The sequence below is a fragment of the Prinia subflava genome, chromosome 2 (genome assembly GCF_021018805.1).
Source record: "Prinia subflava isolate CZ2003 ecotype Zambia chromosome 2, Cam_Psub_1.2, whole genome shotgun sequence".
Lineage (NCBI taxonomy): Eukaryota > Metazoa > Chordata > Aves > Passeriformes > Cisticolidae > Prinia > Prinia subflava.
The window spans coordinates 16,352,559-16,422,722 of NC_086248.1; the positions used below are offsets into that span (position 1 = coordinate 16,352,559).

At 38.4% G+C, this 70,164-nt stretch overlaps 1 long non-coding RNA gene across 2 annotated transcripts; it reads left to right on the forward strand.

The window, feature by feature from the left end:
• The first annotated feature begins 7,462 nt into the window (after nt 1–7,462).
• On the forward strand, nt 7,463–21,344 carry LOC134565616 (uncharacterized). 2 transcript variants are annotated; one of them, XR_010083956.1, is made up of 4 exons: nt 7,463–9,270; nt 13,003–13,049; nt 15,759–15,966; nt 17,056–21,344. It is a non-coding gene; the product is annotated as an uncharacterized LOC134565616 (long non-coding RNA). The 2 variants fall into 2 exon arrangements; XR_010083957.1 differs by lacking the exon at nt 13,003–13,049 and having other exon boundaries at nt 7,464–9,270.
• Nucleotides 21,345–70,164: the final 48,820 nt, after the last annotated feature.

Here is a 70,164-nt window from a genome sequence, read left to right on the forward strand (position 1 = left end):
TAACAACTTCAGTGACAAAACCTCAGGAGTAAGCAACCATTGTGACCAAAATCCAAAGAAAAAAACAAGTTTCTTTCAGGTCCTTTATGTGGTACTTACAGGAACCAGTAATGGGAAATATTCTTTTGACCATCAGTGTCCAAAGGAAAACATTCAGTGTTTCCTTGCTACACAACACTTAAGACAGGACAGCACAGATTAGTACAGATTATCTCCCAGATTTCTTGCTTCAAAATGCCATTGGAAGAGAAATCCGAAGGATTAAGTGTCAGGGCACATGAACTGATTTCCAGGTACTGAAAGAACTAATGTTGTCACTTAAGAGATATTCATATATATTTCCTGTGGAATCTAATATAACCATTGCAATTCACTATATCTTAATAAAATAATCACATGTATTTGGCCACAAACAATATAGTTATCAGTCATGGTCAAAGATCCACAAAACCAAATAATTCCAGAAAGCCATGGCTTTTACAAACAAACATTACACAAATTAGGTGGGGAAGGATAAAGAGGAGTATGAGAGACAAAATGCTGAGAGGAATACAATTAAAGGCCTTAGAATGGAAAATTCTTCTAAATATAAGATGCAACCATAACTGTTGGATTTTAAGTGTGATTTTAACAAACTGAGTTTCACTGAAACTATCAGTCCCTTCACTTTATTTTCCAACAGCTTTTGAACTTTAAGGAAAATATGTCTCTGAGCCCTTCTTTTTTTATTGTATCCAAACATGACAAAATCATTCAGAAAATAATTCACTTGCCAGGGAAGCACAGGCCATCTTTTTCTTTACAGGATAGAGTGCTCTATAAATTGCTAATAACTACCGTACATCCTCCTTCAAATGTCTTGGTGTTAACTGGGGAACACTGATCAGCAGACACTTCTGCAACCAGGACTGGCAGCAGTGCAGACTTTTACCCAAAACTGTGCCTTGGGTTTGGTGATGAGCACAGGGATGTTTCAACAACATATATAGTATGCTAGATATGAGAGTTCAACAACAACATAGCACAGTTTGCTAGATATGGGAGTTCTCTACTTCATTAATTTGGGGATGCCTCAGTTGTCACAAATGAGATCAGTTGATAGCCTAAAGGAGAAGGACCTTGAAGGGTTGAATATCTGAGACTACACAGTCAACTGTTTGCTTGGAAAGCTATCAAGCAGCTCTTAGTTCTAACAGTCCTTCTCACTCACAGACCTGAGGTACTTTACTAGATGACTTAGTCTATTCTCTTTCACAAATGATGGGAGTCCAGGTAAGAAAACTGTGTGTGGAAGCAGAGAAATAAATTCAAACTAGAATTTCCTCTAGGCTTCATCCTTCTCTTGCCCTGAACTACCAGTAAAGTTGTGAAGTTTAAGCCTAAAATACATAATATGAGTATTATCTCCTTATATGTATGTGTTAAGGAATTGGGAGAAAAACTCTAATAATTTTGGCACAAAAGTCATGTAGGTGGTCTGGTCTGTTTTGTTGAGATACCATCAAGATTTTCTTGTAATTTTGCAAGAGATTAGTGAAAATCTGTCTCAAGTAATTGTACACTGAACCATTGTAATCTTCTTGTTTGCATTATATCCTTTAGACTTGGAGCCAAGTTTCTCCTGAGTACCCAGAACCACAGAGTACCTGGAAGTGTTTCAGCCAGTCTTTGACAGCTCCTGAACTTTGTGGGCTTTCATGATCCCCTTGCTGTGTTGGGAAAGGAGTTTGAAGAGCTGCATACACTGGATAAGAATTTTCCTCCCAAAACATAAATTGTTCCTTTAAGTACAAACAGAAATCAGGGGACTGTATTCTAAACTGACAGTTAGATGAGAATCTGTAATTCTTGTCTTTTCAGCAGGAATTCATGTGTAAAGAGTTACCTGCTTTATCCTGTATTGTAGAATATTCAGTCACACCTGCTGCACATCCCGTACACAAAGAAACACAATGACATGTTATGCACCAAGGTGGTTATATCCCAAACTAATTAAAAAATACTCAAAACAAATATATTTCATTCTGTGGATCGCATTTAAGCCTCATGTATCTCCATTCTAGACTGACATTTATGCAGCGTGATGTTCTCTTTCTCTTTAAAATAATACCCATAAAAAAACATAGATCATGCATATTTATGTAGAGACATATCTATCAACCATTACCAAATGTAATTAGACATTTTTGGTTTGTATTATTCTGTTTGAAGGCATAGAGAAAGCTGTATACAAATATGCTGAGAATAATCATGCACTCGCTGGGAAGTCCTACAAATTATCGCTGTTGTTTTGTCTGCTTTAAACTTTAGCTATGCTGAATATGAAGTCACAAATATGGGTTATACGAATGTCTTTTCCTTTTGCAATGATTACTTGGAGAGTAACTACTTAGTGTAGTGGTACTCCTTATGTAGCTTTATTTCAGTTCCATAAGTCTGGTTTACAGCTCAAGGAGGATGGATCACATTGAAAACACAGGATCTGATTTCTATTAATGAAAAGAGGGGATAATCCTAATTAGAACTCAAGTTGCTTTAAGCCCCAACTTTTATAACAACATTTCTACAAGGCAAACAAGTCTAGATTCTTCAAATATTTTTCGTGTATCTTTTTGGTTCATCAGAATCATTCAATATTATAAACTAATATATTGCCAAGACTGCTTTTTTGTTCTTTTTCTTTGGATCTTAAAAAACTGCAGTGAATTAAAAACAAACAAGAAAAGCACAAACAAAAACCACAAATAAACAAAGAAAACCACAAGAGATTTGGCTGTTTCTTTATTTAAGTACTGATACCTTCCTAATTAGCGCTACTTACCTTGCAGAGCAGAATGTGGTTGTTTTCTCACAGAGCACATCTTTAAATCTTTAACAGATAGTATAATTAGTATCCAGTTTTGAATGTGTTCAAATTTGACCCCTCCACAGCTTGCCACAGTGTTTAAGGAAATACATTCCTTTTTTTAATCTCTTAATGTCTGAAGTTTCTGCCTAATGTTTATTAAAGTAAAGTCTTGTTATGAAACACACTGTAGCAATGATGAGTTACCTAACCACTTACTTAAGGTAACCCAATAATAATTATTTTAATGATGTTTTCCTCCTTTTAACTTCTGAATGATGCATTGGAAAAGTCTGGAAGATTGTTTCTTTACTTTTAAGCTTTTTTTTTTTTCCCTTTTCAATATGAAAGAGCTCTTTTTTTTTTTTCTTTTTCTTTCAGGTATCAGTGAAATATGAGAATGCCTTCTTTTAGGGTCCTGAACCTTACCCAAAATTATGGGAATGCCAAATCTTCAGTAGAGACATCCTTTATCTTAAATATTGGGATTTATATAGTAGCATAATTGTCATGGTCTAAGTACCCTGACCCCACATGAAATGCTGCTGAGGTCACTGGGCTTCTTCTGTAGTACAAGAGTTAATACAGGCTCATTGAGCAGTGAACCATCCCATCATCAAAGTACTTTGAGGCTAAATTGACCAGAAATTTTACAGTTTGAACTGAAAAAAATCTGATCTTTTGCACATTATTCAATTTAACCCAGCTAGTCCATAGCCTCTGCATTTCAAATTGTCTACAGATGGAATCAGACTGAAAGGGGAGCACAAAGTTGTGGACACCCAGCTAGTCCATAGCCTCTGCATTTCAAATTGTCTACAGATGGAATCAGACTGAAAGGGGAGCACAAAGTTGTGGACACCCAGCTAGTCCATAGCCTCTGCATTTCAAATTGTCTACAGATGGAATCAGACTGAAAGGGGAGCACAAAGTTGTGGACACAATTCCCCATTCATTTGGTTTTAGATATTGAATGTACTGGTCTTTTGCAAATGTCCTTTGGGTTACTACAGTGACAGCAGCCTTGGTTGCTGGCTGAACTGGTGTGTTCTACATCTCCTTTAGACAGTGCTATTCCACTAATGCATAGGACAAAAGAATTGCCACAGAACGGGGGGGTCATAACAAATGGCTTTTGAAACATGTCCAGCAAAATACAAAAACAAAGAGGTATTTAAAACAGCTCTAAATAAAATGGAAACTTTTAAATATAATCCTCCAAAATACTAATTGCAACCATTTGTTTCATAGGATTAAATCCTTGTAGAACATTTTATCCGACTGCTTGGACTAGGATGTGAACTTTACAAATTACTACTTTTTTTTTTTTGTTTTATTTGGCACCAGCTGTGTGCATGCTTCTGAAACATCACCAGTCATGCTGAGCATTTAGTAGGAATGTTGCAATGGCAATTTAGATGTTAAAGGGCATTGTGATTTTTAAGGGCTTGTTATCATGGCCAGCTGTAGCTAACAGCTTGTAAGAGATCAGGAAGAGGTATGTGATTTTCCAAGTAACAAAAGCAGCCTGTGTTTACCACGATTTCTTTTCTGCCACAGAATGTGAGGTGTTGTATATGAAAATAGATGTTTTCCCAGGAACTGAATTAATAAATGACGTTATAATTCTGTTTCTAATCTCTCAAATAGTTTCAAAATGTTTAAAACATATCAATTATCCTCTGCAACATCAAATGTCATTTCAATGAAGTTGTTACATTGAAGTTCTGGAAAAATAAGGGGGTTTTTTGTGTCTATTTTGGGCATTCAAACCAGTGAATATTTGTTACACCATCCTTTCAAAATTTCCTTATTTAATTTTCACCAATCAGGACCAGAATTATCGTTAATGATAGAAGATTACCATTAGTTACTAGATAAGAGGAGGAGGCAGTCCATGGAAGATGGTGGTCTCACAAGCTCTTGCCAGAGAATATTCTGTAGCTACTTCTGATGCTGTGGCTGGTTCATAGAGACCAGCCTGTTGAATCATTCAGGGTAAATGATTCAGGGTAAACGATTCAGGGTAAATTAGTATTTGAAGCAAACATCACTCAAACAGTGGCTTTAAGTAGTGTAGGTTTAGTATTATTTTACACAAAGACAACATTTTCTTGATTACTTGGAAGACTTGAAAAGGTATATGTGTATTGTTCTTTTGAATGTGAATGTATTGTATCTTTTTAATTAAGATACAGACTATTTTCTCAAAGTTTTCTTTTAAAGATATTTATTTACTACTCAGTAAACATCTAGTCTGGTCTGGTTTTTTAACATTTTTCCACGTATTTCAAAAGATCGGTAAAGTAGATTCTCTATGATATAAATATCTGCACAATTGCAGATTAAAGTAAAAGTAAACAAACAAATTATACATCAGACACAGACTTACCAGGACCTCATTAAAAAGTTGAAACTATCAGCAACACACAATTAGCTTTTGTGTATAATTATGACTTACAGCTTAAGGTAAGTTGATAAATTTGATCAAAGAAAATCATGTAACATGTTGGAAGTACCCAGTTATACTCCCCTTTTCACATTCCAGGAAAGATAAAAAACCTTGCTGGATACACTGAATGTTAATTGCACCAATTGGACAATATTATTAAATAAGTAACTTAACTATAAAGGAAGATGAATGCTGTCCTTTACTACTTCTTTAAGACATTATTCCGTGCATTACAGTAAGATATCTGTCTGTATTACATTTGTAAAAGGCAGAAAACAAGAAAAAATGTAAGCAGGAGTGCAGAGTAACAAGAAGAAAACCTTAAATATGCATATGAAACCTTGATTATAATGAAAATCAAATACACTCTGAAGGACACATAGGTTTCAGTTAAGGAAGAGCTCTTCACTGACCTCTGGAGTAGTTAAGTCTTGGTAAAAAACTGACCCAAAATTAATCTTTTAATCTCTGGTGATCAAACAATCTCCCACAAGGTAGCTGCCATGTTATTCTCCCTTGATTTACCAACAGTTTTGAAGTAAAAAACTTCATTATGAGAAAATTGAAGATAATCTGCTGAAGAGATATTCTGATCTCAGCCTTAGATTTTGTGCCTTGTTTCATCTGATTCCAGTGCTCCTTGTGTTAATGTGAACCAATACTTAAGGAGAGCAGACCATATGCTAAATGTTATCCCTAAGAAAAAAGGACCAGTTTCCCTTGGAAGGATGTGGCATTTTGGATGTTTCAGCATGCTCTTGCCATGACTTCTGCACTCTTTTAATGGCACTCCCTCTGCACATTTTTCCCCTTGGTTTTGATCTTGTCTCCCCTCATATTCTGAAAGTAAAAACTTGGGAAATAACTAGTAGAAAGAAGACTTTCCTAGTCCACTCCACTCTATCTAGTCATCCTCTTAATGGTGGAAGTTACATTTTTCTGATTTTTCTGTCTCCCAGATGGTACAGCCATCATAGGGCAGACAAGAAATACTTCCCTAAAGAAGAAATCTGTGTCTTGTTTTCCTCATCCTTCCACAAGAAACCAAAGTAAAAACACTACTTTTTAAATAGGCTTAGGATAGCAATTATGTCAATTCTGTGGTCTAAGTCAGCCTGTGAATAAAATCCATGTTAAAAGAGTATGAATTAATTTCTGCATTTTAACACAGACAACACTGTACAAGGAGTATGGTTTCAATGTCATTTTGATATTCAAAATTCAAAGGGGGTTGTCAGGGCTCTCAGGGAGCCACCAAGATCTTTAGTTTGGGACACACCCTTGACTCTTCTGTGAATTTCTCATTTATAAAATGGGATGAATGCTACACTTTCTCTCTTTTTGCTTGTACCACAGAGAAGCAATCTCGTCCTAGTCTGCAGGACTAGGGCATGCTGTGCCATTATTTCTTGTGGCATAAATGACTCTGCAGCACTTCTGTTGATCTGTTAACAAGAAAGGCAAAGAATTTGGTGCAGCCATGAGAGGTATGGAAGAGAACAAGGTTGCTCTCTGAGACATGAATCTCTGTCTCTTGCTCTGAGTCTCCACATCAAGCAGTTGAGCCAGAAGGAGAAATCCTTTTCTGCTACCTTTCTTCATAGCCAGGGGAGAATAGAGAACATAGCAACAAACAAACCTATGCTCTTCATGATGAGGATGGGAAAACACAAATTGTGTCCTGGTAGGAGGCCACAAGACAGGTTTCATCAGTAAATAATGATGCTAAAATGTAGTGAAGCTGCTGCACACTATTAGATCAAACATCAAAGCATTCTCACAACTAGGTTTTTCTCACCATCCTGAAAACCATTTTTGATGAATAAGCTACTTGCTGTAGTTGGTAAGACCTGCAAAAATCCTTTTTCTTCAGCTATAGGCACCTTGATTTGCAGCTGCAGTAAATGAAAGCAGGAACAGCAGGGAGTCTGGCATGTTTCGGCATCACATGTAACTTGTGATGCTATATCTTAAATTAGGATGCTGCAGATGCCCTACTTTCTGAACTAAGGTTTTATTTTAAACAACTAATTCTGAAAATATCTAGTAACAATCCCAAACAAATAAAATCCATTTCGTGTTAGTAAGTAATAAAATAGAGACTACTTGCTCTGAATTAGAGAAAATGCCCATTTATTATCAAAGTGGCTTTGACTTTTATGCATTTTCAAAGCTTTATTCTGTCCAACTAGAGAGGAAAACAAGCTTAAAATCAAGTTGCATAAATATCTGCAAAAATACTACTCATTCTGCATATAGTCTGGCTTAAAAAAGCTTCTATGAACTTCTCTGAAGTCTCTTCCGTTTCAAGATTCACAATAATTCTACAGACCAATTGGCTATGTTTGTGATAATACGGCTGGCCCTCTTTGTGCCTTTTTTCAGATAAATGTGTTTTAACCAACATGTTGGTGCAATCTTTTCCAGCTGTCTTTTTTTACTACAGACTGGGGGTTTTATTGAGGGCCCAAAGTATACCTCCCTTTGGCTGCACCAAATGAACAAAACACAAGATTCTGCATGTCTGCTTGATAATGAACAGTGATGAAGACACAGATGTTCATGTTATGGGGATTTAATTTTCAGTCCTTATTCCTCAGGGCCTCAGGTCTTCCCCAGCAAAGGTAGAAAGGCTTTCATTCTTGTCTTCACGGGAGGTTGGTTTATGACTCTTATTTCTTTAAAGTGTTTTGAAAATCCTCTTCTGATATTGGCAGAATATAACATTTGCTTTCTTCTGTTCAGAAGTCATACAGCTACTGTGTCTGCAAGCAGACTTATGAACAAGGAAGGGTTCCTGCCAGTGTCCTTTGGGCTGGGATAGGGTTTCAGTGACAGTGCTCCACACAAAGAATTTTACTCTCAACTTTTAAAGTCATTGTCAGCTGACTGCTGACTGATGCTGAAATAATTTCTTTTTTTTTTTTTTTAAACCTCAGAAACTTCTCAGTCCTGACAAATGTTAATGCAAACCCTATGGCATCAGCATGACCTGGCATCTTCCCAACCTCTGCACCTGCACAATTACAGCCAAGCTTTCCTAAACACTTTTTCCCTAACAGCTTGTTTTGGTTTGGGTTTGCTGTTGTTTTGTGCTGTTTTTCCCCACCTTTCTCTTTTTAATCACCGAACACTTATGGCAGGCATAATTTTTCAGATGTTGTTTTGGAGAGTTTCTTGGAGCTAATCACATATTCCCCTTGAGAAGGTTTGCAAGAGTGGCCCACACCTGAAGCCAGAGTCAGTGAATTCCAGCGAAGATCCCAGCAAAGATCCAGAGGCACCTGGCTCGCCTGAAGGGCAGCAGGCGAGGCTGCTCAAGGAGTGCAGAGGCAGCAGCTGCGCTCTGCTCAGGCCACTCCACAGCTCCCACGGCACTGATAAAAGCAGAGCTATCAATCACTGCATAGGATCAGCCAGCATTTCTGCAGCCCCTCCCCTTTCTCGCTCTCCTTTGCAATTGGCCCTGAGTGTTCTGCACCGATGCACAGTCAGGTGTGTTTACGCACAAGGCATTTGCATCAGGGCTTTGTGACCTGTCAAGACACAGAAAATTAATGTCAGCTCATTATCAGAAAGGGGGGGAAAAAAAAAATCACAACCTGGAGACCAGAAACCAAATGCTTATTTATGTTAACTGCCCAAGCCTCTGTGATTTCAGTTGAGTGGTATCGATCAATTCAGCTGGGCATCTGGTATGAGATATAAAGAAATAAGGATGTTCACATGTTAGAATATAGATCTATTGTGCCAAGTTTGTAATGTTTGAAAGGATGGAATAAAGTAGTAGTCAATAGACTGAGAATTTTTTTTATTTATGTAGATATAAATCTGAAATAAGTGTTCAGAAATGTGTTGCAATGTCTACAGACACAGTTATGTTCAGAATGTGCAGCCTTATACATGTCTGATTAATTTCCAAGCAGAGTCTCTCCTCCGACAGCAATGGAAGACCTGTACCAAGAAACAGATGGTATGTAATGGGCCGTGGTGTGACCTTTCATCTGCAGTCTGAGGAGGTGGTAGTGGGTCTGCATTACTGAGCAGTAATTGTGAAATTCAGGAGATCTTTTTCAAATCACAAGGAAACCTGTAGCTTGTTATATAAAAGCTAAATCATGAAATTTGCTCCTAAATTCATTTTTTCTATTCAGAGCAATGAAAGAAAATGCTGCTTGCTTTAGGATCTTGACCAGACTGAGTATCAGGTGTAGGCTGTCATTTCAGCACTTTCTACAGAGGATTGTCGGTATCTTGGTTACTGATCTACCCTTTTAAAGAGAAAACATAAAATGTTAAGCTTATCTTTTACCTGCCTTAAACTCAAAATATTGGTCTGTAAATAATATGCAGAACTAATCTATCAGTTGATAAAAATATATGTGTATAACTTGTGGTATCATATTTTTTAAAAATAGAAGGTACAACAACTGAGTGACTACAAAAGAATAATTTCAAATGGGAGATGATCTTTGAGCAGCTGTTGAAAAAAATTAGTATGGGTGAAATTCTGAACTTCTGTTGTGTAGAAGGGATCCAGTGTTTTACTATGGTCTCATGTACTTTACAAATTTGTCTTTTAAAACCATGATTAAAAATTTTTATTTGAAGCTTAACAGACATGTAGATTCACATAATGTAAAGGAATGTGTGTTTATGTGGAAGCCTTATAGTATGATATAAATTTTGAGAAAGGACATTTGTACTTTGTGGTTTTTTCCTTAAATTTGAGCTTTTTAATTGTCTTTACTGTGTTATACTCTGAGAAAAAAAATTAAGCAGAGACATCTGTGTTTCAAAACATGCAGACATAATTATCACTTGTTTCAGATCCTGGTGTTTGCCTAGGTAGTCATTCATTATCTCTTTTAAAAGGTTAGTTATAGGGGTAATGTGCTTGCCTTCTTAAATTGTATGAAAAATTTAATTGCTTAAATCTCCCCTTGCTGGTTGATTGAAGTATCTTTATTTATATCTTGGAAAGATTATTTCCAGACTTTCCTTTCAGGCATATTATGGACAATAAGCAGTTTTAGCAAATTCAGTGTCCCTTGGAAAATCAAGTATATATACTAGTTCAGACTATTGTCTTCTGAGATTATGACCTCTACTCCTTCCAGAAGAGATTATAAATACAATGGGATGTGTGTGTGTGTGTCCAACTAGTGATTCCAATTTCATTGCATTTTTTCCAGCTGATGGGAATTGAACACCCTCATCATTTTTGTGTTACGTTTGCACTAAGCTGAATGTAAACCCAGACTACCTGCTGAAGAAAGGCTCCTAAAATATAAAAAATGTCTTTCCCTACACTAATCGTATTTTCCAATGTAGTTGAATTTACTCCCTCTTAGTGCTACTTAAAGTATCCAAAAGTCTGATTTTCATTAGAGAGAACTCTAAGTCTTCCCATTCATTTTGCCTGGGAATTCTGAAAAAAAATACCATCTTTAAAAAGCTTTGAGATTCTAAATCCTTGTGCTCTGACTTTATATTGTGATTTATTCCTTCCCATAGTCTTGCCTTACCTTACATCCACGATCAAGGACTTTGCAATACAATTGTTGGAACTTTCATTTTATGACTTGATAACTTGTAATAATTAGGTTTCCTTTTTTTTCCCTACTTGAGGATTATGACTGCTTATTCTAGCAGAGGAGGACACTCATGTGTGTGTGACTTTAGCAGGCCTGCTTCCAGTGGACCCTTCTGGACGAAACTCTGCTTGCCAATAGCAACGTTTAGACCTTCTTACTCACCCAGAGTGATCAGTAAAGATTGTTATGGCCACAACAAAACATATAAACTCTGCAAAAGGTCTGGTGAATGTAAACTGACCTGTCCTATATCAGCACAACACTTACATCACATTGTGCTTGTCCTACAGTTATTTAACTATAAATCAGCAGATATGACAGGACAGATATGACAAAAAGAGGCCCCAAATTAGAAAAGTGTTCAGTGTCTAAATTCAAGCTAATAAGCAAAGGCATAATGGCTTTAAGACTCTGCTGAATCAAAGTTTGCATGTCTAAATTGCAACCTGAAAGCCTGCATGTTTGGATGTGACAGATGCCATGAAACAAATAATTGTAGATACTCAAGTGAGAATTGCACATCTGCTTATGGAGCTGGATGGAGAAACTGGAAGGGGAAAGAAAACAAGACTGAACAAGTCATGTAATGTTTTGTTAGTTAAGACTGGTATTTTGGTATGCAAGACATTTTTCCTTTTTTTTTTAATTAGGATTTGATGCAAATCCATTAGCTTCAGTGGATTTTGGATTGTATCATGGAAAATAAAGGAATTTACCTTGAATATAAAAATTCAGATAGAACAAATGGGGAAACCTACCCTCGAATAATTGTTAGATTCATGCTGAATAATGTTTTATGCCAAATCTTTTGCTCTTTTAGCAAATGAAAGGAATGTGTTTTTGCACAGTTTACCCCAAACAATACTAGTTTTGATCAAGTTAGGGCCCTTTGAATTAATTCCATGTTTATCCACAGTACTTACGAGCTTTGAAAATAACATGTCTCAGTTTTGGATTTTAAACAAATCAGAGAAATGCAAGCAGAATTTTTTTTTTTTTCAAATAGACTTGTAATAGAGATCTTCTGGGGTTTTTTTCAATTTAAACATTGACTCTGTTTCTTCAGACTGGAAAAACATACTGGCCTCAGAGAAATCCAGAACTGCAAGACATGGTTTCTCAACTCTTTTTGTCTGTTTACAAAATAGGCTACATAAATATCAGTCATCTCTGATATTTATTTTACTCTCTAATGCAATTATGAAAATCCCCAAGCAGTATCCTGGACTGATTTCACCACTGAAAAAAAAACCCAAAAAGAATCTTGCAGAAGTTGCCTCATAAACTGCATGTGCAAGATCAATTTCAGGACATTGCACTCTAGACACAAATGAAAATAGAATCAAAGCTTTAAATAGTGATGTAGAATTTACTTCTGGTTTTATGGTGTTCACTGATCATACTCAATTTAAACAAAATAACCCCCAAAAATAAATAAAATAAAAAACAAAAAAACCAAAACTTTTTGATACTGTAAGTCAGGTACAAGGCTTGCCAGATCGACCTGCAAATGGCAGCGGGAGGATTGCATGGAGAAAGCATGAAAATTCTTGTGTCTTGACCCCAGTATGACACACAGAATGAAAGAATCTCCCATCAGTCATAAAGATGTACAAAATAACTGCTATCAACCCAACCCTGATTTCAAAGAGGAAATACACAAGGGAGGAAAATAGTTTCTCATCTCAAGGTATGAAAAACCCACATAACCTCAGCAGGTAAAATGAAGCTGGAAAGAGGAACAGGTATGAAAAAATAATGTGACCACTGACAAAGTGATAAACAGTTTGTCATCTCTGACTAACAGTTGGCACAAATGCACATCAGCTATGACAACATGGATAAGATGATAAGACCAAGATTCCTAAGGTTAAAGAAGCCAGGGAAGAGATACAGCTGTCATTTATACAGGCAAGCATCTGTAATAATCCACTACAATTCACTGAATTCCTTTGAGTGGAGAGTATGTAAACAGGAGCAAAAATAAATGGAAAAGTGCAATAGATTATTTTTTAATCTCATATTCACAATGTCATGGTTTTACAGCAGTAAACAAAAACTTCAGTGTATTTGGGCTACTTCCTGCATGTAACTTTATCTTTCCTCAGCTTGACCAGGAGAAACACAGAGTAATGAAATCTGGAATACAAGTAAGGTATATATTGCTATGCACATTTCTTTTCAAATGGCACCTCAGGGTTTTTTTATAATGGGGGACAATAACAAGAACTTTTGAACTACACATTTTTACTGATATAGTAAAATAGAGATTATGATGTTGCAATGATGGCTGTAGTGTAAGATCACTTTGTAAATACATATACTGGAACTGCTGGCTCTGACAGCTGCTTTTAGTTTTAATTGCGATATATCTCTGTATATGGGGTAAACATATTCATACACACTTGTAAATGGATGCACATACATAACCTCTAATGGGGTTAAAAGAGAATTTGCCAACTATGCAAGTATGAGACTGCTAGGAAGTATGTACTACTTTGACCTATGACAACTGCAAAAGAAGTCACTAAGTGCCATAGTTCCTTGTGTGACAAATCTACCTCAGGAAGCAATATTTCCCTTTGTACATCTTTATTTTGTGAGAAGGATCAAGTGACCTTAAACAGTTAGATGTCCTTAATCTGTAGATGTTGGTCACCTATGGATGTTGGTCACCTATGGGTGTTGGTTTTCCTTCATGCTGTGCAGAGCAGACCTTGAGAAATGGCTGAAAAAAGACCTTGTGAATGCTGAAGTTTTACCTGGAATCAAGGTAAAATGGGGCAAGCATTTAGTAGAAGAAATGGAAGAAAATCCATCAGAGTTACAAAAATATAGAAATCCCCCTTGGTTCAGCAAATACATGAAGTCTGAAAGAAACCTGGGAGAAGGATCAAGCCTTCTTGTTGTGCTCCTGCAGACTCTGAGGTGTTTCCTTTGCAGCCTCCAAACAAAACTCAGATCCAGGCCGACTCTTGCTGCCACCCCCTACACCCATTCCAATCATGTGTGCTCTTCTTTTAGGACACCTAGAGGTAAAACTTAGATTTAAATTCAGATTATAAAGGATCACATTTAATTAGCAAGGAGCAGATGAGTACTAGATGAACAAAACTGTAAAACATCCCTCCTTTGATTTTTTAGGCACCAAAAAGTGATTTCATGTTTCACCCATGATATTTCTGTCATTATTCAGACATAATTTTCTGCTAATGTCTTTCTTGCTAAATAATTTTGTGTCGCAGAATTCAAGGTGGTTATGGAACATACAAAGTCACACAGTGAGGAATGAAGACTTTGTCTAATTTAAGTTTTCATGATCTTAGAAGAGATAGCCCTTTAAAAACCCTTTTTAAGAAGAGGACTGTGTGCTACAGGAATGATGCCATGATTTGGCTACAGGTCTGTAGTTAAAGCACAGACTTTTATGCCATTGGGTTTATGGACACCATTTCTGGTCAGGGAAAAAAATCCACATTTTACTGGAAGTGAGCTTAGCAAACTCATTTTTTCTGGTTTGGATTGAAGTTGTTTGGTTTAGTTCTTTTTGTTGTTTTCTGAAGACAATCAATAGCTAAAAATTAATTATAAATAACATTTGATAGTCAATCCTTTCTTATGTATTAAATATAGTGATTGTTTTAATTCAGTAAAGGAACTGGCATAATAATTACCTTTAATGTATAAACGATTTCATAGTCCTAACCCAGGCAATAATTGTTCCTGCTGCTTCTTTAAATGCCAACCATCACCTCCTCTCTAACAAATGCTGTGAAAATAATTATTTACCTCAAGTCCCTAGATCAGATCAAGGCATTGATACCTTTTCTATATTTTTTTTATTCAAAAGTGCAATTAGAGAACAGTGTATGCAACAAATCACAGACCAGAATATGCAGAGGACAGGAGCTAAGTTTGTCCACAGTGTACCAATTTCCTGCTCTATGACACTGTTAGAATGGGATGCAGAACATTATTTCACCCCTCTTTGCTCTAAATGAAACCATTTCTAATGATTAAAAAATTACATCATGTCCTTTTGTGAGAGAAATGACCCAATCTTCCATGGTCCCAGAATCCTGCCCTCAGAGATGGAAAATGAATTTTACCTTTTATCTTGCACCTGTCTTAGTGGTTTTCATGGATGCGAAAAAAGTCTCACTTGTTACCCTCTAATATAACTTTTAAGGTGTTTTGCCTTGTGAAATCACAATAGCCAACACAGAAGAGAATTAAACTGTTCGACTTCAGCCCTCACCCCATAAAACTTAGGTACACATCTACTAAAATCCTATTTAAATATTTGCATAATGCATCAACATATCCTCCTTTTGAGGGGCTTTTTGTTTTCTATAGAGCTCCAGAAAATGTTAATCGCCAGGTTTAAGCTGCAGGAGGTGGAAATAACTTGAGTTATTTTTGCTAAGGTAGCAGAAAATAAAGAGTATCAAAAGATGTCTGCTAATGGACTTTTACAAATGGTGTGATTCAGGTAAAAAAAATAAAAGAAACAGAAATAGAAAATAGCAGGGATTGAAATAAAAGAAATGGAATGGAGTGTCAGCAATTTAATGTGCATATGAGTTCCAAACACGATAAAAAACGTTTTGCTTCAGGCAATTTCTTCAAATAGAAAAAAACAACTTTCCATCATTTTTATTTGTAGAGGTTCTTCGAGTTACTAAGTAACCTCTACACTAAAACATTTGTCCTTGAAAAGGAAACTAGGGGGGAAAGCAGCAGTCATCTCTTGCAGCTTCTGAAACAGACCACTAATTTATGATGTCAGGTTTGAAAGCAGGAAAGATCATTGTTTAAATAACCTACTTTTGCAGATCACCCTCTGTCTTTTCTTTCATCACAGGTTTCAGATGCTGAAGAGCTCTCTAAGAAAATCTAGTGCAATTGTTCCCAGCAAGTATTTTCTTAAAAGCATCTTACCTACACAATTTTTCCCCGACATCCATGAATAATAAACTCTCACAGTTCTGACCGTGGCAGTCAGTCCAGCTGGAGAGCAGGACACAGTGCCACACCACTCTTGAGTCAGAGGTGACTCAAGTCAAGAACTGGTAAAATTTGGATTTATGTTACTTTACTTTTACCAATATTCTGACGTTACAGGAGCCCTGTCATTTGTCTTTTTCATATGGAACCTTTACAGCCTCTTAAGCTCTTAAGCTCTTTTGCTTTGGATCATTGCTTATATTTAATTAATTTCAAATTTTCTATTTTTCTATTTTTAATTTTCCTTTTTATTACATTTCAATGATGGACACCAATTAAAATGTTGAACTCCCACCACCACTGCTGAGTGATAGTGTCTTTGTTACCATTTTGCCTAAAAGCTTCCAAAGAGAAAGAGTAGTTATCAGCAACACTCACAACCTGCGCCCATGTGATAAACAAAATATTCCTTTTGGGGAATAAGACTAAATAATCATTAAAATATAATGCCACCAGCTCTGATGAAAAAATAAATATTATACTTTCTCCAGGAATAAAGAAAAAAAAAATCCAAATATAATGTAAGTGACTCTTAAAGGACAGCTTTAATTTGATATTGATGATAGTCATTTCAGTTCCTGAAAGACTGTCTTGTAAATTTGAGAGCTCTAAAAGCCGAATCTTTCCCTCCCACTTCATTCATCTATCCTTTCACATCATCAGCCAGAGCAAAACACTTCCTTGCTTGCCTGCTCTAATCAATCCTGAGAGCCTGTGAACTCCCATTAACTTACTTAACTACTTCATAGGGGGTACTGTAAGAATTAATTAAACAGTTCCTGTTTGGACACTGCTTTGAATATGTATGGTGCTGTGGAAATGCTATGCTATTATTTAAGCAGATTCATTATTTAAGCAACAAATTGAATAAATAATTTCAGTTCTTGGCAACCTCCAGCTCAGCTGCAGATCAGCTCTTTCCAGGCTTCAGGAGTCAGTTACTGAGTCTGTGTAACTGATGGATGGATGGTATGGATGTAAATCCATGCATTGGGCATGTGATTGATTTCAGTATAATTAGGTCAGAATCCATCAATTGATTATCTGAGCCTGAAGAAGAGTGCCTGGTTTAGATTCTCTATTATTCCTGCTGCAGGTATCAAGTGTCAAAGGAAATAACTATCTCTTCCTTTGGTCCCCATTTGTTTTTACAGAAGGCCTAATAGATGGGGGAAATCTCCTTGTAGAAGCAGAAATGCAGAAAACTGTGCAGAGAGGACAATAAGCACTCCACATTCTGAAGAAGGAAGATGGGATCCCAGAAAAACATACAACTTGCAGTACAGAAAGCAGCTGACAAAATTGTTTTTTCTTCCTTAAATTGAACCCTATCCTCAGCCCACTCATGAAGATGCCAGAGTGCTCAATGCTCTGGGGTAAAATAAATCTTGTCAAGATTTTTTTTCCATATGCTGATTTCAAAAACATTTTTGAGAAGCATCTTGTCCCAGTATCCTTTCTTTCTCCTTTTAGTATAGGATAAATTGGAAAGTGAAGATTTAAGTACAGTTAAAGAAAAAAACAGAGAATAAATTTCTACAAAATGTTGCCAAACATAATTGGGCCTGGTTGAGTAAACTGCTCACACTAAACAATTCGATCTGCAGACCTTATTTCCCCCATTCTTGGAACCAGTGCAGTGGGAAAGTATTCCTTCTCTAAAACCATCCAACTTAAAAGTGACAGAAACACTTCAGTGTCCCGGTTGCTTGTGACTATCAGCTTTCACTGTTCATTTAGCTGCCTTCTCCAGGAGATTCATCAGTCAAATTGAAATTGTTGAATTTAAGCTAATGCCAGAACAGCTCAGTTGAACCACTGGAGAAAGACTGAGGATCATATGCCAACCTCCTGCTTCCTAAGGCCATGTGTTTGCAGCTGGAGGCATGTCTGAGGGGTAGAAGTACCAAAGGATTCAAAAATTACTGAAGAGGAAGGATTGTGAATGTGCAAAATTATAATAAAATAGTCAAGGCACCTAAATGAAAAAAAAAAGGAAAAAGGCAGGGACATCTGGGAACAATAGGGAATAATATAGAGCAGTATGGCAGTGTTAAATTAATTCAAGCACATAAAGGAATGGGTAACAAGGTAAGGTAAGCTGAGGTGCTTTCCTATGTGAGCAGGAGAGAAGCAATATAGTCGGTGCCATGGAGTTGTGGTGCCTTCACTATTTGGACTAAGGACCTGTAGGATCACAGCAGTGTTTCTCACCAGCTCCCTTGGTCCTTTTCCTCCATGCAAAAATCACCTTTGAGGAATAAAGAGAAGGGTAAACTTTGTTCATGTCTTGGATCAGGGTCAAGACAAGATCTTGGTCCTGAAAAAGGAAGAAGGCAGTACAAACATGCCTCAGACACGAAGGAGGACATCTGAGAACAGTGTTTACAAGAAAACCACATAAAAATGATAATTTTTAAGTTATTTTTTAAAAAACAGTCTTCAAACTTCAGAGGATTTTTAACATGACTTACTTTCATTTTGACAGACTTCAACAAAAATTAAGATATTTCTTCCCCTAACCCTTGCCAAGACTGAAACAAATCATGGAGAAACAAGCTTTAAAAACTTCAGTTGTGAAAGCACTAGGTCCATTCCCACTAGACCCAATCAGAAATGCACTTGGGTCAAGTCCTCAGAGGACGGTGCTGGCTGCCTGAAGCACAGAGCTCTGAACTGGCTAAGGGAACTGAAGCATCTCTACCTACCCCACTGAGACAGCATTGGGTGGTTCCCAGTGATCCCAGATTTCAAACCTTTTTCCTTTTCTATTTTTTTTAAGGTCAAAGAACAAAAAGAAACACTCAAAAAATCAAAGGACACAGAACAGGATCCCTACAGATCTTGTCAAACTGGATTTCATGTAAAATGGCCATGGCAAACAACTTCCTAGGGATAATATTTGTCTTTTTTCTTCTCTTCAAAAGAAAATTTGTCTAAAACAATTTGTAAACTGTGTGAAGTAAGCTATATGGGAACATGGCAGACAATCAGTTATTCATGGATGACCAAATCCATCTCTCCATACTCTTGGCTTATTATCTTCATTGAACAAAATTGAACAAAATGTAAAGCATCTTCTTGATACCAGAATGAATTATTCAAGTTTCAACTAGAAAGTTATTGCTCTTACTTGTTATGTACAGGGAATTGACACTACTACCTTGTTTAGATGCTTACAGAGGAGGACCAAAGTTAAGAGGTTTATCTTCTACCTAGCCAGAAAGAGAAATAGGTTCCATGTGGAAGCTGATAGAGAGCAAGCTGTTGAAAAGAGTACTCTGGTTTTCTCTTGAGAAAAACTTAATTTTCTCTGCTGACTGTATAGGGAGACTACAGAGACTGATCTCCAAGGCAAACATATAAATTAGACACTTAAAGCTGAGCACACACCTTATTGTAATCCCCTTCATAAAAGTTCTAAAAGTGTAGTTTCCTAAAACAGGAAAAAAATATATACTTTTTGTGTACATATACAGGATCCCAGATAAGTATATGTTTGCAATAACCACAAAAAAATATTAATTGTATCATCTATTTGAGCTTTTTTGATCACCACTTCTTTATTTTTACATAGCAGGCTCATAATTTCATAGTTGAATTTTAACTATGCCTATGAATAATCAGATATCCTTACAGGGACTCTAAATGTACAAAAAGCTTATGTAAACTGTATAAATATTAACAGGTATTTCATATTTGAGGTCTCTTTTATTAAATAGCTGTTTGCAATTTTAAGAAAAGTTTAAGTTTCCAGGTCAGTAAAGTCACATGTTTTGTCAAACAGGGAGGGGAGCCCTTGGGGTATGCTGAGTAAGAATTCAATAGAATCTAGCCTTAAAACTTTATGCTTTAATTAAAATGTATACTGATGTGTAGTCATTTCCCTGAGCACAGCAATATGGTAATAAGCCTTTAAAAATTCAGATCTCTGCAGTTTCATAGTACATTTTTCAATCTGATCAAACATTTTTTTTCTCTCTCGCTAATCAGTACTTTTTGTGGTTTATGAATACAGTATTATATTTGATTCCATTCCCCTGTGGGTTGTTACATATCTTAAAAATGTTGAGTGAAGATTCCTAAGAAAAACCAAAAAAAGATACAAAGTAAAACTTCTCTGAAAAGACTTGGATACCTGAAAAGATATTCTTTCCATAATAAAATTTTGTTGGTTTTGCTCAGTGTTCTGGTTTTGGCTGAGAGTGCATTAATCTTCTTCTCAGTAGCTGATATGGGTCTATGGTTTGAATTCGTGTTGAACAGTTTTGATAATTCAGAGATTATTTCATTACTGCTGAGCAGGCTCATGGAGTCAAAGCCTTTTCTTCTCCTCACTACCCCACCAGTGAGTGGGAGTGGGGATGCACAAGGAACTGGGAGGAGACACAGCAGGGACATCTGACCCCTGCCTGACCCAGTATCTGTAATATATTGTGTCCTCAGCACGTAAAGCTGGGTGGAAAGGATAAAGAGAACGTGTCTGGAATGATGGCATTTGTCTTTCCAAGTCACCATAATGTCTAATGCAGCCTCTGCTCTCCTGGAGATGGCTGAACACAGATCACAGAATCATTTATGTTGGAAAAAACCTCTAAGATCAACGAGCCCAACCTCTGATCAAACACCACCCTGTCAACTAAGTGCCACATCCAGCTGTTTCTTGAACACTTCCAAGGACAGCAATGAACCCCCCTGCCTGGACAGTCCATTCTAATGCCTAACAACCCTTTCCATGAATTTCCAAGAAATTCCTGCTAACATCCAAACTGAACCTCCTCTGGTGGAGCTTGAGGCTATGTGCTTTTTTCCTGCCTGCCTATGGAACATAATAAATGAATTCCTTGTTTTGTTTTACCTATTAAACTGTTTCTACTTCAGCCCATGAGTTTTCTCATTTCTGCCATTCTGATTCTCTCTCCCATTCCAGCAAGGGGGAGGTAAGCGAGTGGCTACGAGGAACTGAGCTGCTGGCTGGAGTTGAACCATGACACTTGGTAAGCTGATGTACTCACAGCAAAACATGAGCTGATCGTAAGATTTTTCACAGTTCAATGTGATGATGTTCTGCTGCAAAAGCAGCAATTAATCCCTGGATGAAACTAAAGAAACAAGAGGCAGTCATGGTAGAAAGTGAAGTGGGCAGACATAGGTTTACCTGGGAGGCACCCACAAAGAAATTGAAACGATCTACTTCTAATATCAGTAAAACAAAATTGTCATGTTTCTTATAACCTGTGGGTGAATGTTTTCCCTTTTTAAATTTCAAGCTGCACTACTATAATGAAGTGGCATGGGATGAACATCTGTTTGGACAAAAAGAAAACTTGTAGGATTCACCGAGTTAAACAATCAGTTTGTAAGTGAAGATTACCGTAATGATTTAACAAGATGTGTAAATCACATTATTCAGGGAACTTGAATTTTGATATCTTTTATTTTTGTGAATCTGAACATAAACCTTCTTATTTCACACAGAATTTTGTGTGTGTGTGTTGTTTGTGCATTTACATTGTGGAACTCCTGTACACATCTACTTATCCAACTTGCTCTCCCACTGGCTGATATGCTAGAAAGGGAAAGAACTTTCCTGCAGCAGCCTGAAATGAGGAGGAATTTAGTCCCAGAACCACCTAATAATCTTGTTCATTGTTTTTACCACATGGAATTACTATAATAGAATAACTTTACTTTGTATTTAGGTGAAACTGTAAATACAATGTGTCTGATCAGCAATAAAATATCTGAACTTGAAATCCCTTAATCCCTTGAAGTTAATTTCAGTTACCTATAATTTAATTTCAAATTTGTTAATTATGTTTTACTTTTATTTAGCTTGTTTTTAAGTTGTTTACAAGTCTATTCAGTGTACTGTGTATAGAGCAGTAGTTTTAGGAGTCTGCCTGGTGAAGGGCAGAAGAGGGTGCCCTAGGCTGTCAGGGTCCTAGGACATCATTACTTTGTTTCGAAGTTAAGACATTGCATGTGTCTTTGTGAAAAATCTTACTAGGCTTCCTTGCTAGGAGACTTTTTCTTTTAGAAGAGAGACTGTACAATGTCATGGTGTTGACTTGTACTTGACTGCAGCTGAATGGGTGATTCAACCATAGCTTTCTTCAGTGAATTCACAAGAAGTAACTGTAGGGCTGTGAAAACAGAAAATGACAATTACACATGACCATTTACCTTAAATATGTTCTGGGAATTTGTATAGAAAAATACTTCTTTAATTTTTGTTACTTCAAAGCAGCTTAAAACCAGATTTCAGATGGAATATAGATAGTCTGGCATAAAACATTAGTTTATCCCTTTCATCTTGCCTGCTGTGTATGTGAAGGGTTTGAGACTTTTATCCCTTCCTGGCTCAAGGAAGAGAACTTCATTGAACCTATTTTGTTCAATGTCCTTTGCTAAAACATGTAACAGTATTTGAAACAAATTCCAGTAATCACTCACATCTCATTTCTGTGCCATTTGTGTTTCATATCATACAAGTCTTTGGCTTCAACAGTGACTCCAAAAAACCATGTGCTCCTCCAGGAGGACTGCATTTACAAAATCAAATTTCTTTTTTTTAACTTACATATTTAACATTTACTTTATTTATCAACTCGTCTGTTTAGTAGAGGCTCAAACAAGTTGCAAACTCTCCCCCAGAAATCCATAATTTAACTCATCAGAGAGAGGTCGGTGGCTTTGCAGACCAGCTCTACAATGACAGCTGTTATATAGAGACTGGTACAGAGAAAAACACTGCTGCAGTTGTGGTAGAAGCAGTTTGCAGGTTCACCAGAGCAGGTCTTAACACTGGAAAAGACCAGACAAACACAGGAAAGTGGGCAAAGAATAAAACAGGTGACTATATCAAAAGGGCTTTTAGCTCTTTCAGGCAAACACACCACCACCAAAGACTGAATTCAGCAAACATAATTGGAGAATAACTATTCTATGTGGCAAGGATTGTCTTTACTTATGTCCATTTTATGATATCAAATAGATTTTGAGCCCAAGAAACAATACAAATTATTATTACGTATTTATTTATGGGACTGGTGGGGATAATAATCTGTTAGATACTTGCAGTTCTGGAGAGAGCATTTAACTTTTCTAGACATGCCCTATGATTCTTGTGTTTTAACCTACAAAATTAATAAAAATATTGCAAATGTTTCTCCTGAAGTGGTCTCTAATTTGCACATGTATGGAATCCTGGAAGTTAGAAATAGAACAGGCACATTATTCAGTTTCATTATCTGTATATGCCATATTTTCTTTAGAAAGAAATTATCATATTTAAACTCAAATATGCCCATTTGCAAGGGCAAATGTAAAAAATAGTCAAGATTCGTATCTATTTGCATAAAAGACCACACTTATTCAACTGTGAGAAAATTTAAGAGATTGAGCTGAGGAAGATTTTGTTTTACATCTGGGGTAGGCAGCTTGTAAAGCACTGTGAAAGCTCTCAGCATGAGGTAGATCTTAATATAATATTAAAATAACTTTGTCTTGTCATTTTCATAAATATTTTTCCAGTCAGACCTATGCAGAGATGTTTCAAATTGCTAACTTAGTTTGAGTTACAACATCCTGTACACTACATAAAACCTCCATTTCCCACTACAGTTTTGAATGTATTCAGGGGCTTTGACAGACCAAGGGACATTTACTGCAACTGAGTTTAGAAGTTCTTCTACTGGAAGATAAAGCACAAGCTGTTTTTATTTCATTAATAAAAGCCAAAAACATGGCAGTGTGAAACTCAAAGTCCATTAAACTTTAAGAGCAAATAAACTATATTTATTAGGTAATTTGGTGCATGTAAGAGCAGGGAGATTCAGATCTAGGGTCTCAGGCTTTTTCCAGGCTTTGTTACCTTTTTCATAAAGTAATATGCATGTGTGATGCTGGAAATAAATGATTAAGCAACAATCTCATCCTCAGTTAATTAATTTTCCTTTTAAGAGGGTTTGGAGTGGGAGCTAGAGGGCTACATATATTGATACTTTCAGAAAACCACCCTTCCTCTTACTGCTAAGTGGGCTAAAGATGAGCTTCTGCTGCTCCTCTTATTGTTACCTTGAAGCTTCAGTGATGTCCAGGTCTTGACTGATATCTCATGAGATTTTCTAGCTTCATTTCAGCATGTCAGAGGGCACTTTTTTTCACCTCTTGACTTCTGCCTCAAGAAAACTCAGCCACCATTGCCTTGCACATGTGGCTCCACCATTTTTCAACACTAAATAAATGAGGAAAAGTTTCAGCAGGGGTGAACAATTCCACTCTAACATGCTATTTTTATACGGAGAGAATCCTAAAAGCTATTGAAATAGTTGCATGTTTGTAATTTGCACCCTCACTCAGAGTTACACATGACTTACAGAAATGTGGGTTCCAGCCTGTATGCACACATCCCACCCAAACTAGCACTTTCTTGAGTATGCAAGAACTCAATGAAAAATAAGGATCCCCTGACATTAGTGAGGCACCACAAAGCTGACCAGAGCCCACCAAAATACACAAGAGTCTGTTACTTTTAAAAAACAAAGCTATTACTAGAAATTAAATGAGATTGTTTTTAAAAATACTTCATATGAGCTAGAATGGAGTCTACAAAGAGGTCTGTGCCTCACAGAGGGCACTTACTCCAGCAGCTCCCTTCAGCCATCACTCTGGACAAAGCTGGCTGTGGTTCAGCCCTGCCTCTGCTCCCTACTCTTGCTTCAGCCTCTCTCCTGGATGTCTCACAGTTTTACCTCCCCAGCAGGAGGCCTGTCCTCTCTCACACTCTGAAAAACTCTTGAGATAGGGGTAATGGTTGCTGCAAGGGTGAACTTGACCCCATGGGCAGCAGTCAGGACAAAGCCACGGTCAGCAGTGGCCTCCACTGTCCAGCTGCAGGCTTTTACCCCAAAGCACTGTGAGGAAGCAGTGTGGCTGTCCCTGAGGAAGCAGTGTTAGTGTCCCTGAGGGAGCAGTGTGGCTGTCCCTGAGGAAGCAGTGTTAGTGTCCCTGAGGGAGCAGTGTTGGTGTCCCTGAGGGAGCAGTGTGGATATCCCTGAGAAAGCAGTGTGTGTGTGTCCCTGAGGGAGCAGTGTTGGTGTCCCTGAGGGAGCAGTGTGGCTGTCCCTGAGGAAGCAGTGTTGGTGTCCCTGAGGGAGCAGTGTGGCTGTCCCTGAGGAAGCAGTGTGGATATCCCTGAGGAAGCAATGTTGGTGTCCCTGAGGGAGCAGTGTGGCTGTCCCTGAGGAAGCAGTGTGGATATCCCTGAGGAAGCAATGTTGGTGTCCCTGAGGGAGCAGTGTGGCTGTCCCTGAGGGAGCAGTGTGGCTGTCCCTGAGAAAGCAATGTGGCTGTCCCTGAGGGAGCAGTGTTGGTGTCCCTGAGGAAGCAGTGTGGCTGTCCCTGAGGAAGCAGTGTTGGTGTCCCTGAGGGAGCAGTGTGGCTGTCCCTGAGGAAGCAGTGTTGGTGTCCCTGAGGGAGCAGTGTTGGTGTCCCTGAGGGAGCAGTGTGGCTGTCCCTGAGGAAGCAGTGTGTGTGTGTCCCTGAGGAAGCAGTGTGGATGTCCCTGAGGGAGCAGTGTGGCTGTCCCTGAGGAAGCAGTGTTGGTGTCCCTGAGGGAGCAGTGTGGCTGTCCCTGAGGAAGCAGTGTTGGTGTCCCTGAGGAAGCAGTGTGGCTGTCCCTGAGGAAGCAGTGTTGGTGTCCCTGAGGAAGCAGTGTGGCTGTCCCTGAGGAAGCAGTGTTGGTGTCCCTGGGGAAGCAGTGTTGGTGTCCCTGAGGAAGCAGTGTTGTCCCTGAGGAAGCAGTGTTGGTGTCCCTGAGGAAGCAGTGTTGGTGTCCCTGGGGAAGCAGTGTTGGTGTCCCTGAGGAAGCAGTGTAGCTGTCCCTGAGGAAGCAGTGTTGGTGTCCCTGAGGAAGCAGTGTGGCTGTCCCTGTGCTGCCCCTGCCCCGTCACGCTGCGCTGCTGGCACTGATTGTGGCTCACCCCGGTCACGGTGGTTTCCATGACCCACAGATGAGGAGATTGCAGCTCAGCTATTCAGATGCTGCTGGTGTTAATGAGAAGACAATGTGGGTAATCAGAGTAAAACACAATGAAACTGTGTTGGTCCAGGTTATAACATCAATATTTGTTCTCCCTGCGAATACATGCCTCTTCCTTCCAATGTTCTCTGCCGTCAAATGAAACAGCTTGTTCTATCTGAAATGAAGTGTTTTGCATATTTCAGAGGGACAAAAGGAAGCATTTGTAAGGAACAGCCACTATTTTTTAAAATTCCATGTAAGTACATCTGAAAAATCAGCCAATTGTTTCAAAAGCATGAGGATAAAAGTTCTAACCTTTTTGATCTTTTTTTGTATTTTCCCAAAACAATGTGACAAATTCAACACATATTCACAATTCAGTACAGCCCAGAAATGAACTGTGGTGTTGTCTTTACAAGACATTGTTGCCATATTTTTGCAATTAAAATTTGTCTTTCATGTCAATCCTGTTGCTGATGTTTTCTGCATAATAGATCTTATCTGTAGTCCCGTCACCTAGTTTAAATTCTGCTATGTGCAATGTCCCCCCTACCGATGCAAAGCCAGAAAAGCACTGGACTCAATTTACTGGACATTTACATCCGTGGAGCTGCACAGATAAGACTTTTGATGAACACAATGAACATAAACACTAACAGTCTATTGATATTGATAATGTACAAGAGCCCAAATGAAATCAGCTCTTGGGAAAGACATTTAAAAAATCTGCCTTTCTGACTCTGTCATTTGTATATTTTCATATCATGCAGAAAAAGATGTCAAAAGGCCCATAAACTGTTTCTCCTTCTAATTTTTCTTTATTTCTAATTTTTCAGTCTTTGCTTAAAATAATACCTATCATACTCATTTTTAGAAGATGATCAATTATGATAGTCAGAAATCACCTGGAATAACATTTCAAACTTGTTAAAATGCAAATTCATAAAATTATTTCTATTAATAACTGTCAAACTTGTCAAGGCTTTTCATGAAACACTACAATACAGAGCTGTGTAGTGACTTGAACATGGGCAAGGCATCTCAGTCTAAAGCCATGTTTCCTTCCTGGTGCAAGTGCAGCAAAGAGGCTGTGACTTCCCTTACCAGAATCTCACATGACAGAAAATTTCCAGTCTTTGTTCTCTTTGATAGTAACCTATCAAATTGGTCACTATTTCCTATTCTAGTACCATGAGGCAGAAGGATTATTTGTGGGTGATTAAATCAAACCCTCTTCATTTGCAGGGATCTTTGGCATTTGTGCTTTTGAACAGGACCATGTACCCATCAGTAGCAGGCCTTCAGTCAGAACTGCTTTCTCTCTGACTTTGCTATGTCTGATATTGCAGCATGCCCCAGAAGTTTGATTTCTTCCCAGTATGTTTCTTGGGTTTCTTGAAAGCACATGCACATATTTGTGTGAGACTGAGCTACATGGGCAAGAAAGTCAAACACTGTTCACATGCCCTGTGACCTGGCACTGTGGCACTGCACCAGAAGGACATCCTGCTCCTCTGGAGCAGCTGGAGGTCCCAACCTGCTGAGGCATCTCAGATTACACTATGTATCTATCTTTAGGCAGGTGGAGGCCGTCCATTTCAGTAGGTTCTTACCCTGAGACTGAGTAAAAGACTAAAATACCCAAATGTAATACCTACATATCAATGTCTCCCATTATCACCTATGGATGTTCAGGAATTGATCTGGATTAATACAAACTGGTATCTCATACTTCACCCAAGGGGTGCTGGAGTATCCTGCCCATCCTCTATCTGCTGCACCAGAAGAAAACAGGTCTCCAGAAAGGCTCTGGATCCCCTAACCCCACAGATACTCTCATCTGGACCAGATCATCCCTAGGTTGCTTTTATTATCCTGCTTTCTGATTCTGAAATGTAACTGGGAACTTTTTATCTTATCTATCAATTATGTACTTAACATCTGTATCAACATTATTATTTATTATTATTATTTATTTTTGGATCTATAGTTTCTTGTTTATTGTATATTTTTACTGGAAGAGGCAGTTATATTTTCATACCTTATTCTTTATTTGCCTCTAAATATTAGACAACATATAATGATGAAATATTGAATGCTGTTAATGCTGCAGTGAAGAGGAAATGAATTAGATTGGGACCCTGAAGGTTTATTAGTTCTTTGGTCTATATTTTTTTAACACTATGCAAATGCTAAGTGTAATTGCTTTTTACCATTGATTTGCTTGATTTATAGAGTTTGGGGCCTAAAGTTCGACACTGATTACCAAGAATGACCTTTTTCATTACACAGGCTACTAAATATAATCCAGTAATTCTTTATGCAGCCCAGTATGTTCTTAGTGAGGTAATTATTACTGAAAAAAATCAGATGCAATTTGGTGACCACATCTAATTTCTCAAAGCCATAAAAACCCTTATAAGTCTTTGTTTTCCTGAGGATACCCTTCAGCGAGAACTTTTGTGCTTTAGCATTTTAATATCTAATTATAATTTTAATTAAACAACGAAGATACTGCAATAATACTTTCCTCATTAAAATATGAATCAACAGGAAAATTAAGGTATTACTGCAACCTAAAGTGGACTGTGTGGAAACTAGGTTGTATTTTATTTAAGAGCTAAGTGTTAATTATTGTTTCTTGTCTAAAATGTATATTATAAAATGCCCAATGTAGACAAAGGGTCATTGAGTATAACCATTTAAATGGTGAGAAAACACCAGGCAAAATATCAGCTCCCAATGGGTCTTTTAGTTGTCTCCAAATTTGCCCAAATATCAGTCGAATGTGATCTTTTAATTTCTGGTTTAGAGTTGTTTGTTTGTTTGTTTCTTGTACTTTTTGGGATTATTTGAAAATTCGCCTTCCTTAGTCTTTCAATTTGTGGCAGCTCCCCCTGAAGTGGGCATCACACCTGAAGTGACTCCCTTCCAACAAAGCACAGTTTCCACACTCACAGAGATACCTTCTAGGGGGAAAAGAGAAGTTAAGGAGTGAAAAGCTGTGCTGGAAATACACACCCAGCATCCTGGAAATATTGGTGACATTTGATCTGAATTAACTTTTCTCAAGAAACTCAAAGCATTGAGGTAGAACCTAAAGAAGCTAGGGAAAACTGTGTCAAGTAACTTCAGAAATGGTATGTATGCCATAATCTGGGAAGAAAATTATACAGGAGCCAGGGCTGATGTAAAAACATGAGATGTTCCTAATGAATACAGGTCTGAGGGCTGAGACAGTTGTCACTAAGAGTAAGTTCTTCTCAGAGATCTCCCAGAAGCATCCTGTGTCACCAGGTGCATTGTCTCGTGGCTCCATGCTGGCAGGCTCTGTGATTGCCTTGGATCACCTGGATCACTGCTGACAGCTCTGGGACTGGCTGCTGCCACTCACAGAGGGACACAGAAGCTACAGCAAGTTAGTCTGCAGGGACCAGTTCAGGAATTTGGGCTAATTTGCTTCATATTGTACCTGTGACTGGAGGCTTTGTGATAGACAGGGACTTAAGAAATGTTCTCACTATTTTTTTTCCTCTTAGCATGGCAAAGCTTGGCTTTTGCAGCATCAGAAAATACTGATAATCTCAGTTATTTTGCACCACGTAGTTAATGATAAAAAAAAGGGGGGTATGTGTGTGGGGCAAACATCTTTAATTTATTTGTAAGAACTAGTTCTAGCTTCTCTATCGAATGTAGCTGTCATTGAGTGAACGTGTGCTGCCACCCATAGGCAGCCCCAAAAAAATCTCCCTGCCCTTGCAGTTCATAGCAAACGGCACGGCTTGACTCACAGAGCCATGGTCCCCTGTCCTCTCCATCTATCCTCAGAGCTACCTACAGAACGTGTCATTAAATTAAGTATAAACAAGGTGAGAACGATCTAATTTCAGTAGTTTAGTTAAAGGTAGCTGGCAGAAGATGCCTCATCACTTGTGAGTATGTTATTATAATTACTGCTGCTTTTCCTTGTTCTGTCTATAAAAGGAAGTGAGCAAAGGGTGATTCCCCCCCCTATCTGTTGTGTTGCTAGCAGTAGTTCTCAGTCAAATATAATGTTAATAATTTTTATTAATTAAACCCAAGTATGTTTGCTTCACAAGAGGAAGTGAAGGCTCTGGGAAGATTACAGCATTTCAATACTTAAGGGTGGCTTACAAGACCCGTAACAAAAGGACAAGAGGCAAGAGTTTTAAAATAAAAGAAGGTAGATTTAGAATGGATATAGAGAATTTTTTTAATCTGAGGGTGTTGAGGGACTTGAACATGTTGCCCAGAGAAGCTGCAGCTGCTCCATCTCTGGAGGTGTTCCAGGCCAGGTTGAGTGGGGCTTTGAGAAACCTGGTCTAGTGAAGATGTCCCTGCCATGGTAGGGAGGTTGGAACCAGGTGATCTTTAAAGATCCCTTCCAATCCAAACCACACTATGTTTCTATGATTTTTATGTGAAATAAAGATTAATTAGTGCATTTTGATAACTTAAAATTTCTGCTATCCACACACCTAAATAATATGACTAATAATATTTTGGCATTAATTAAATTAGCTATAGCAGAGCACCAGCTGATGAGTTGGTCTAAAAGAGGGAGAACAATTTCAAAGTACTGAGCATTCTGACTTACTGACTTATTGCAGCTTTATTGGCTGCACACTGGAAACAGTACAAATAACAGGTTTTGTTTTTTGGGGAAAAAATCAAATTAAGATCAGCAAAATCATTTCCAAGCAAGACGTGAATTCAATAGCATAAATACTGAAAACTTTGCATGATCATCCAGGAAAAGAGACAGCTTTGTTAATATCATTGCTACTAGCGCTAGTACATTGCTACATTTCAACATATGGCTTCAGCAAAACAGAAAAAAACTATTGATAACTTGACAAAAGTGTTGTGTCTCGGCCTCTTCACAGCAGGGGAAATGAAAAAATCAAGACTGTTATAATCAGTATCAAGTGTTCCTACTGCAGTTTTCCTTTTGCCTGATTTTTTAAAAAGGTGAAGAGGGAAATCACATTTAATATTTCTTTTAATTCATACACTCAAATGGTGGCCAGTTTTCAGTTTTTAATCTTCACTTTAACAAAGAGCAGTTGGGCAGCTATTGACAGTGAAACACAGCAGTCGACTACCTTGTAAATTAGAAGCTGCGGTAGTAAAAATGGATTTGTATATCACCGGGAGTAGAGAGAGTGTCTGCCTTGTAAATTTAATTAAACAGCAGGTGCAAAATCAGGTCATATGGCTTTGATGTGCCCCATGTGAGGATGACAACTAGACAATGATTCTAATATGAAGAAATTTGCATACATTTGCATTGGATTGCATAGAACATTGTAGCTCACACCTACTTTCTGTGTTTCATTTTGGGGAAGTTGGAGATTTGAATGAACAGTTCCTATTTAGTTCCTACAACGAAACACAAGAAATGCTTTTGTTCTGTCATGGTAGGGAACATATGGGTTATGATGCTATTATGTAGCATTTTATAGAGTATGCTTACATGATAATCAAACATTTGAAAATGCAGCTGAGATACTTGTAATGACAGGAGAAGCAAAGCTGGAAGTAGCGGGGAACACAGAGGAAGAATGGAAACCACCTCTGTGTTTTAATCTTTCCTTGATGATCATTTGTTTACTGGAGCATTAATGCAAATCTACATTCTGGTCTTTGTCCAAGGGCTGTCACAAACCATTCTCTTTTCTTTTGTAGCTAATATTGTAAACAATGAAATTATGTAGGCTGGAAGTGTTTTCAAATATGGCAATTAGCACCTCATAATGATTATTAGTTTTATAAAAAAATGCATTTTCTCACATTGCTGGGCTAAGTTAAAGGTAGAAATGCATAGATGATAGTTATGCTTCTTATGCTATTGGTTTAATGGGAAAACTAACTGTATAGATCCCCAGACCTTTTCTTTGCAGTTAAAAATGTTAATGAACAGTTGGTTTTGTTTTTGACAGTTTGTCTGTGAGATTCTGAATCCCAGTGCTGTTTTTGCTGACTATACTAGAAGTATAAGTTTTAGAGGCTATTGAGACACAATTGGGAGGTCAAAACAAATCACTCTGAGAGCAGAGGATGCAACTGAAAAAAAAGGTTGAACTTTGCTCATTAGTTAGTACCTAAACCTGGATCAACGAAGACTGAAACCTGCCAAGAACAGGCTGCTCATCAGGGAAGCTATAGGCATGAGCCTGTCTGCAATTTCGTAGTCTGATCCGCAAAACAACAAACCCCACCCCCCACCCCCCACCCCCCCACCCCCAAAATTTAGAAGTTTGCAGTGGCTCAGTCCTGGGTGTGGTTGTCCCTGTAAACTGCCAGGTCTAGCAGTCTTTATGTTATGGTTGCCATGTCCCAGCTATTGTCGCTGAACCAAGTGCAGCAATCACCTCAGCTGGTCCAGTTCACTCAAACTAAACACAGAGAGCAGATTGAAGGAGACAGCAGAGAGTCCCTATGGCAAAGGTCTAACTACCACATCTGTAGGAAAGCTCCCCTGAAAGGCAGTGCCTGGTGACAGCAGTCTGATGTATATGGATACTCAGGTGACCTCAATCCAAGGTGCCTGTGTTTCCCTTTAGTTTATGGGACAGCCTTAAAAGAAGCTCCATGATGTATCAGGAGGCACCACTTTTAACTGTTCATGATGTTGATTTTCACATATATTTCCCAGCACAGACTTAAGCTCCCAGGGGTGAAAATGCGCTTTGCACTAGGGTTACAGAGTAACTGGACAAAGCCAAAAACAACATGACAAAAATTCTGGTAAAAAGAGCTACAAAGACGTTGGCCCTGTGAGGAACCTCACACTGCAGAACTGCTCCAAGACGACATGTGAGAGTCTTTCTCAATTTAAGTGTTTGACTTTTCCTCTGCTGGAGCTCTACTGTTTCTGTGAGAACATCAACTTCCACACAATTCAGTACAGGTGGGGGTTGGTGGGGAACAGCTGGAAAAGGAGAAAGGAAGAGAAGGAAGTGGGATGAGAATTCAGGGAAAGGATGGGAGAAATCTGAACAGTCTGAACAGGAAGTACTTCCATTATATCAATAGCTGATCTCCTTCAGGAGATTTCTTTCTTTACTGCCCTGCAGCCTCCTCACTGAGGTTTTCTATGTCATCAGTTGTGGTGATTGATAAATCAACTATTTATGCTTACCCTCTTTATAGGGATAGAGACTATCCAAGAGACTGGCAGAAACATTATAATATAACCATTCCCCTCAAATCAGTCATCACTCGTACTGGCCCTGTCTGTGAGGCACTGTGAACTTTCTCAGATAAGTGCTCTGAGTTCCCGCAGTGTGGGCACTGAAGCCTATAGTGAACTTAGCATGTAAATAAAGCAGGTTTGCCAAATTTGGTCCTAAATATTTTGTTTTAAAATATCATATTCTTTGTCCTGGAGCTTCCAGATGAAGTTTAATGAAACTGTCAATATACCGTTTGCAAGCATTTAATCTCCAGCTCTAGATAAACACCAAACAACAATCTAAAACTTCCATTTGAGAGGAAAAAATACATTAGTTACTTTCTTTATTCAATTTCCTTCCTTTTTTCTTTTTAAAGAAATGATAAAAGAAAAAGCTAAGAAAAGAAACAAACATGAAAAAATCAAGTCATTTATTTAATTATATTTTAATTTTGAGGAGTTTTTGTTTAGTTTTGCTTTCTTTGTGGTTGTCTGGGGTTTTTTTTAATAACATGAAATGGTGCCCAGGAAAGAAGACATCAGAAGTAACACAATTAATTATGATATCAATAAACAATTCAGCAGTTCTGAGAAAATACTCAAATGACCTTCCCAAATAAAATGTCAACGATGTATATTAAACACCCGTAAGAATCTTTTTAAAAATAGTGAGCTTGCGAAGTACATTCAAATAGATTGGTCACCCATGTTAATTGTACAGCAAGATTTTTCCTGTGGATCACAGGGCAAAAGAAAAAATTAAGAGAACAAATGCAAAACCACCTAGCAAAAGCAACCAAGCACAGTAAGGAAGATGCGTACAAAAAATAAAGAAGACCGAGTGGATGTTTCATTTTGCCAGCCCTTCCTGCAGCGTGAAACCAAGGAGCCAGTGCGTAGGAAGGGCAGGAGGAGGGGAGCTCTGGTGGTCCCGAGTGTCCTGGGAGGTGAGGGCAGAGGAGAGGTGGGGCTGCACAGTGCACAGCAGGGACCTTCCCCACCGCTGGACACAGCCTGTGCCGTTGCTCCCTCCTGGTGCCCCCAGAACACAACTGCTGGCCCTTTCTCCAAGACAGGGTGACCTCAGACCATTCCTGCACAGGCTCACTGGTGCCAAACAGGGCCTCACTTTCAGGAGAGGATCTTTGTTGCTTCCACAAGCCCTTTTTCCCCAAAGGACAGCAAGATCTTCAAGGACTGGGCTAGAGCAGTTCTGAATCAAAGAGTTCTGCTGCTGGGCAGCAGAAATCCACCACCTTCTTGCAGTGTCAGCTTTCTCACCTTCTCCTGAGCAAAAGCAGCCAAAAAATATCCAGCAGAAGAAATAACACTCTGATTTATTCCACATGAGTGTAAAAATCTCTACGAGGTGTGAAAGGGATATAATTTTCCAAGTGATTTCCCCTAAGATGATATCAAAAGTAACATTGCCCTTTGCTAAGCTACCAAATGTAAAATTAAGTATTTTATATGCAAATTTACTCAATTTATAAACCAGTTAGATGGCATTTTCAAGGAATATGTATATTAAAGCAATAATTTGACAGTTGTTTTAGAACTCTGAGAACCTGGTTCCCAGTACCTTCAGCCTCACAACAATTCTCCTTATTGGATTCACTAACTGAGCAATAACTGCTATCAAGAAGTATTCTGACCATTTAGATAATTACCTCAAATGAATATAATTAACTTTGCTAAAACTGATAAACTTTAAAAAGTCATCACTCCAGAGCTTTGCTTCAGTTTTTCACAGTTTGCTCTGGTTCTTCATAATTGATATGCTTTTCTTCCAAGGTTATTCAGACACAAATATGTCCCTCTTCACCCCCACATCAACCAGAGGAAACAACAGATGGGTGCAACTCACTGTTATTAATTTGTACTGCATTGTAAAAAATACAGCAAACAAGCCTAAACTATTTCCAGCTCACTTACAGAAAATACAAAGGTGTAGAATGAGGGGAATTATCTCTGTTTTACAGAACAACACACTGAAATCAGCTTGGCTTGGAAATCATCAAGCAAGAAGTTACAAGTCTCAGTTCCAAGGATAGCTGAAGGAAAAAAAGTATTTTCCCACATCAAAAAGTATCCAAAATCTAGACAATTGTATAATCTGATGAAACGAAGCCCTTTCAAAATGAAACCCCCTCCATTTAACCTGGGAATATTCCAGCATTTTAGGTGCAATTATGAAATGAGTTCAGGTCCTTAGGTTAAATGAAAGTGAATTTTGTGGGGTTTTTTTGGGTTTTTTTATAATAATTTGAGGTGAATATCTCAATCTTTGAGTTAATATGGGGGAGAGTTCTTTCTAATTTTAAGCAAAAATTTTATTCTCATCAAAACTATTTATTACATTATTTGGAGAAATTTGAAATTCATGAACTAGCAATTTTCAAAAGAAAAATAATATAGTCTCAAAACAATATCAATCTTTTAGGTTCTTTCAAAACTTTTTTTTCTTTCTTTCTTTGTGGTTTCCTAACAAACACAACACGGCAGAAGAAAGAAATTTGAAATACTGCAACCTTGCTATACAACTTAGAAATTTCATTATGATCTCTTACTCCTGAACTGCTGCAATACCTCTGGTTTAGCTGCTCATTGCTAGGACACAAATTATTAATACTTTATTATTTTAATGCTGTTGTCACGCCTCCTTTTTAGATAAAAAACCTACATATGTGAGGCGAGTTTCACTGTAATGTTCAGATGTGACAACCAAGCTTAGTTCTTTTCCTATTTCATATGGAGCAAACATGTGTAAACACTTTATTAAAATTAAAAAAAAAAAAGAAAAAAAAGTGAAAGCTGTTCCCTGCTGATTGATTTTTCAAAAGCTCCCTAGACTGGTTTGGCTACAGATGTTTGCAAAATGATTGGATGTAAAGTGGGCTTAATTCATAAAAGCAATAAAATGTTGCTTATTGACTGAACAGATGAACTAGCTGAGGGGACATAATTTGGAGTGTTCTTATTGGAAATGCTTTGAAGAAATGTAATGATAGTGCAGAAAAAAAGCCTTATTAGATGTAGTAGAATAAATTTACTGCAAAACATTTTACAAGATTTGAGGCACTGAGAAAATTAATTCCTGAAATTTGGATTGTACAGTTCTGCATCCATATAAACTTGCTGTGGTTTCTCAGACTAGCAGTGTTATTCACAGTTAGCAGTGAAATGATTTAAGCCTACATTTAAGAGAATGTTAAGATGAACAAAAAGAAAAAAGTGCTGATAACTAAATTCTCTCCTCTCTACTGGTGTTTACTCTGCATTTTCAAGGCTGTAAAACCTCAGGCATATTGAAAAATAGTTAGTGATAACTCTGATCACTCCCAAAAGAGAGACTGAATAAATCATTGTAAAATTTCTATGAGTTTTCCTTCCTTGAGAATGCATACATTTAACTCCATGCCTAGTTAGGAGGTACAAAGAGCAGACTAAAGTCACGCTGCTCCAGGACAGAGATGTAGTCTGCTGTCAGGGTTCTGATCAGCTGGGCTGAGACCACAATTCTTTACAACTTATGGTTCATTTTCAATATTATTTTAGGTAGTTCTAGTAGTCACCTGGAAATTTTGGTGTCCTTAGGATCTCTACCTTACTAACACTCTGTTTTTGACTCCTTAAGCCTTAGACGTGGGAATTTTGAGCATTAGATTTTATCTGGAGTTTGAAGGAACACTAGAGTAAAATCCCATCTGAAAATTATTCTGGTAAGTCTTCTTTTTGGAAACCTTGGAAAGCCCTTATACCTGTGCATAAGGAACTGAAACTCTTACTTTAGAGCTGTTTCAGAAGTGCCTGAAATTTAACCTTAAAATTTAGGTACCTAAAATGAGCAGATTGCATTCATATTCTCCAGGCCTTTCTCCAAGCATGTGTTTGCAGATGTGTTAACTGCAATGGATATGACTTTCTTCTGTTTGGCTAAAGTTTTCCCTTGGGTTGGCTCATGAACATTATTCCTGATGACAGCAGGGTGCTGTGAAGAGCACTGCTGGGCAGGATGGAAATGAAATGATCATCAGTGGGAACATCTACTTTTCTCCTGGCATGACTTACAGCACAAAGTATGGGGCTATGAAAAAAACCTCCAGTCATGCTTTCAGCACTTGCAGAATGGTGGAGTGGCCAAATCACACAACTCTGAGCATCATTTAGATGCCAATGCATCAAATGTCATGTGTGTGATCTGCAATTCCCTGTATCATATACTCAGCCAGGGGCATAAGTTTCTACCCAGGTTGGATTCTGGAAGCTGATGGAGTCTGCAGAGAGTTAACACAACCCACACTGGAGCAACTGATGAGCTGCTGCCTTTGCAGAGGACTTATGTTGGAGAAGTTTGTGGAGAACTCTTTTCCATGGGAGGGACCCCATAACAGGGCAGTGGAAGAGTGTGAGGAGTCCTGCCCCTGAGAAGGAAGCAGTGACAATGTGTGATGAAATGGCCACAGGCTCCATTTCCCAAATCCCCGCACCACTGGCAGGGAAGTACAGAAAATTAGTAGCAAAGCTGAGCTCAGCGAGAAGGGAGGAGTGGGAAGAAATGTGTTTTTAAGGTTTTCTTTTTATCATTACCCTATTCTATTGGTAATAAATTAATTAATTTCCCCAGTGGAATCTGTTGTGCCCATGACAGTCACTGGTGAATGATCTCTCCCTGCCCTTGTCGTGACTCACAAGCCATGCATTGTACTATCTCTCCCCTGCCCAGCTGAGCAGGACAGTGACAGTGACCAGGCTTTAGAGGACCCTGGCATCCAGTCAGGGTCAACCCACCACAGCCACAGACCTTAGTGTTGCTTTCTATATGATTTGGGATAGCTTCTGCATTGAGAAATATGATAATCTTAATGGAGCATGACATTCCTGTTGAATTTTACTGTTTGTGTCAGTAAGGGTTTGATATTTTTCTGTTTTAATTGTTATATTTTAATATATGTGTGAGAAAATTAGAGTCACGGACTGCCATTTTAGCTCCTGATACACACCACTTGCTTGAGGGTGATCTGATTTTAAAGGGGAAGCAAAGCTATGTGTTTTGCTTGTGTAGGAAACATTTTGTTACTAAATGTACCTATGGAATCCCATTTGATATGCCCAGGATGCCTGAGACATCCATGTGGGGCTAGGAGATCCCAGAGGAGATATGTGGAACACTTCTGGACAAGCAGCTGAAGTCTGGGCAGGATTGTATGAGGTGCTAAAGGAAACAGAATCACACTGAAGATTCTGGTCTGTTGAAAGAAAAGATTGAGACAAGCACAGAATCAAACTGATGATTTTGGTCTGTTGAAAGAAATGATTGAGACAAACACAAAGACTGCACCACAGAAAAACATGAAAAATCGTAACAGAGAGTTGTATTTTCTCCTTTTAAGTTATGGAAAGGAAAAATTCAGCCAGAATCTTTTTAAAATCCTGCAATGCAAATGATCAAAGGTTTTATTCATACAGGCACTCTCTGTTTAAATTTTAAGCCCATTTGGAGTCATCTTCTCATCAAGTTAAGCCCATGTACAGGATTGCCAAGATCACTGTCTTTTCCTGCTGTAACTGATGACAGCAGGGTTCCATCTGCATGTCCTAGCCCACTGCTGCCTGTCTAAATGAATGCTATTGTCAAATCTCTGCTCATAGTGTTTTTAAAGCAGCAGGGAACATTTGGGCAGGCACATGCACAGCTATGTGCTTACAGGTGAGGTCAAACTCTTTATAATGTACTCCTAGACCTGAGAAGAGAGGGGGCAGGGGAAAGGGAGGTATAGACAGGGAAAACTGGGGCTAGTAACTTAATAATAGCATAACTGAATCTGATTTCTACAGCCTTCCATTCACCACATGTATATGTGGTGAATGGAATCCAATTTTTCCAATTACAAGAAAGTCATTAACTGGTTTCAGAATTCATCACATGTGGGATAACAACCAGTGATAACTTTTTGAAAGTAAAACCAGATCAAATGATGGTTCCTTGAATTTTTGTGCCTTTGTACTGAATCATATTTGCCTCACCTACTTGAGGCAGTGCTGAAGAGGTTAAACAAAAGTTGCCCCTTTTTCAAAACTGTGTTAATTAAAAATGCAAAACCCAAAGAAATCACAGCTGGATAAATAAAAACAGCCCAGATGGTATAGCAACAAACTTCTGGCAGGTCTTGAAGCAGACAATATTCCTGCATATTTTATTTCCTAGCTCAGGCTATCACCAGACCACACCAGTGATGGCTTGAGCAGTGCATCAGAATGGGGGCACTCAGGCTGTCCTTGTGCTAAAGGCAGCACAGCTTCAGGAACACCTGACCAGATATTGCACAAAGGAAGTCCCCAGATTCCTACTGTAAGTCAACTGAATATCTTGTCACTGAGAGCAAATTCCTTTTGGTGATGCTCTTTCAAGTGTGCATGTAGGTAAAGTTCTATCTTTCGATATGTCCATGTGTTATCAAATCCAGTGATACCCCACTGTGTGTTTGCCAGCTTGATCTGAAATGGACTCTGCCAGGGAACATAGACCTAGTTTGATGAGCTTTAGGTCATGTTCATGTGTGCAGAGCTCCAGAGAATTTCAAATCAGGTCACGTTAACTTTTAGAAGGAAATTGGGTACCACCAATTCTCCTCAGGTATGCCTGGCCAACTCCTCATATCCTACAGAGTACCCATGGGTACCCTAGTCCTATAGGTACCTGTAGGCTCTGCCTGGGTACAGGAGGGGAAAAAGGAGATGTGTTGTTACAGCTGGTGTTTCCTTGGGCTGCTAGCTTAAAGAAATTCTAGACATTCAATATCTAAGAATATCTGGGCAGAGCTTTTAGGAGAAAAAGAAATAACTGGACAACATGGACACATGGTGACCAAGATCAGGCTCAGTGCAGTAGGAATAACATTCATAGTTACTCTATATATTGTATCTTTCTAAGAGCCCTTCTCCTTAATTTGTTAGTCCTAAGAAATCATTCAGCTTATCTCAGTTGCTTGTCCAGCTCCCTGGTAGGAAAGCAAGTTCCAGAAGAATTAACATCTGAGAATTAAGTGACTGGGACAGAAAAAAGGTACAAGAGAGAGAGGGAGAGAGAGTAACTGAGTAAGGTTAAAATATCAGAAAGTGTACAGGAATATTAATTAAAAATCAGCGTGTCTAGAATGATCATTACTAATCTTCTGAGTGGTCTACAGCTTGCATTTGTCTTTTTGAATGCACTCTGCTCTTAGTACGTGTGGTAAACCCAGTGCTAGCACTATAGCAAGTCACTGTGCTCGTTACACGCCACACAAGCTATGCAAAAACAGTGTGGAAATTGTACACTTTTCTCTTCTTTTGTTGGAGTTGTGGGCTGGGTTGTGCTCTCAAACTAGCCCCACTTGAGTGCATGGTTCTGGCCTGCAGCCCCTTGCAAGGGCTTCTCACAGATGGCAGGAGTTTCTCTGCAGGCTGGAAAGTTTATCCTCCTTAAAGGGGGAACAGAGTGACCTGGACTTGAGGCTATTTCTCTAGCCTTTGTGCAGTCCCTCATAGCCTTCATTTACATTTGGTATTATGATGAAAATCAGACTCATTTACTGCCATATAAAATTTAAACATATGGCTATATCCACCACAGAAACTCTCCTTAGGATGCATAAGAGGCAGGAAACAATAGATAGCTTCTGGTCATGAGGCACAATGGCTATTTAGGCTTTATAATTAAATAAAGCTTTGGTGAAGGAAAAGATCCTGAAAGGCAACATGGCTGTTGCAGCCACTAACTTTATTTTTGCTATAGCAGAAATTAACGACATCCATTTTGTCTAGGAACTTTGAGATGGCCTTCTTCCAAAGATGGTCTCCTGAGTAATTTGGATTAGACTTTGACTTCATGGCCAGATTTTCATGCAATGCAAGTTGCTGTTGTTTTTCTCCTTCTTTTTGTAATAATATATGTGCTGCTCTGGCAGATGTTTTATTTTAACAATTTTTTTTCAAAATCAACACTACTGAGTGATACTGAGATGCTTTGATGGTGTAATCCTGACTGAAAAAGCCTTCTGGCACATTGGATAAAGACTCGTGATATGCATGCTGCTGTGCTACAATAGATATACCACTGCTCAACCTCCTGTTCAGGTTGAGCCCCCACATATTTTTCTCACATCTTCTCCAGAGCCTCCCATATGGTTTTGGGAGCTGCTGAGCTTCATGGGCCGACTCCCACCTTCTGTGGGGCAAACACAGCAGATTGAAGATCCTACTCACATGCAGACCCACCCCACAAGCATGAGCACGAGCAGAGACAAACCTGCATTTCAACAAAAAGAGAAAGCAGCTGGCAAGAACATGATAGAATTCTTCCTTCAGTATATTTGATTCTGCTTTCTTTCCACCCACCCTTTTTTCTTTGGTTGCTTGTCCCTGGATCATTTCCTGCTCCAGGTGGTGTTTCCTTCTATGTGGAGAATTCGAAGACAGGAGTGCCAGCACCCTCACTCCCTCAAGTAATAGCCTACTCAATGTGCAAACATCTGTGTTATTGCCAGTATAGTTAATAGGCTTGAGTGAAATTTCCATTCTCTGGCAGATAGCTTGGTGGGACTGAATACCCATCCTGAAAGGGTATATTTGCTCCACCTTGAAGCAGTAGGGACAGGACTCTCAGTGAGAGGCAGGTGACTCGTGCTATGTGTTTTAACTAGACATTAATTCCCATGGCAGTGATGACAATGATTCCTCTCTGGACTGGAGAACAGCAGAGACTAGACTCAGTATGGAGCTTAGTCTTGGTCTGAGGCAGAGAACAATGAATTATCACTCACCTCAGATTGAGCATGGATTTCTAATTAATAAGTCGTTTGTGACTGGATTTTCATTGCATTATGTATGTTTTAGTTGCACATATATTTCTTATGTATGTATATAACAACATAGTAGTCTAAGGTATTTCATTATTTCTCTTTTCTTTTCCTATCCTTTGCTTTTTGCTTTGATCCCAGCTCCATTTACTGGTCTTTGATTTTGCCTACTGGAATGACACTGGTTTTGTTCCTTGAGAAATGTATAACAGCATGCACATAGTGCACTTCTGGAGGGATTTATCCGTGGATATAAAAAAAAGGTGGAAAGGATTTTGCTGACTTTTTCAAGTGTAGATAGGGATTACCTGAATGACAGGGTTGAAAAATGGTCTGGGCCCTTGACAGAGGAGGGCTGGTCCTGAGCTCCTAAAGCAGGAGGCAGGGCTGAAGGGCTGTGTTTTTTACCAACAAAAGCTGGCACTCAGTCTGCCACTGCTCTTAGCTCCTTCTGTCACTGGGCCAGTTTGTCATGCAAGCTGTAACTGCATTAGGAGCTAACGGGGCACTAGAGGTGGCATTTCAGGTGAGATCTGGGAGGCAGTTACTTGTAGCAGTCAGAGATGGCCATTTCCAGAGTACAGTGACAATTTTTTTCCCAGACTGATACCCCTGCTGAAGAGCCAGAGCTCCATGGTCAGATTACAAAGGCTGCTCCTGGTGTGTGTGTGCTGGAGTCCTGACTGCTTGTGTAACTTTTTACTACTGATAGAATCTCCCCTGGGTACACTGATTCCTGTTTATGAAAAAACTAGAAAGTATTTTCCACAGAGCATTATAGATTCTTTAAAAGCATCTGTAAAAAAATGTAATTTTACTCAGCACTGGACTGAATTTTCACAAGCAGTAGATTAATTTACTCAGGGAACCACTTTATGTATAAGTACTTAAAATTGCTCTACAAAATGTAGAAACAGGGTGCAATAATGCATCTTCAGATGTAATGCAAACATTCCATTTGTAAAACTATTTCTTTAGCACGAGAAATCAAATGTAAAATTATTTGTTCAAGTTCAGAAGCAGCATCAACACCCCAGTGACACCAGCTAATTGTATATTTCACAAACATCAGCCAATTTAGTATTAGACTCTCTCACACAATTCTGTGTACTGTTTTCTATTGGAATTTCAATAAGTTAGAGTGTTTTACCACTTGACAAGATCTAGAGTTGCTAGAAAATTTTCACTGCATGAGTGATGATAACAGCTGCCTCTATTTGCTACCTGGCAAATCTCAGCAGAGAGCTTAGTTCAATTCAAAAGAAAGGGATCAGATTGGTGCTGAACACTCATGTTTTTATCTGAAACAAATATAGCTGAAGGAAGCAAAGAATTTTCCAGAGATTTTCAGCACATTACAGCATAGAGCCTTTAATGAAGTTACAGTGTAAAATGTCAAGCCAAAAAGATGGAGTAGTGCAGGTTTAGTAAGAGCAGTGCAATTAAAACTTTAAGACAACCTAGATTTATTCTATTTTTTGTATATGTTCTTCACAGGTCACACAAAAACAGTTTCATAGTAACTAGAAATTGGTCTACATAGTTCAAATATATTCAAAGCCACATTTCACACATCATACTGGATAAGAACTCAGAACAGATTGTGTTTATTCCTGTTATTTGCCTCTAATTTGTCCAGATGTACTCTACAGGTAAATCTTACTCATTATCAAAGATCTATGAGTCACTGGAAATCGCAGTGACTCACCCTGACTTGCACATCATGCAGCCTCTCTAATTTATGAACACTGAAGAAGAGGAGGATAGCTTCTGGACTGACTCCTTTCTGGGAGCCCTCTGACATCTCAATTCCAACCTTGCCATGAATATCAAATATCTCCTTGTCAAGGTATATGTAGTTTCAAGTCATAGCAAAGCTGGCCTTTGAATGCCTCATGCTGCTATTTTTTCACATAATTTAGCTTTTCCTCTTGTCAACAAAAATAATTTTAGTAAAATTTATGTCTGACTAGCCCCAAACTGAAGCAAAATCTGGTTATGCTTTCAGCTCTGCAAAACAGTGCAGCTGCCTCCTTTAAGAAAGGTTATTGCCATCAATCAGCTATTGCATGGGCTTGAGGAGCCACTGTGCAGAGCCCCACTGAGGTGGACAACTTGTATTTCTCAGGCATGGTTAGGTCCATGCCTGTCAAATTATTAAGATACAATACTTTGTTTTCCATAATGCAATCTTTGCCATCATTGGCAAATAGTCATGATTAAAAGTGCATCCATCTGGCTCTTACTAAGATAAATTATCACATTAATCAGTTACTCTGCCTGTATTTGAAACTGTGTACTTATTTTCTTTTGTGTGAGTCGTCCTCTATTTAACAAAATGGACAAGAGGCATAAAAGTGGCTTGGTAAACAGTGACAGAAATCATCCTGTGAAAAAGCTGTCTGTGAGAGGGCTCAGTGCATGTAGAGATAAGCTCAAGTCCCACAGTGAGGATATGTGCTGAGATTGGAGGATGACTAGGACACAGCTTGAGCAAACACTTCATTAGCCATGAATAATAAATGAAGACACTGGACAAAACTGACTGCAGTGTTTAAAAGGAAAAAAAAGAAGAGCTGAATTGTCAATTCCTTGTGGTATTTGTAAAGAGCAAAGCCGTGTGCAGAGCTGCAGTACGGACCTAACACCAGGGACTGCCCTGATAGCCAGCAGCTCAGACGCCTTCCTCTCCAAGCTTAGGAGAGATCAAACTTGACTCTCTAAAGATGAATAGCATATTATGGGGCAGCTGACTAAAGATATGATTTTACTGACTTTCTGAGGTCCTAATGTGCCCTAGAAAAACCCACCAAAAACTTGAAGGGGTGAGATCACTATGTAATTGAACAATGGAATTCTTACTAACTTTCAAGTTGTGTTACAGCTAAATAATTGTGCAGAGTTTTAATCTCTAGCTACAGTAATATAAGCAATATTTATAATATAAGGAAAAAGTATATATAAGCATATACATATATGTATAATATAATAAGTAATAAGATCATTCCTAAATCCTACTTGAATCTGTTTGCCCTAGACTCTTATAGACTGTCAGAGAGCATGCAAGACTTGTTTAAGGATTTCAGGTACAAAGGAAGCAATCATAACACCAATTGATGGGAATAATTTTAATTTTCTCACTTTGTTGTCTTACCTACAAAATAAATTTTCTCAACTGATGTGAATGGGATTTACTAAAATGTGGGGTTTTTTTAAATTGTTGAGGGTGCATTTTAGAGCTTATGGTTCAGTTGCAGGGCAGACCTCAGCCTTTGTGGGACTGCAAGGGGTGATATTTACCTCACTGACACTTATTATGGGACATATGACATGACAGGAACTTAGAGTACTTAATAAGAGATGTAATGAAATGAACTCACATCACCTTTTGAAATGCTGTAGAGTAATATTAATGCTCCTTAATTAGCCCTTTATCTTATGTTGATGCCTAAACCATTAAAGTAAAATCTGAGTGTCTTATATGCCCTAAAAATAAAAGGACAAACAACTTCATCTAGTGGGGGAAAAAAGGAAAATAAGAGCACAGAGGTCAATAATCTTTTGAAGGGCCTGGTTCTTGTAAGTACACTTACTGTGGTACAGATAAGGTAGATGTGAATTATTTATGGGCTGATGGTGCAGGATGGCATGTCATTTCACCCACCATCAGCCTCAGAAAATACCCCTAAGTAAAAAAAAAAAAAAAAAAAAAAAAAAAAAAAAAAAAAAAAAAAAAGAGAAAATCATACCATTAATAAATCCAAACAACAGACAATTTGAAAAGTCTTTGCTGAAATCTGGAAAAGACCACTCAAATTAGAAGTCTGTGCCCTTCCTGTGTCCCATGATGGAGTATAAGGCAATATACTGGGGAAGGTACAGAAATAGCAAACTGATGGACAGGAATGTGGAACAGGTATTTGGGGACATGATATTTATAAAGTTCTGCTTAAATCTAATCAGGGGAGTCTTTAAATGCTAGAGTGGTGTGTTCCTCTTGGGGTAATATGAGAACCTAAAGTTAGCTCCCAGATGGAAACCTGAAATTGTGTTCTAGAGACCAAACCTCTCGTTCTCCAAGGAGAAGTGAGAGGGTCCATGTTGCGGCGTGCACAGGGCAGCATTGGGGTGCGACATTTCCCCCCAGGGAGACTCTTTCTCCCTGCTCAGGAACTCCGATGGTCTCAGCGGTTGCTTTTGGGTAGCAGAGATGAAGCAGAGGTGAGACAGGTCTTGGGGTAAACTGAGGAGATTTATTAAATGTACAACTGAAGAATAAAAACTAAAAGCTGAACCCCAAGGACCGGGAGCACGTGTCCCGCTGTGGATTTTATACACAGGCAATACAAAGCAAACAACCAATGAGAATGAACTCAGGGAGGAGTCTAAGGCAGGGAATACAGAACTAAATCAAATGGGAATAGCAGAAGCAGTGTAATGATACAAAACAGCAAATGATATATCCAGTGAGGGAAGATTGGCAAGGAAGGTTCTAGAAACAGAGGCAGGGATACAGAGAATTGACACATGTATAATTTAAATCATAACACACAAATGAAATAAAAAGCTAGCCTGAAAACACAAAGCAAAAACCCACACCACAACAGGCCCAGCCCAGATACCCTAGGCTTTGGGAATGCCTGCAACACAACCTACACAGCTGCAATAACTGTGCCTCACTTTGAAGCCAGTTTTAAATGACTTTAGTAAACTTCTTCAAATCCAAGAATTTAAATAAAATCATTATGTGTCATTTAGTTCATATTAAAAAGGAGTTGCAGAGGACCCATATCCTCATCTTTTTTAGCCTTTGCCTATTGAACTGTTTCATTATCTGCTTGATTGACAGCACTGCCTTTTACCAACCTTTTTCAACCTTTTGCCCACCAAGTTATTCAACCTTTGGGCAAGCAGATCTCTGAAATGGGTGTCTTCTGTCCTCTTTTGGAAAGAATTTTGGGGGCAATTTAAGAAAAACTAGTTGAACCTTAGAGAACTTGTCTAAAATGCATTACCATAAAAAATACCCTTCTTGTGGGCAGCAGTGTTTGGGCAGGGCTCAACTTTCATGACACATCAGAAAACATTTTATTGGGCCATGTCCTGGCATCACCTTTGCAAAGCTGCAGTTCACTCACTCTCTGCAGAGAATTTTGATTAAGCATCTTCCAGCACAGAGTAGGCACCATCCCAGATTCTCCCCAAGGGTGCCTTTCTGGCCTGCCACCTAATGCGATGTATCATATACAGGACTGTAGAGGTAAACATGGAGCAGGGAGTTTCCTCTCTTCCATGGTCATCAGCTGCTGCTGTAATAATAAATAAAATAATCCAGGATGTGCCCTTTATCTGTGAATAAATGGCATTAGGCAGTTTGCATCCATGTGACTCTCCTGAAAACAGTGGCATTGCCTATGTCTTTCATCTTTGGAACCAGTTTTGCCCTAAGCCATTTATGGTGGTTCTCTGACAAAATATTACTTACTGTGAGTGAAACTTATGCAAGTGAGCATGGAAACCATAAAAAATAGGAAGAACTGTGGTTTCAGCAGTTTCTGTGCTAGCCGTGAGCAGTGGTTCTTGTTAATCTGAATGCAGAGGACTGGAGGGAGTTTTACGGGAGAAAAATGTCAACCATGAAAGCTGGCTAGACTGAAACACGGAATGGAAGCTGTGAACTGACTAGCCAAGGGTTTAGGAGATGACAGACTGGAATCTGGACAGAAGGTGCAAAGGTTAAAGCTGCATGGAGGCAGGTCTGACAAGCTGATATGGCAGAGCTGTGAGAGTAAGCTGCACTGGACAGAAAGACAAATTTACCAAATTTAATGAAATAATTTCTGTTCTGGCCCAATATATTCTGCTTGATCCATACTATAGAGATTACACAAATAACTAATTTTGTTTTAAAACTTTATAATAATGGAAAATCAACTTCTTTGAAGCAAGTAGTTCCAATAGATAATATGAATTTCAAAACATAAAACTTAAATTTGGATTTCAGATGGCACCCAGTACATTGTTACACATCTTTCTGTTAACAGTAAAGAGGCATTTGGTACCATTATCTGCATGGGAGACACTTAAAACATTGAAATCAGGTAATTTCTGAGGCTCCTCTTGAGCAGTGTCAGTAGAGAGATCCTCTCAATTTCCCATCACAAGCAGAGTTTCTAGGTCTCATGCCTCTTCAGCTCCTTCCAACTCACCTTACATCACTTTCTCAGCACTACAGACACCAAAAGTTAACAGAGAATTCCCGTGGGCTTTTAGCACGTTATGCAGTGCTGCCTGGCTGTGCTGCTCTTTAACACTCCCAGCTCAGCTCAGAAGGGTTCACCCTGAAGGGAGCTCTTTGCTCTAGGGTCTGGTGTTAAGCTCTTCTGAGTAAGTGCAGAGACACTGCTTTGAGTGTTGCTTCATCTAAGATTTATGCATTATGGATTCTCCCTCTTCTCTCCATCACATTGTTCTTTACATAAATGTACTAAATATATGAAATTCACTGGCAATTAAAGGGCTGTTCTCTGGTCCCTTTGGGTTTCACTTAAGGAAATCTAATGAACAAACAGTAGAAGGGAATGGAACTTGTTTAGTGTGGTAGATTTGTGTTTAATATCACATGAATTTTTTATATGAAGTCGTAAATATCCTTCCTTATTCAAAGGGCAACTTTACTGTTAAAACTGAAATATTTGACTTTTGTTGATTTTTATAACTAAGCTTTTCAGAAAAAAATCCAAGTATAAAAGTTTTAATTTCAAAAATTAAAAGTGATAATTTTTGATGCAGAACTTTGACATATTTCTACCATGAAAATATCCATGATATAATAATGTACTGTAAGCTCTCTTAATAGAATTTTCATTGGAAGCCTCATGTTTCTTCAGCAGAATTGTTCACAAAAATACTGACTAAAGCCTAGGTACATCACAGACATCTCATGCTCTGATATTGAGCTACTTTTCTTTTTTCTGGATCATTTTATTGACCATGGAAAAAAAAAATAGAAAAATGAAAAAAAGGAAAAAAGGAAAACTTTTGCAGTTTAACACTTCTTGGAGCAGAAGTTAATTATCTTCTAATTCCTAGTATAGGACCAAAATGCTCCCTCCACCATAACATCTCATGTAGAGCTCTTAAATATGTGAAGAACTCTTAGAGACCTAATGATATTTAAACTATCAGTTTCTTCCAACTTTTGTCTTTGATACCTTGTTTTCTGATGACTCCACTTCTGTCACCATGAATTATCCCTATATAAATATTTCACCATCACTCTTTGTGGTGAATGGATAAAACAAAATAGTTTAACTGCTCTACTCTGACCTAATCTTTTTGGTTTATGTTCAGAGTCATTTAGTGGCTCTACTGACTTAACAAAAAAGTGGGTTTTTTCTCATTCGTGGTTTTGTTTTGCTTAATTGTAATAACGAAACAGTAATGGAAATATTTTCCTCACTATCCTGAAGAACACAGGCATCCTCAAACAAACAGGAACTAACAGGGATGACCAGTCACCTTGTTGAATGACAGTGTATGAAAGTCCAAAGATGTTGACTACTTGTTTTTCCTCATCACTTAGTTTTTAGTCATAATTTCTACTTCTGATGAGGTGTTGCTCACTGACATGTTATAGTTTGGCAACATCATTCTTCACATTGTGTTATTTTTATTTAAGCATCTTTTAAATAATTACAGGTTAAATACATAATCAGAATTGCAAGACTAACCAGGATGGAAGGAACCTCCAGGGGTTTCTAGTTTAACCACATGCTCAAAGCAGATCTAATAACTCAAGGCCTTCCCCAGTCAGGTTTTGATTATCTCCAAGGACAAAGATTCTCCAGCTTCTCGAAGTTCCAGTTCCAGTATTCGTTCACCTTCATAGGTTGTATTGACATTTGTGTCTGTTGATACTCATCCCTCAGCTGCACTTGACACTTTGTATGAAGACAAACCAGCTCAGCTAATTGCAAAATCAAAGAATCAAATTCTGTGATGCATTTGAGAGAAAGCAACCATCTTACAAACATCCTGAGTCTCCTTTCAGACTGAATGAATCTATGATTCTGGGCTGAATACATTCCAGTGCTGCCATTCCTGTATCAATATTGTCTCAGGCACTGGCCTGAGTTTAAGGCCATGAGATCATGATCTGCCAGAAATAATTTCTTGCTGGAATTGGGCACTTATTTTCCTAAAATATTCTCTATTTAAACAGGTAAATATATGGTCAATATCCAATCCATTAAAACATAAAAAAGATCATATATGTATCAGCTATTTGGATAACTAAACAATACTTAGTGTTGACTTCGAAATTCTTTCTATTTTATTGTATGAACTGTTCTGTTACAAAAGGAAACCATTTTCTCAGTGTCTTGGAAATTCTTAACATTGCAGTTTCTGAGTACTGGAGGCAAAAAAGGACAGAGAGATCACATTTCTGGGAGGCAGTAAGTAACCACAGGACATTTCTCCTGAAGGAACCATGAAGAATGGACGATAGATACTTTGAGATACATCTCACCAAAGGAACCCTTATAAGACATTATAGGTCTTGGCTTAGACCAATTCTGGAAAACAAAAAAAATTGAAAAACCCAACAAAACACCAAAACCAAACCAAACTAAACCAAAACAAACAAAACAAACAAAACAAACAAAATCCAAATAAATATGTGTTGCAGAACAAAACCCAGAAAGAAAAAGACATTAAGGAATCATGGAAGTAAAAATTAATATGTTGGAGCCAGACTATACACAGTGCCTGTGTAGGTGGACAAGCAAATGGGGATATGCCAGCAAGAAAAAGGCTGACATTTCATATTCTGTAAACTTAAGATATAAACAAACTTTCTGAGGTCTGTTGAGGCTCAGCAGCTCTGACCTTGCTCTTACCAAGTGGTGTGGTTAAAAGGGTAATATTTGCAGTTTCCTGTTCCTGTACAGAGAAAAGAGAAACATGTTCTTACTGCAGCTCAGTTAATACTCAGTGGATGTTTCTATGCTTTTGACCATTATGATCAATGGGAAAAAAAATGCTAGCAGGATCCTGCTGATTATTGCTAGATCTGATTTGGGAGTATTGTGCTCCATAACCAAGAATCCAATCAACTCCATGAAGATATCTTCTGCTCTTCTACTTTCTACCTAGGCAATAGCCCCTCAATATTCCCTTCCTCAAGCTCTATGCATTGTCCCATCCCTCCTCTCCATGTGCCTCAGTTCCAGCATGCACTCAACCCTCCCTTTTCCAGCTTTTCCTTTTGAGACTGGTTCATCTCCAAGGTACCATTGGATTCACTTCTTCTGAGATCATCTGTCACCTCCTGCCCTCTCACAGGACTTCAGCGAATTCTGGGACCATCTCCAACAGCTTGTCTAGGAAATAAAATAATTAAGGGCTGCTTCAAGCCTAGGGGTGGTCTAATTTCTTCAGACCTATTCCTGCTCTCCACCCAGGATAAAGAGCTGAAGTTCCACAGAGCAACTTCTTAGCCCACCACCAGAAAACCCAAAGTAGACAGAAGAATACAAAAGGAACTATCCTTATTTACTGTCTCCATCCACATCAACCTCACTGTGCTGCTCTGAACAATCTTGAATCCTTAAAATCATAATTACAAACCAGCCTGTTCCATACTCCGCAAACACTGACAAGACAGGGATGAAGTAAGGAATTGTTCCTGCAAGGTAGGGAAATAACTGTCAATTATATCAACAAGGTATCCAACCAATGTGTTATTCATGGTTTTTAAAAGTAATTGTTATGACTGAGACTAACATGAACAATAACAGCACTTACGATTAAAAAGCCATATGAAACTTGTTCAGCTAAAGTTTTAGTTACAAGCTTTTAAGTCATCTAGTTGGAAAGAGATTTGAACATTTTAAAGCAACACTGGGATCATTCATAAGTGAGTTCAGTAACCTGCAATGTCTCATGGAAACAATCTGACACTCACAATTTCAATTCAAACTATCATAAACCCTACTGTTTTCTAGAGCACCTTTCTTTCAGCTCCTGGACAGAAAAATCAGAAAGGTGAATGCCAGCACATAATTCTCAGCTGAAAGCACACATGAAAAATCTACCAAGGGCTGAGTGCAGCATGGTCCAAGAGTGACCATGGAGATCCCACTGTGCCTCAGGGGCCCCACTGTATCCAGCCTGACTCCCACACCTCAGGAGAACCCGGAGGTTCCACAGCTGCACAGGGCCATGTGCAGGGTCAGAAGTGGTTTGGCTGATGCATCAGTATCAGCTGTCTGAACACCCACTCCTCCTCCACCCTGGGACCAGTGACTGGATCAGATGGATGAATTTTTTCTGCCAGATGTGACCCATGGGCCATGTTTTGAACTGTTCTGATTTAGTTTTACAGTGTTTAGAGCCTGGTTCTCTCCTCAATAAGACTAATGAAGATTTGGCTAGTAAGGTCACACTCTATGCTCCCAGTTTTTCATAACCCACCTATCATCAGGAGTGTTTGGGAAGGAGGAATCTCACCATTATTTTTGTTATAGTCCACAGTGGAAATTTTCTAAGTTTCAAACTTACAGACTCTCCACATTCTGTAACTAATTCTAGTAGCTTTAGGGAGTTCCCCAGCTGGGACAAATCCAGGCTCATCTCTGTCTGGAGCATATCCAGGCTCACTTCTACTGGGGGGCCTTGAAGTTTTCCAGATCCCTAGCCATGACACAGTCCCATTTGAGACTCCTGCCTTCAGGCTGGCCATTCTGTAGCTTACAGAGTTCCCAGGACTTGGGTAGGCCTGCCAGAATCACAGTTTCTGTTGGAATCTTGCCTTGGATTTGGCAAAATTTTATCAAACCCAAGCTGTTTAGAATGAAATGTTTCACACTCAACCAACTGGAATTTTTCAGCAAACTTTGTTTCAGCAGAAAATTTCAGACTGATTCTAGCTATTAACAAAGCATCAGGTCCTTAGGGAATGCTATATAGTGCCATCCAAGATACTGAAGTCTTAATTCCTATGAAGAATCTACTGTAACAATATAAGCACCCATTTGGTATCTGGATTTGTTTAATGGTCATTGTATGTGCTGTTACAATCTCCAGAAACAATTAATGTTCAGATTCAGTGGGCTTTTGCTTCCTCAGATTTTGCAAAATGATGTTCTCTTGTCCTGGAGGCTGGCAGCTGCATTTGGAACCCAGGAAATCTCCATTTCAAAGGAATCTACCTGTGTGGGTGATACCACAGAGGACTGTGCTGCCATTCAGAGGAACCTCCCAAGGTTGGAGAAATGGACAGGGAGGAACAGTTTAAAATTTAACAAAGGCAAATGCAGGGCCCTGCACCTGGGGAGGAATAACCCCGGGCACCAGCACAGGCTGGGGCTGGCCTGCTGGGGTGCAGCTCTGTGGTGAAGGACCTGGGGGCCCTGGTGAACAGCAAACTATCCGTGAGCAGCAGTGCCCCTGTGGCCAAGAGGGCCAGTGGGATCCTGGGGGGCATCAGGATGAGCATTTCCAGCATACTGGGGGAGGTGATCCTGCCCCTCTACTCAGCCCTGGTGAGGCCACATCAGGAGTGTGTCCAGTTCTGGGCTCCTCAGGACAAGAGGGATGTGGAGCACCTGGAGAGGGTCCAATGGATGGTGACAAAGATGATTGAGGAACTGGAGCATCTCTCTCATGTGGAAAGGCTGAGGGAGTTGGCTCTGTTTAATCTTGAGAAGAAACAACTGAGTACCTTGTCAATGTACACGGGTCTCTGAAGGCAGGGTGTCAAGAGGATGGAGCCAAATGGTGATGCCAAGAAATAGAACAGGAGACAAGGGGCATAAAGAGGCAGCCAGCAACATGACAAGGAAATGGCCTGAAGCTGCTCCAGGGGAGGTTCAGGTTTGATATCAGGAAGGATTTTTCCACTGAAAGGGTTGTTAGGCACTGACATGGGCTATCCAGGGAGGTAGTGGAGTCACCATCCCTGGAAGTGTCCAAGATATGACTGGATATGGTATTTAGTGCTGTGGTTTAGTTGGTGTGGTGGTATTCAATCAAAAGTTCAACTTGACGATCTTGGAGACCTTTTCTTACCCTGAAAACCCATGACTCTATGATTCAATGAAAGTGATGCACCTGAACATGAGTAATAACTTCTTTACTGTGAGGTTGACTGAGCACTGAAACTGGCTGCCCACAGAGGTGGAAGAGTCTCCTTCCTTGGAGATATTTATAAACAAAAAACAAAACAAAACAAAACAAAAAACAAAACAAAACAAAACAAACCCAAAAACAAAACAAAAAAAACCCCACAAACCACCAAAACATATGGAGACAATCCTGAGTAACATGCACTAGGTGATAATGTTGGAGCAGGAGGCTGGACTAGATCACCTCCAGTGGTCCCTTCCAGCCTGACCCATTCTGCAATGCTGTGATTCTGAGATGAGATGGTGAAAACGTGCATAGTAAAAGGAATGGGAATGATAGATCAAAGATGGATCACAAGAGTTATATGCAAGATAATAACTCCCTCAGCCACTGCCTCTAGGTGCTGTGTTCCTAGGGAGTTTGAAAGCTCATCTGCCTGATGAACTGCTCCAGGAGCAGTTTTACACACTTCTCATAAAATGGACCACAACCATGTCCTCAATACAATCTCCTGATGATGGAAAACTACTAGCAGTATTCAGGCAACAGAATTACAAGAAGAAAGAAGATGTAGAGAACACAGTATCCCCAGTTTTATGCATTTTTAATCACTATTTTATCAGTATGAGGACCGAGTTTTCAGTATAAATAATGAGGAAAATATGGTCTGTACCTAAACCTTACATGTAGGATTCTTGCTAATATGATAGACATTTTAAAAACATGAAAACATAGTAATAAGCTAGAGATTTTTTTCTGAATGCATTAGAATCAGGTACTATTGTGCAGTAAAAAAATATTTTATATAGTATTCTTCTTTTATGGATGATGCATTATCTCTTGATATTTACAGCATTTATAAAAGGCTAAACAATATACATTAAGCATGCATTTTGCCTCATCTTTTACCATCCCATTTGTTTTATTTGTCCTAGAAAACATAATTCTCTGGGCAGTTTAGAAGGGCAAAGAGGGTGGAATACTGCTGGCCCCATATCTCTTCCTTCCATAGCTGACATACTCCTCTCTGGAGTGACTGGTTTCAGTATTCCTAGGCAGTACTGGAGTATCAAATATTTTTGGTGGTTTATCAATCTGCTTTTGTAGCAATTCTCAGGAAAAAAAATCAAAGGAAAACAAAATAAATAAGGAAACTAAGATTATTGGTTTGCAACATGAGTTATCTGAATTTGAACTGAGATCTAACAAATGTCATTCATGTTTAGGGTTAGGTTACAAGGCTAGAAAAGATGTCAAAATGAAATTTGCTACCTGAAGGGTGAGAAGGAGTGTAGCAATCCCACATTCTGCCATAGGAAGGATAAAATGTATGAAACAATTGGGAAGGAGAATGAATTCTGAAATTCCTGGGTTGGTTGGCAGGGGCTACTGTGTGAAGTGGTGCAGCTGGAGGTGTTGCTATTGTAGCTTTCCCAAGAAAAACAAGCAGCAAGACCCCAGCATTTTGCAGTTTGTTGTTCTACATTATTTCCCTATGCCTAAAGTTAACAAAGACAGGAAAAAACCACAGCAATATTTAAAGGAATAATAGCAAATAAAACATGTCAAATGACAGCAAACACAAGCACTAATATTTGAAATATCTGTGGTTATTTCCTCAGTAGAGACAGGACTAGTGTTACATTGCAGTGAACATACCCAGAAAAGTGCTGCATGTTTCTTTGTGCCATGCACTGTGATTGCCAGAAAGAATTCTTGTCATTTCAGCTTTTTAGGCTGGTGAGACTTTAGTAGAGAGAAGAAATGATGGAATAGATTGTAACAACTTTTTTCTTTTCCAAACCAAGAATTATTTTTTACAAGGCCCTGTAAAATGAATGATTCCAGTTCTAGGAATCTATTCCTGACTAAATTTTTTTTTAGCTGTATAGGCAAAATCTGTGAATACAATTGTTTTGGAGATTAGTTCAAATAATTTTTCTTGGTGGCTAATGCCAAAACTCTTTCTTTCATGATAAAAATTACCTGGAGAAACATGACAGCAGAATTTAAATTTCTAAACGCAGAACAGTCTGTTCTGGGTGTTTTTGCACCTTTGCACGTCAATCATCAAAAAGCAAATATTTAAGATAAATATTTCAAAAAACGATATGTGTATTTTAGTGACAAATAGGTTTTCTTGCAGATACATGTGTATGTAGCTGATGTCACTGTTTTATGCACATTGTTAATATTCTATCAGAATAAAAGGGTTTTGCAGTGGATATACAAAACATATATTGCAGATATCATGCTTTGAAAAGGCAGCATAATTCAAACCCTCTCCCGAAGTAATTTGTTCAGAAAGTTTGAAGTAATAAAACCTTAAAAAAGTAAAGACTACTGTTACAAATTACCCCAGTGTCTCTTGTTAAGTCTGACATGATTTCAGGCCAACTGGTTCTGGCAATGCCTAACCAGACTTTCTAAGAATTTTACTGTGGGTTTTTTAGGCTTGCCTTGTTGCTGATGTTTTTCCTTCCGTGATGAGACAGTGCCATGCAGCAGTTCTGGTCAATGAAATTACAGAAGACCTTCCCATTATTTCAAAACCACATTTCATCCTTATCCAGCATTTTTGTTCAACATTCACAAATATCTCTCCTTTGAGTATCCTGCAAATTCATCTTCTAGACAGCCATGCTAGGTGTAAAATAAAACCCTAAAGAGCTTTAAATGAGACTTCTGCCTTTATAGAGGATACCTAGATCAAGAAATTATAGATCTTTTATTAAAACTATTCTCTGTTCCCATAGGAAAGAGCTTATCTTCTCTGGGCATGGGGCAATAGTGGAGAATTGAACATCCGTTGAGCCATGCTGAAAGCCTGGGTAGCCCTTGGTCTTTCTAAGAATTGCCAAGATATTTCCCCAGAATGAAAAAACAAAACCCAGAAAGCTCAAAACAAAAAACAAGTACCCCTCCCCCCCAAAAAAGGCAAAGCCAAAGCCAAAGCCAAAGCTAAAGCCAACAAAAAAACCCAACAGCCCCAAACAAAACAATAACAAACCCCCAACAAAAAAACAAACAAAAAACAAATAAAAACAAAACAAGCCATTAAAAAAATCAGAACAAAAAGCCAAGCCACCCAAATAAACCAAAAAGCATACCAAAACCCCAACAACAGTTTTCTGGAGCACAGCCTAATGGATCCTCCATGTGGTTAAATAATTGCGTCCACAAGGCCAATATTCCAACAGGGGCACACAGCAGTGCTCGCAGTTTGATACACTCTTAGGCACTGCAGAAATTCCTCTGGATCAGGAATTCAGTCAGACATATCCCTGGCCATGCTGGGGTATATCAGGTCTAGACATTGACACAGAGGCCAGGTCTGCACAGTAAATTCTGTCTTGCCATCATTAGTTAGGTGTTGTGACGAAGTGTGACTGTCAGAACTATGGCAATACAAACTGCTAGCACAGGCGTGATTTTCTAGCAGAGCTTTTCATGTGCCTAAACAGGGTCTTTAATTTAGGAAAGAGGGCACAAATTCAGCCAGCAAAATCATAGTTTTGCCAGCCTAAAATATATGGTTCACATTCTTTCTGAGGATATATATCAGGTGGGATTGTAGGAAGCTTTCCAAAGGCAGACTTTTGCTTCATTTGTAAACATTTTTATTAAAAAATGAGTATGTCTCAAAGATTTGGTTTGTGTCAGTTCTCCAAAGTCAGGAAAATTCATTAGATCAACATTTGTTTGAAATTTGACTTTCCACCTCCTTTTACCTTCATATATTATCTGTGAAATGTGGATTAGAGTATTCTCCTGCTTGACAGGACTGTTGTACATATGTTTATCGAAAAAAAGAGTTTCTCAGGTACCTTAAGCTCACATAGCTTTTTCTGGAAATAGAAACACTTTTTTTCATTCAAGTTCTATGGGAAAATACACTCTTTAAGAAGTATTTTTCTACTCAGAGGCTTCCAAATTTCCAACCATTTAAGACAGGGGAAGGATGGTGTGTTCAGGAATCTGACATGTCAAGATGATATATATTTTTTTATTTCTTATTATAAACAACGTAGAAAAGAAAAATCTGTTCCAAACTTGGGTAGTCAAAGAACACAATGTTACCTTCATTTAGCTACCATCTCAGTGAAAATCTGAAACTCCATTACTTTCTGACTAGAGCCTGACTAAATATTAACAGAAGAAAGTACACGTAGAAGAGTTGGAAAATTTTCTGTAATTTATCAGTAAGATTTATTTTAAAATCAGGAAAACAGACATTTGAAAAGTGCAGCACATTAAAGAAGAATGTGTTTGCACCCTAAAATAAGAGCAGACAAGCAGTAAATCAAGACTTGGTCTTGCCTATGGCAAACATGAGAGTTTCTGAAATCCAGACCCCTGACAGGTCCTGGTCTTTAGGTGATTTCAGGTGGTTACACAGACAGCAGCATCACCATGCTCCTGCCATACAAAAGGCTGTACAACTGAGAGACTGGAGATGTAACTGACCACTTAAGTACTTTTCCGAATCCTATTTTATTGGTATTTTTATCTGAACACTGAACAGATTAACTCTTGATAGAGGAATATCCTCCAACTACCCAATGAATGCCTTGCGTGCCGCAGTGCAGGTACTGATCATTCCTGCTCACCTTCAGACAGGTACTGCAGTTATGGCCCATCCCAGGAGTCATGACATTGCTGCAGTATGTGTTCTTACCCTGACCCTTTTAGAAAGCAAAATATGCTTGCTTATTTTTGGTTTAAGCTGTATAAACTGGCCATACTCCAACTCAGCTAAAAAGTGCATGCAGTAAGATTTAGGGTGACTGAGTTAATCAACATTAATTAGTTAAGACACTGTATTTGCTCATGGACTCATACTTTATTTCTGTTATATTGGTTTCTACATTCACAAAATTACAACCAGGCATTCTGTAGATTGCCAAGTAGGAACACTTCTGTTTACTGTGGATTAAGAGTTAGACACCAGAGTACAAGGAAAGAGCCTAAGTCCAGTAAGGCAACTCTGTTTCCTTCAGACGCTGTTTTTCGTGAATATCTAGAAAGGATAAGACACCAGGATATGGATTGAATTATTCATACTTGACACAATTTTTAACATATAAAATTCTCAAGTCAGATTTTCTATTTCAGACATTTTATTTCCTAACCATTTTCAGAATGAATTTGTCTCTTTATATACTTATTCACAGCTTCGGTCTCTTATAATTTTAAAGTGCACAAAAGAGTATTTCCATTTGCATTAATTTAATTAACAGATGTTGCCATATAGTAACATTAAATGTTCGTGTAACATCAAAATCATGGGATTTCACACTCAGAGAATCAAATATTCCTTGTGGATATAACTTCCCAGTCCTTTTGTGAAAATGAAATAGTGAAAATGGTGATTGAAGAGAACAGATTCAAGACCATGTTACAAACTGTCATGTTATATTTCCTGAAGTATGCTTCATTGGATGACCTTCAGGACTATTAGCAGAGTGATTTCAAAAGTTTTCAGATTGTTTTAGTGGATATGCCATTCAACTGATGTTAACGTTTTAATATATTGAATTTATTGTGATGTAAACACCCTAGAGTTTTTCTCTCATGAAAAAAACTAAAGAACAGATAATCAAATTACGTTGGCGTGTTGCCACTTGCAGTACCATGACCATGTTATGTCAAGGCATTTGGATGATGGTAGATCTTTTTATGCAAGGGAGCTTTCTGTTTATAGTTACAGTAAAAACCATGTATTGAGGAAGGAAGGAAGGAAGAAGGTTCTGTAGCACTTTAGCAAAAGCAATGGACCACTGGCATTAGTGTGCCTTTGGATTACCCTTGGCTAAGGGCCAAACACCCATCCAGCCTCTCCCTCACTCCCCTTCCTTGGCAGGACAGGAACAAAAATAAGATGAAAAATGTATATGTTGAGATAAAATCAGGGAAACCCCTTACCCATTATTTTGGTGGACAAAAAAATTTCTTCTATGAGAAACTTAATTTCATTTATTGCTAATTACAGGTAGTAAAAAACAAAACCCTCAAAATTTAGAAAACCACCTTTTCTCCTCCTTTTGCTAGGCTCATATCTACTTCCTTAGTATTTTAATTCCATTTATCTTATTCTTTTTATATTTTTTAATCTTTTCCTTCTGCTTTATTTTTAAATGAAATATTTTTATCTCTTGCTTCTTACACTACACTTGTTATATTTTTAAACAAACAACAAGGCAACCTTACTTCAGAAATCGTTTTAGACAAAATTATTTTAAACCATTCTTATTTTCCCTCGGGCATCAAAATTACCCAAACAGAGAAAACAGAAAAGTGTTTGTTCTGTGAAACTTTTTGTTGTTATTTCTAGAGGTGGTCTAAAAATAGAAATAATTTTCAGTGAAAAATATTTCTGAACAGTATTCTGCTTTTTAAAGATTCAAACCCTTTCCCAAAGCACCATAAAAGTGATAAAAATAGCAAATAAATTCAATGCAAAATGTAACAGATTAGTGTTGTTAAAATTCAGTGAAACCTCTCTGACATGCTGAAGATGCATAATCTCTGTGAAACACCGCTGTGAAATACTGCTTCCACAGCTATTCTGAATGTATTTGATATCTGCTGCAGAATTTAATTTGTGTCTCATAACATTGGTAAATTCAGTGGGATTGTTCTCATTCCACAGCAATTTCAGTTTCAGTAAAGAAGAGGGTTTTTTTTTAGTTTGATGAACTTACCTATGTGAGTTTGCATCACTTGATAATTGATGCTGTTTAAAAGGAGCTTTGTAACACTATGGGCAATTATAGAAGTGGGTTAATTTACTTCCAGTATCCTATCAATGGTATATTACAGTGAAAATTTTATTATCTATAACTTTGCTTTCAAAGTTATGCTAGCTACTTCATTTTTTTCATTGCTACCTTACATCTAGAATTATTTTCTTGTATTTAATGGCAAATCCTGCTTTGTTAACCAGTTCTAGGAAATATTTTGAGGTTTTCTATCACTGCAGTGACACCTGGTGTTGAAAGCAAAGTTGTTAATAGCTCAAAGGTATAGGAGAATCCATTTCACAGCATGTACTGTCTTAAACCCACCAGCATCTCTGACTTTTCAGCACCTTCTGACTTGAAAGAGAAGGAAAGGGAGAGGGGGTAGGAGAAGAAAAGCAAAGGAGAAGGAAGGAAGGAAGGAAGGAAGGAAGGAAGGAAGGAAGGAAGGAAGGAAGGAAGGAAGGAAGGAAGGAAGGAAGGAAGGAAGGAAGGAAGGAAGGAAGGAAGGAAGGAAGGAAGGAAGGAAGGAAGGAAGGAAGGAAGGAAGGAAGGAAGGAAGGAAGGAAGGAAGGAAGGAAGGAAGGAAGGAAGGAAGGAAGGAAGGAAGGAAGGAAGGAAGGAAGGAAGGAAGGAAGGAAGGAAGGAAGGAAGGAAGGAAGGAAGGAAGGAAGGAAGGAAGGAAGGAAGGAAGGAAGGAAGGAAGGAAGGAAGGAAGGAAGGAAGGAAGGAAGGAAGGAAGGAAGGAAGGAAGGAAGGAAGGAAGGAAGGAAATGACATTTTCACAAGTTTTAAATGACACTTATCAGTTGCTGCATGGATAAAATTTCTCCCCAACACATAATAAAAAGAATTTGGTTTACCTCTGATGTCCTTTGGTTATGGTCTAATATAAGAAAAAATAGTCAAAATAGAAAAAATAGTCAAATGACTGTCTTGCACTGAAGACTGATTCAGACATTAGTGCAGTTGCCAGGGTTAATTTTTCAGCCTCACAATAGCAACTTCTCAAATTCACTGGATTTAGAAAAGCCCGAGGTGTCTGTGACAATAAATCAAACAGAGAAGTGAAATATCTCTGTATAGTTTTTGTTTTCCTGAGGAGTTACAGTGACATTAAAAAAAAGGAAAAGGAAAAAAGGAAAAAGGAAAATTAAAGCATTCTTTTGTATGTCTGTGTATGAAGCATATACATGTGTTTCTGTTTCAACTGAAGAAATGTAGTTCTGAGATTGAATATAGAGAAATGCTTCAATAAAGTCTAATACAATCAATGGATTTAAATCCATATATACAGTTTTCTGTGTAGCAGAATTCCTGTGTGCTAGCATACATAAAATATGAGCATCTCTAATAAACAGCAGCTGGAGTATATAGCAAGCTGGATCTTTGTATGGAATATCTTTAAGGTGTTTTTGGCACAATTTCCAGGACTGTCTTGACCAACACTTTCCCAGATGTGTAGGATTATGGGATATATCTTCTGGAATCTCTCAGGAAAGCACTTTAATTCACAGCCACACCTGGGCTGGATATTGCAATCAGCTCCCATTTTCCACTTACAATTTTCCTTCCTCGTTCATTTTAATTTCTCTGTTTTCTCCCTTATCACTTAATATATTTTCCTCATTATTGGCATCTGGGCTGTGTGTTCTAACACAAACACCGAAAGACCAAATCAAGATTAAAAAAAAAAGAGCAAAAATATTCCCATTTCAGATGGAAGAGCAGATGGAGCTCTTGGCACTTCAGAGGATTCAAATTGACCCTCTGCACCAAGCTCAGGGAAGACAGACTGTCACTGCTGACTGGAAAACACTAAAGAGACCTGTTTTCCCATTGAATATACAGTAGCATTTTCTAATTCTTTAGCTCTAAGCTGTGCATGGCCATGAAAGAGCAGCTGAGGGTTTTTTGTTGTTTTTTTTTTTAGATTAGACTCTTTCATATCTCATGGATGCTCTTCTCTTACATTTATGTTGAAATGATTGTCCTGAATTTTGAGGTACACATTTGATTCTACATTTTTTTATCAAGTGGCTGAGAGAGGCTGTGATTAAGCGGTGACTACACCCAGCTCTTCCCCATGCCTTCTTGATAGTTTTACAAGTCACATTGCAATCATCCAAGGATTAAAAAAAATCTGAAGAGAAAGGGCTGAAAGCTCAGGTGGTGCAAAAGAATTCATCTCTGCACAAAGCATTCATAATGTGGCCTGAATTCTCAAAACTGGCCTGTGAACTCTCAGGGAATAACTATATTTCCCAGGTACTATGATGGTTGCCTATCCTCAGTAATAACACGCTGATCCTTTAATGAGCTTTTCTGAATATTTTATTCTATTCCATTGGTTATAGCAATGTTTCATGAGACTGATGAAAAATAGTCAGTATGAAATGTAATAATTTATTTCCAAATTATATAACTGCAATTTGAACACCTTTATTTTTTTTCCCTGAGGAGGAGAACAGAGTTATACTTTGGTTAAATTTTTTCTGAAGAAATAAGACAGACACAAACAGTATAGATCTTAATGTAATATATATATCCACTTTAAAGGCATCAAAGTTTCGGCTTAATTTAGAAACTGAAAGATAGATACAAATCAGATCCTCACAAAATGTTTTGTAGTAGCTTTGATTTTAGCAGAGCCTGAGAGATTTGGATATATTTCCTACTTTGACATCTCCACCTTATTCCTTATCCTGAGCAAACTGTGTCCATTATATCAAATATGCCAGTACCTGATGGGAACTTACAGGAAAGATGGGGCAAAACTATTGACAAGGGTGTGTAGTGACAGGACAAGGGGAAATAGCTTCAGACTGAAAGACAATAGGTTTAGATGGGATACTAGGAAAAAATTCTTTGCTGTGTGGATGTGAGACACTGGATGAGGTTGCCCAGGGATGCCTCATCCCTTGAGATGTTCAAGGCCAGGATGGATGGGGCTCTGAACAACCTGGTCTAGTGGAAGGAGTCCCAGACCACAGCAAGGGAGTTGGAACTAGATGATCTCCATGGTTCCCTTCCAACCCAAGCCATTCTATGATTCTATGATTATTTTTGTGCAGTCACATTCAGGAAAAAAATCTGTCCGAGAAGTAAAGAGGTGTTTTGAAATTATTTTGTATGTACAAAACAAAATGGTATCTTTGGGGCTTGACCAGCCTGCCTTTGTTCTCTAAACCAGAATAGATGAATATACAAGGAGTAAGCACTTCTACAGGTTCAGAAAAAGTAACAAGTTGTCAATATTTCAGAAAAGATATTCCATGACTTGTGCTAGATCCTGTGCTTCATCAGGAACTGTAGCAATAAGACAAGGGGAATGGCTTCAAAGTAAAAGTGAACTTACAATAGATATTACTAAGAAATTATTTACTGTGAGGGTACTGAGGCACTGGAACAGGTTTCCAAGAGAAATCATGAATGCCCCAACCCCAGCAGTGCTCAAAAAGAGGTTGGATGGAACTTTGAGAAACCTGATTAGTGGAAGTCCTTGCCCATCTTTAAGGTCCTTTCCAATCCAAACCATTCTGTGATTCTGTGCTTCTCTCCAGTGGGCTAAGAAGCACACTGTCAGAATGTGGGGATTGCCCGTGCTGTGAAAATTTTAATTCTTCTTTGACACCATGAACAACTGTGAATGGACACATCAGGACCTGGCAATTACATGACTATTGTTCATGGGCAGGGAATTCTTTTTAATCTTAAGCCAATCTTCTTAAGGATTGGCTGAGCACAGCAACAGTTCTCTAAAACATTCTGTTCAGCATACAGCATTTTGAGGAAAACACAGACTAAAGAGATTTTGCTCTCCAGGTATTATCTTCTCAACAAATATATCTTGAGAACTGGGTGCAAGTTGCTATGTTTAAGATACTAGTTTTCTACAGAATTTTTATGAACAATTCTGAGGAGAAGGTAGACTCTGAAAGACATAATAAGGCTCCTCTTGTCCCTCCATGAAAGGGAACTCTACCCAGGAGATGCCAAGAATCCTCGTTCCAGACACAGATCACAGAACCTTTCATTTTGTCCACTTTCTTTATTTTCTGTACTGGAAGTCTAAGTAATCACTGAGTTAATTTTGAAGAGAATTCTGAGAAAAACCACCAATTCCTCCCTCTCTGCCATTTTCATTATGCCATTGTGGATGTATTGCAAAGAAGACTTATATGTGATGGCAGTACTTCCTCTGGCAGGAGCTGCAGAGCCACATCATACAAAGCCTCTGCCATGAAAGATGCAGATATAATCTAAAATGTGCTGAGATCCCTCATGATTTATTTAAATCCAAAATTAAAAGTCAGAGCTGTACACAAATATTTCTCATCACATTTTGCACAGATTAGGATAACAAAGAAAAATCCTTCACTCTACTGGATGCATAGCAAACTAAATGTGGCTCTTTTACTAATACAGTTTTAGTTGTCCCACTCTACCTACCTACATTTTTAAATTAATTTTTTTTTCACGTGCCCTTATTTTTCCTCTATAAAACTGGCAAAAACAGATTAGCTTCAAAAAACATTTTCCTTTTAAATAGTTATTTTTCATTTTTAAGGGAAAATAGAAGCATCCGAAATCATGAGCATCATTTGCCACACAAATATATTTTTGTGCCAAGTTTTGGTATAAAGAAAATTTTCAGCTAAGTGACAAACCAATAAATATGTAGGCTTACAGTAGCTCTTCTGAGAAACTGAACTTCAAATAGTGTCTTTATAATACTAACAAAAATGTGCTAATTTTTATGCTTATTTTTCTTTCTGAGTTTGTTCCTGATGGTTAGGAAGTTGATTGTTCATTTTTCTACTGCCATTCACACCAGCTGCTATAAAGCAGCTATAAAAATACTCCCAGTGCAGATCTTGACCGTAGATCACTGTACCTAGACCCAGCTGCAGATGGATGGAGCAGCTGGTCCAGAGAGGTGCTGTTCCTGACTCCCACACACACTTGGTCATGATGCATGAACAGCACAGTTGCTCCCCAGCCACAATTCCCATTCAGTCACAGATTTATGAAGTAATGAGCCGCCTACCAGAAAAAAACAAAACCAGCAGCTCTCCAGCACACTTTAAACAAACACCCAAGAATATTCCATAATTATAAATAACTGCAACTCAACCATCAAATGAATTGCTAAAACTTTTTTACATAACTTTTCAAATGGGAAGCAAATAGAATAAAGCAAGGAAAGAAGGAAATATGCCTATGTTGGGAGATAGAAACATAAAAATTGGTAATTATTTTTCAAAATATTTTCTCTTTTTTAACATCAATGTGATGGTTGATGGGGTTGTTTTGCAATGATTTATTAATATTTCATGTAACCTAACTATTCAATAATTTTAATGTGAACATGCCATCTTATCCTGACTTCAGCTGTAAGAGAAGCAAGAAGAAAGTACAAAGCATGGTATGAGATAAGAGATGGATTCTGTAGTCAATGCCAATATACTGTGGAGGGACAATAGGCAGTCTCCATCTTGTGAGGATGCAAAGTCCTGGCTCCAAAGCAATTAACATTGTTTTTTACTAGCAGGGGTATAAGGGGCCATCAAGGATTAGTGGCCAAATGGAAATCATTTCTCCAGAAGGAGGTGGGAATTTCTTGTGAGGTGTTCCTACACAGTCCCTTTTTGTGACATGTGTGCAAAGCAGACCTGTACCATCCACAGTTTGAGATGATGGGAGTTTTGGTAGGGAGGGCATGGAGGGGGCTTGCTGTTCTAAAATTATTTTCCTCTAAGTGTTTTGCTTCTAGTTTTAAACTATTAATTCAAGAAAACTAGTTAGTGCAGCTGCCAGAAGCTGAGATGTTTTTAAGTTCTTGAGCAGAATATCTCCCTGATACTGCATTAAGACGTCGTGCTGGTAGAGGATACACTTCTCTCCCCCTGCCTAATGCTAAAGTACCCTGTAAAAACAACCCAGGAACAGACAGAAGAAACCCAGTGCATAATCTGAGCACCAGAGTTTGACCCTGACCTGGTCACTGCAGTTCCCAGAGAGGTGCTGTGCTGCAGATATTCCTTGCTTTCATCAGCGACCACAGCCTCGAGTAGACAAGAACTACTTGTCCACCCAGTTTGATCTGCTGGATGAGTGCAGTGAATCTGTAGAAAATAACTGTACATTACACGTTAGACAAAGACTAGAAATAAGGGACTGAGAGCTAAAGTTTTAAAACACTTATTTGTAAAAATATTTATATAACAATTATGTACCCTGCAGAACAACCTTCAGAAACTTAATATTACTTTATTTGCTTAATATTACTTGGTGCTGATAAGAAATATACTTACAGCTTTAAAGAATCCCATCTCCTGTATACTATATATTCCTGCACAAGCAATACTGAGCTGTATTATTTATTTGGTTTTCTATCAATTTTCTTGAAAAATCCACCACTGATCTGAAGGCTTTAAAAGAGTACAATAACAGTGGCTGATTTTATTTGATGTCAATTGCCCTTGAAAGGACAGGTTCAATCCTTTGTGTCTCTCTTCTTCAACGAGCATAAGTAATTCAATGAGTTGTCCTGTATCAGCAGGAAAATGGCTACATTATCTAATAGCCTTCTTCCATCTCTAACTTGTAAGATCCTATCAATGTCAATAGTTGAATTTTGTAACAAGGCTAATGTATTTACAGAAAACCAATATAATGGAAATAATTAAATCTAGACTGAGGAACTCTCCAATTTTAATAAGATAATATGTTGATTTTTTTACCAAAGGTTTTCTTTTTCTTCTTAATAGCTCTCCCCATTGACTTTGTCTTTTTTTTTTTTTTTTTTTTTTTTTTGGAGAGCTCTTACATGAATGGAATCCCATAAGAAATTAACCATAGCCATATATAAACTGATTAGTTAAGCAATGCTTGACAGCAAGGGCTTGTAGGCACAGAGACTGAAGGGAATTTGGGACAGAAGTCCAAACTGTGACCTTCCCAGGTACTAACATTTAGGAAATGAGAGTATACAGTACTCTAGAGAAACCTGGAATGAAGTTCTTCTCTGACTTTTGCCTTCTCCCACAGAATTAATTGTCCTTGCTTATTTCATTAATACTTTATTTTACTGAGGTCTAGCCAATGCAGTAGCAGAGGAAACATAAGGGTTTTAAAACTGAGGCTTATAAGCAGCTTGGGCTACCTGCACCTAGGCAGAAGACAGCTAACTTCATTAGGTGATTACGTTCTCCAATTTCTCCTCACAACATAATAGAGTTGTAACAAGCACGTTCATTTTAGAAGTAACAATTGGAAAAGTCTACTTTTTGTAGCACTCATGTAAAGTGTACTCTTGATATAATGGAAGTCTTATCAATAACTCAACATGGTCATACAGAATTGTAAAACACAAACAAGTACAGAAAGCCCTTCTTTGCTTGCTGGGAAGTTTATTTCCAGCAAGAATAGTTGCTGAGCAAAAACTGTATTTCTAATGTCCGCTTCCAATATCAAATGTGAATGCAATCTAAAATACGATCAAAATTCAGTTTGCTGTCCTGTGGGCTCTCTGTTCTCAAGCACAGTGAAATAGATCTGTTAACATGCACACTATGCTTCATTAGTTTGTTTTCTCAAGTGTTAGCACAAACTCTGTGATTTCTGTAGTTTTGTGTGCTGCTCTGAGTGCTAAAAATAACCTCAGCATAATTTTTTGTGAAGTTCTTTTGGACCTGAGTTTATTTTAGAGGCACATGTTTCAGAGGCATTTATTTTAGAGGCATTTCCTCTGGAGCCATTTGCTCCAGAGGAAAGCTTGTTGGCAGTATGGTGTTTCTGAAGCTGCCTTCCCACGGCTCCTGAGCAGTGTGCTGTGCTCTTTGGGGTGCAGTGCCATTTCCCACTGGCTCTGCAGAATGCTTTCTTGTGATGTCGTGGCTCACCTGCATAGAAATAATAAATTGCTATATAATCATTAACTGATCAATATCTGGTAAAATAAACATGAAATAAGGAAAACCAGATGTTGTTTTCAGTTTAATGAAAAAAGCTTATGCATCCTCATGCCGTATTGTCTGACCTTTCTTGGGTTTGGACCCTGTGTACCAGACAGAGGTATTTGCCACATAATTCATGTGTTTGAATGCTGTTTACAGATTACCCAGAACACATCTGGAAAAGGAAAACAGCAGCCCCTGGCAAATGTGCCAATGAGCAGAACCTTTGAGGAAAGGGAAGCAGGGCACCTGAGAGCTGCAGATCGCAGAATGCGACTGCTCACATGCCCTGTCATCCCCTGGAGGCATATGAAAACTCCTACACTTAACAAGAAGCCAGAACACTTCACTTCAAAATTTCACAACTAGGTGAAGAGGAATAAATATTGCCCCACCACCAGTTCACCTTAATTATTTCGTTCTGCTGCTGGAACAAAAATGCATCATTAAAAGTTTTCCAGATAGAAACAATTTCTGACACATCCACAGTGAATGTCAGCTCCTCATGGTTGAATATAGTAAGTACTTAACCCAAAGGGCTGACAGTAAATGTGAAATGGTGGGATGATTTCTGCATAAACAGGGAGCACAAGCTAGAACTTTTTTCAGAAAGAAAATCACCTTAGAGATAGCATTGGCATGGCCATAAATCAAGATACAAGGGTATCTTTAAAGGTATTTGACCCCATTTTACTGGTATAACTCAGGTGATTTCCCTCTTAAGGCAGATTTATAGCCTCATCGAAATAATTCTTTTATGGTAATCAAGTCTTCAGCAGGGCCATTATTCTCTGTGTGTGACCCAGTCACCACTGGAAGGAAGGTTTTACCCTAAAGAGGAATGAGGAATAGCAGCAAGAATAACAGCTGCCACAACCTTACTTCAGCACTGAGAATGTTACTCCAGTGCTGGAGGGCAGTGTCTCACAAAGGATTCAATCCACTGCTATAATTTCCAGCATTAAGCTGCAAAGTCATATAGATATGCTAAAATTAGTGCCTTTGCTATCAGAACTGTACTGAAATCCATGCCTCCACCCTCTCCCTTGTTGTCCTATAGGAAACCAACACCTTTCCTCTCAGGGGAAGTCTAGCTACATGATTTTGACCCTCCTTATATTGAGTCAGATCAAAGGTTCATCCAGTTTAGAAACTCAGCTTACAGTGAGCAGTCACAGATGCTCAGGAAAAAATAAAAGGAGGTCATGTGTAGATGATCCCTGTCCTGCTATGCACCTCTAGTGTCTGATAATCTAGATGTACCCACTTTTGTTGAATGAAATATACAACTTCTTTCTGCTGTAATGTAAAGTAATAGGGTTTTTTTCAGGTTTTCTTTGTTTGCTTGCTTTTAATCTGCTGACA